The 70137-nt window shown below is 47.8% G+C and overlaps 10 protein-coding genes across 10 annotated transcripts; 2 read left to right on the top strand and 8 right to left on the bottom strand.

The window, feature by feature from the left end:
- Positions 1–37227: 37227 nt before the first annotated feature.
- On the bottom strand, positions 37228–41613 carry MIND_00421000 (Nucleoporin-interacting protein; the record flags this gene model as incomplete). Its single annotated transcript, XM_037361027.1, has 6 exons — positions 41258–41613; positions 41105–41207; positions 40726–41058; positions 37672–40669; positions 37409–37618; positions 37228–37352 (listed from the first exon to the last, which is right to left on the bottom strand). The coding sequence occupies exons 1-6, from the start codon at positions 41599–41601 to the stop codon at positions 37228–37230; spliced, it is 4113 nt and encodes a 1370-aa protein (XP_037221319.1). The 5' UTR covers positions 41602–41613.
- A 786-nt stretch (positions 41614–42399) lies between these two features.
- On the top strand, positions 42400–42831 carry MIND_00420900 (uncharacterized protein; the record flags this gene model as incomplete). Its single annotated transcript, XM_037361026.1, has 3 exons — positions 42400–42678; positions 42728–42742; positions 42790–42831. The coding sequence occupies exons 1-3, from the start codon at positions 42439–42441 to the stop codon at positions 42829–42831; spliced, it is 297 nt and encodes a 98-aa protein (XP_037221318.1). The 5' UTR covers positions 42400–42438.
- A 1103-nt stretch (positions 42832–43934) lies between these two features.
- Positions 43935–45168, bottom strand: MIND_00420800 (uncharacterized protein; the record flags this gene model as incomplete). Its single annotated transcript, XM_037361025.1, has 3 exons — positions 43935–44648; positions 44701–44841; positions 44884–45168. 3 exons carry the CDS (start codon positions 45166–45168, stop codon positions 43935–43937), a joined length of 1140 nt encoding a protein of 379 aa, XP_037221317.1.
- A 1250-nt stretch (positions 45169–46418) lies between these two features.
- MIND_00420700 (Nucleoporin-interacting protein) lies at positions 46419–49501 on the top strand (the record flags this gene model as incomplete). The annotated part of the gene is made up of 11 exons (XM_037361024.1): positions 46419–46600; positions 46648–46975; positions 47024–47176; positions 47226–47588; positions 47638–47801; positions 47847–48030; positions 48080–48353; positions 48402–48661; positions 48709–49083; positions 49130–49327; positions 49379–49501. Exons 1-11 carry the CDS (start codon positions 46437–46439, stop codon positions 49499–49501), a joined length of 2586 nt encoding a protein of 861 aa, XP_037221316.1. The 5' UTR covers positions 46419–46436.
- Positions 49502–50018: 517 nt separating this feature from the next.
- On the bottom strand, positions 50019–50430 carry MIND_00420600 (uncharacterized protein; the record flags this gene model as incomplete). The annotated part of the gene is made up of 3 exons (XM_037361023.1): positions 50179–50430; positions 50115–50129; positions 50019–50060 (listed from the first exon to the last, which is right to left on the bottom strand). The coding sequence occupies exons 1-3, from the start codon at positions 50413–50415 to the stop codon at positions 50019–50021; spliced, it is 294 nt and encodes a 97-aa protein (XP_037221315.1). The 5' UTR covers positions 50416–50430.
- Positions 50431–51422: 992 nt separating this feature from the next.
- MIND_00420500 (uncharacterized protein) lies at positions 51423–51815 on the bottom strand (the record flags this gene model as incomplete). The annotated part of the gene is made up of 2 exons (XM_037361022.1): positions 51423–51512; positions 51582–51815. 2 exons carry the CDS (start codon positions 51813–51815, stop codon positions 51423–51425), a joined length of 324 nt encoding a protein of 107 aa, XP_037221314.1.
- Positions 51816–52191: 376 nt separating this feature from the next.
- MIND_00420400 (Ricin B-type lectin domain-containing protein) lies at positions 52192–55105 on the bottom strand (the record flags this gene model as incomplete). The annotated part of the gene is made up of 8 exons (XM_037361021.1): positions 52192–52525; positions 52575–52679; positions 52726–52814; positions 52860–53025; positions 53072–53812; positions 53863–54213; positions 54269–54879; positions 54935–55105. The coding sequence occupies 8 exons, from the start codon at positions 55103–55105 to the stop codon at positions 52192–52194; spliced, it is 2568 nt and encodes an 855-aa protein (XP_037221313.1).
- Positions 55106–55848: 743 nt separating this feature from the next.
- Positions 55849–58765, bottom strand: MIND_00420300 (Ricin B-type lectin domain-containing protein; the record flags this gene model as incomplete). The annotated part of the gene is made up of 8 exons (XM_037361020.1): positions 55849–56182; positions 56232–56336; positions 56387–56475; positions 56529–56694; positions 56743–57483; positions 57531–57881; positions 57935–58545; positions 58595–58765. 8 exons carry the CDS (start codon positions 58763–58765, stop codon positions 55849–55851), a joined length of 2568 nt encoding a protein of 855 aa, XP_037221312.1.
- A 910-nt stretch (positions 58766–59675) lies between these two features.
- MIND_00420200 (Calpain catalytic domain-containing protein) lies at positions 59676–62519 on the bottom strand (the record flags this gene model as incomplete). Its single annotated transcript, XM_037361019.1, has 15 exons — positions 59676–60165; positions 60215–60227; positions 60274–60385; positions 60438–60661; positions 60708–60805; positions 60848–60890; positions 60939–61301; positions 61347–61374; positions 61431–61450; positions 61501–61513; positions 61572–61788; positions 61831–61904; positions 61956–62025; positions 62077–62253; positions 62302–62519. 15 exons carry the CDS (start codon positions 62517–62519, stop codon positions 59676–59678), a joined length of 2160 nt encoding a protein of 719 aa, XP_037221311.1.
- A 781-nt stretch (positions 62520–63300) lies between these two features.
- MIND_00420100 (uncharacterized protein) lies at positions 63301–65534 on the bottom strand (the record flags this gene model as incomplete). The annotated part of the gene is made up of 9 exons (XM_037361018.1): positions 63301–63348; positions 63397–64240; positions 64451–64463; positions 64513–64558; positions 64605–64689; positions 64742–65021; positions 65071–65108; positions 65155–65331; positions 65383–65534. 9 exons carry the CDS (start codon positions 65532–65534, stop codon positions 63301–63303), a joined length of 1683 nt encoding a protein of 560 aa, XP_037221310.1.
- Positions 65535–70137: the final 4603 nt, after the last annotated feature.

The raw sequence follows: 70137 nt of genomic DNA, 5'->3' as shown, positions 1-70137 counted from the left end.
TTGGAGAAGGCTGTCAGGTTTTTTACTTACAGAACCATTGTTTGTTGCTGGTAAGAACAATATTTGGAGCCTCCATTATTGTGAGATCAATTAGAGCTCTTTCCACTGTTTTCTCTCCTTTCACTACTTGAAAGAGCTGCTTCCAGAGCACATTCTCCACTGCTAATATATCATCTGGTCGTGGGGAACCAAGACACTGTTGAATCTTATATTTTGAGTTGAATTTTCTGTTTCTGTTTAACATAAATAGAAGTAACTTGCCTTATACATTTCCACTGTGTTATAGGAGCATGCAGAAAACTGAATAGGAATCAAAAGCACTAGTGGTGATATGTGAAGTGCAAGCTTCATGATATTAGCTATTTTCTTGAGATGCTGAAACTTTTGTTTGAAGAGCTTTATATCTTCATATTCGCTGATCTCTTGCTTGAAATGGTTCATAACAGTAGGTCTCAAGTTTTATTAGATGATGTGCATGCAAGAGTAAAAATATGTATATGACATACTGTGTTCCAATCCACTGTATCAGGTCATCTATTTTTGTAGGGAAAGATGATTTCTATAAGAAGATAAGCATATCATTAGACAATATTGTGGATTACCTCTTGAAACCATTTAATGCAAATCAATCACAGCTGTATGCCAGTTTTTCCGAAGTGTATATGCCTTGTCTGTCAACATAAGACATTTGATGGAGTGGAGGAGAATATCTTCATGTGTTGCAAGTCCACTACTATTAGCTTGTCTGTTGTTTATTTCTTCCTTGATAAAGCCAAGTCCTTTGGTCCATACTGAGTGCCAGTCCTTGAAGTGGGTTTCAAAAAGACCAGCAAGTCGATTCTTCTCCTTGAGAGGAAATTTGTACTGAGGCAGTGCCTTTATAGAAGGTTTCCATCCATATTGTTGTAAAAGACGTCCGAGCATATTGAGTAGCAGAACAGGATCATGTTCCAGTGTAAACAGAGAACCTTCTGAAGGTTTCTTATAGCCAAAAATAACAAGTGCATCCCGTTGACCACTTGTAACTGGTGTGAGAGGAAACACTATGTGTTTTTCAAGATTTTCAATCATTTTCTGGATAAGAAATTGATAGCCAATAAGAAGAAAAGCAAGATCTTACAGCAGTAGCTGCAAAATCAATAGTCTAATCAGATGATAAGTAAAGGGGTCATACAGGACATTATGTCTTCTTACCACAGATGACATATTTTGGACTGTCTGATTGAACTCAGGATTGGACCTCCACTGCAGCCAGGTCTCATTATCCAAACCATCAATGGGAAATGGAAGTTTTTCCAATAATGGAGAATTTGTGGTATGTTGGGTGCTAAGTCAGAGTATTTATAAGCAGAATCATACTTTTAAAAGCCTGTCTCTAACCTGGTAAAAGCAATGCCTGACATGCTTAAAGCTGTTGAGTGAGTGTAAAAGACAGATATATGTCAATTATATAATCAATCAGTCATGTGCTCCAAAAACTTGTCTTCCAAGCACATGTTGATAACTCTGATCTTAAAAAGGTAGCAAGCTGCAATTCCTAGATATCCAATTTACATGACACTGTAGTCTAAGGCATTATTATGATCAGTTGCCTTGTTGAACTGCTCAGCAAGACTCTGTACAACATTTGGTTCTGCAGGAAAATCTGAATTTGGTTAGTTTTATATGATATATTGTATGGCTTACTTACTCATGTAGTCCTCCATGAACGCATCTACAATGTCTTCTTGCTCATGATCATTCTGATCAGCTAATTCTAGAAGTAAAAATAAATTTGATATTGTCAAGTAGCAGAAGAGAATTTACCACTTAGAGTAGGATGAGTTGGTTCTTCACCTGGTGGTAAACTGAGAGGTGAAGAAGCACGAGAAAAGTGATCTTCTGATTCTGGAGCAAGTGGAGAATTTGGTAGTTCTGGAGTAGGTTCTGGTTCTGGTTCTGGAGTTGCTCTGGGGGGAAGGTTGTTGAAGACCATCAAAGGTGCTTTCCCCCCTTCCTTCTCTCTTGTCCAAGTCAAAAATGCAAGAAAGTCTTCATCTTCTTCTTTACCCTTCTTCAGATGTCCACTTAGCTTATTCTCTCCATTGGATTTTGTTCCTGGTTTATAGCTCTTCAGAGTCCCTCCCTGTCTGACATGATCAAAGGCACCAATCATTTGACCTAGATATTTGTGTAGTTGTCCAGGTGTAAACTGAGACTCGGTAGTTTAGTCGATAAAGATAGCAGAATGCTGCCATATCAAGTAAAACAATCTATAAAGTATTTTAGAGTCTTATAATAATAGTCAAAAAGATATACTTACATCCAACACCTCTGAGAATGACTTGTGTCCATGAGGAAAGCTGATAAGATCTGGAATCTTGTTGACAAGCTTCTCAAAGTCAGCTATTCTTTGCCAAATATAGCCTAACTCCGTCAATCTGTCTAGATGAATGGGGAGTGCACCAGGGAAAGCTGCATGCTGGGTCTTGATGCTATATGCATTGCGATTCAATGCTGGCATAAGAATAGTGAATGATATAAGGGCCATGAATTTCTGCAGAGAATCACTGTTGGTAAGATCAAGCAGATGAATATTGGTCTTTGGACTCTCTCCATGCATGATCCTATTCAGCTGAATAGTGAGAATTCGAGACAAGAGCCAGCTAGCCTCTGAATGATCTATGTTGGTAGAAAGTCGTCCAGCAAAAACATGATGCAATTCAGCCGCAATAGCTTGATCTATGCAGCTGATAGGCAGATCATGAGTACCCACAATTATTGTATCTTGGAAACCAAGAACATAATGAGGAATAACAGGGCGCATGATTCTGAAAATAGATTAGATAAACTAGGAAATCTAGAAAATTGACCTACAGAATCATGCCCTTAGTCAATATAATGCACTCCATTACATATTGAGATGCATTTGTACCATCAGGCCTCCAATACTTGAAGAAATAACGAGTGCGCCAATTATCAGAGTTTGGATTTTCTTTTTCCTTCACTCCTAGCTGAGATTTCTCCAATGGACAGTGAGCATTTCCTATCACCCACATTTTCTCTCCTGTGATAACCTGGAGACTTGTGGAGCCCATTGCATCTACATGCTGATCTGTTTTCACCCCTTTGTTACCAGCAATAAACCATTGCAAGTGTTCACGAGGAAGATCAGCTTTTTGGAGTTCTGGGATATCAGCTGTATGAGTAACAGCATAGACTTGGGTGCTGAGTTCACTAGTTCAATCAATACTTAGAATGCATAAGCAACTTGAGAAAGAAGTAACTCTTACTTATATTTGGGTATAGGTGGCATATTATGATTGGGCATGGGGTTCATGAGTGCATTGGCTCTAGGGTCTCCCTCACGAAAGGCAGGGTCAGGAAGAAGTTTTCGTAAGTAATCAACCAGAACTCCATTAGTCCCAGACTGATGCAAGTAGTTATCTAATAGTTTCATTTTAGAAAGAAGAAAATATAACAAAAGGATTCAAGCATACCTTGTATTTCAACAAGTGCCTCTAAATCCCGCAATCTTTCCAGAGCAGCTTCAAATTCCTCTGAATCAGATGGACAGTCAATGATAAGAATTGACCGGGCTGTTAATATCCCTAGTAAAAACCCATCTGACTGTTGAATGAGGAGATAACAAAGAGTTCTGAACGTCTTGGATTATCTGGAGAAATCTCTGGCTTCTGAGCAGATTTGAGGAGATGCAATGGCTTGGATGTTCCATCTTCATCTGTGCCATAAGGTGTGTTGGCTACTAGCTTCTCTGCAACATCCATTTCCTAAAGATTATTTTATTATTAACTTTTAAAGGGGAGGATATCAAATATACTTCATTACTCAGACCATGCCAGGTATACTGAACTTCATTTTCTTTATCCATATTGCCTGCAAGATTTGCCTTGTATAGCTTGATATCAAGACTACGAGCCAGTGGTTCCATCTATCAAATGTGTAAGCTTGGTATCAAGTATAGTACAAGAACTTACAGGTGCACTCTTTATCTCCTCCTTTTTATCTGCAATCTTGGACTTGAGTTCCTCAATCTCTTTAGCTAGCTTTACAATCTGCTCTTGTAGCTTCTTTAGCTTCTTGACTGCTGCAGGCTTGAGTTTGGTATCTGTGTCCTGGATCTGATCTGCTTGGGAAGTGACTTCCTCTAGCTTAACTTCCTTTGTCACCAATTCTGTTGAACAGGCAAGCACAGAGGTCTGAGGTCAACAGTGAGAAACTCTAGATTGGATGTACAAGGAAGACTTGCCTGAGGTCAACAGTGAGAAACTGGAGACCTCAGAGCGAAACTAGACTACTTATATATGTATGAGTATGTATCTAGTATGCATCTAGTATGTATCTAGTATCAATCTAGGAAGGATGTGTAACAGTAAAGGAACAATGTGTATCAGATATGTATCAGATAGCTAACAGAGACCATGTAACACAGAGATAAGACGAGATTGAGAGAGATAAGACAAGATAGAATGAGACTGAATGAAGCCAATAGCACAGATTTCAACACTCCCGGGATGAAAGCAGTCTCATCCATGGAGTCCAAGTCGCTCTCTGAGAGAGAGAACTGCAGGACGAGGTAAAGCCTTTGTGAGGATGTCTGCCAACTGGTCTCGAGTGGGAACATACTGGACACCAATTGTGCCCTTGCCAACTTCGTCTCTAAGCCAGAAGAAGGCAAGGTCTAGGTGTTTCATACGCCCATGATGCTCAGGATTCTTTGCAACAGATATGGCAGACTGGTTGTCCATGAGCAATGGGGATGATCCAGATACAGGGAAACCCAATTCAGAGAGCAGATTGCGCATCCACTTGATTTCCTTACCAGCCTCTACAGCTGCAATATACTCTGCCTCCGTTGTAGAAAGAGAGACAGTCGATTGCAGCTTGCTCTTCCAGCTCACTGGAGCACCATTCATCATAATCATGTAGCCACCAGTACTCTTTCCAGAGTCTTTGCAGCCACCATGATCAGCATCTGCATAAGCAGTGAAGATGTGTGATAAAGGAGATGCCTCTTTGGTGTAAGTCAGCTTGAAGTCAAGTGTCCCTTTGATGTAGCGGAACAGATGCTTCACAGCTGACCAGTGAACTGGGCCAGGGTTGCTGTTGTATCTGGCAAGAACTCCGACTGTATAGGAGATATCTGGACGAGTTTGGGTAGCCAAGTACATCAGAGAGCCAACTGCAGAGAGATAAATACTCTTGTAGCGCTTTGACTCATCTTCTGTCTTGGCTCCCATCTCCTTGGTCAAGGAAAGACCAGGCAACATTGGAGTTTGCACAGGATTACAATCAGACATCCCATACTGCTCAAGCATGTCCACAGCATATTGGTGCTGGGAGAGGGAAATGGCTCCAGTCTGGGAATCACGCTCTACCTTGATCCCCAAGAAGAACTCAGTGGGACCAAGGTTCTTGACTTTGAAGGAAGTGCCAAGTTGAGCAATGACCCGGTCAATGGCAGCATCATCTTTGGCACAGATAACACCATCATCAACATGAATGGGGAGTATGATGCGCACATTGCCATCTGAGTAGATATAGCAAGAGTGATCAGACTGGAGGCATTTGAATCCCATGGAAACAAGTTTCCCTAGAAGCTTCTTGTACCATTGCCGACTTGCTTGCTTCAGGCCATAAAGAGAGCGCAGAAGTTTAAGCACCTGGTCCGGTCTGCCTTGAGGAAAGCCAGGAGGTTGAGTCATATAGACATCTTCCTCAAGGTCCCCATTGAGGTAGGCAGAGGAGAAGTCAATGGAACGAAGCTTCATATCATGCTGAGCAGCAAGAGCAAAAATAGTGCGGAGGGTGGCAGGTTTAAAGGTGGGAGAGAATGTCTCATTAAAATCCACACCTGGGCGCTGTCTACGACCATCAGCAACAAGCCGGGCCTTGTAGCGCTCAATTGTGCCATCAGACTTGTACTTCTTGATAAAGACCCATTGGGCACGAATAGGGCTAACACCAGGAGGTGCATCCACCACTTCCCATGTACAGTTCTCAAGCAAAGCATGAATCTCTGCGATAGCTGCCTCATCCCATAAATGCCCATCTACCATTCGCAATGCTTCAGGTAGGTTCCTAGGAAAGACGATCTGAAGCCAACATAACTCTCATAAGAGCAGCAACGGCACTGTTAGCACGTTGCAAGTCAGGAGACATTGGATCGCCTTCATGGGCAACAATCATAACACTGCCAGGTTTGAGAAGCAACTCATCATCAGATGATTCTTCACCTGATGATACAGCTGGTGTAGGCTCTCTGTAAGCCTTCCACCACTCCCCCGGAGCTCTATGCTCAGTGATCTGACCATGGAAGCGACGTCTAGCTGCCACTCCAACTGGAGAAGGCGGGGGAGTTTGCTCTGGCAGGTTAGGAAGATTAGGAGGGGGGGATGGAGATGGAGATGGAGAAGGGGGTGCTGGAGCAGGGGCTGATATAGGATGAGCAGGAGTGTCATTGTTATCATCATCATCATCACCATCTGGAACATAAATGCCATCAGGTGGAGGAGGAGGGAGATGATTAAGACGAGAGAAGACAGAAGGCTCAATGCGAGGACACTTTGCCATTTGGGTGGGGCTATTGCCAGGGAAGTAGCGCTCATCAAACACAGCATGCTCAGCAATAACAATCCTCCTGGTGGCTGGGTTATAGAATGCCCAGCCCCTATAGCCACGAGGGTAGCCAACAAAGATGCACTTCTGAATATGAATACCAGAAGTGGGCCTTTTGTCCTTTTGCACATGCATATAGGCAAGGCAACCAAAAACCCGAAGGTGTGCCACACTTGGCTTCGACTTGTACCACAATTCATGAGGAGTAGTATCCTCAGGAATGTGAGAAGTAGGATGCATGTTGGACACATGAATGTAAGCATTCACAGCCAAAGCCTTGAAAGAAGGGGGTAAGTTTGCCTCATGCAACATAGCCGTAGCATGCTCATCAATGGTACGATTAGCACGCTCTGCTGTTCCATTCTGCTGTGGCCTGTTCCTCACCGAATGGCGACGCACAATACCCTCTGAGTTGAGATATCTATCCCACTCATTAGACATGTACTCTCCACCTTTGTCTTCCTGAAAAGCCTTGATTTTGCGCCCAAAGTGGTTCTCAGCATAAGCCTTGAACTCTTTGAAGGCAGCAAAGGCATCACTCTTACGCTTCAGGTGTTGAACCACCTTAAAGCTAGTATGATCATCAACAAAGACTATTCGGTATCTGTAACCCTCTCGAGTGTAGACACGGTATTCTTTGAGATCAGAGTGAACCAGATCAAGAGGCGCTCCAGAACGATGACCAGTAGAGGGAAAAGGTGCAGCACTCAGCTTGCCAGCTAGGCATGGTTCACAAATGGGATCTGGTTTCTTTTGTGAAGTAAGCTTCACTCCAGTCACCAGATTCTTGCTCAAGACCCTCTGAGTGTCAGAGTGATGTCCAAGCCGACGATGCAGCAAGTCCAAGTCAAGAGGCAAAGTCCCAGATGCAGAAAAAGCTGATTGAGAAATGGAATCGACAACTTCATTCACATGTGCTTGGTTCCTCTCATCAATATCTGCCTCAAACAGAACTTCTCCAGAATGTTCAAAGGAGATGGTACATCCCTTCATAACAACAGAGAGCCCATGAACTCGAGACAGATGAGTGGTAGAGATGAGATTATGGGATAAACCCGGAACATACAAGACAGAAGTGAGTAGAATGTGTCGACCTAATTGTCCTTTTCTAAGTACAGGCTTCAACAAGACATCTCCAATCAACTCTGAGTAGACTATTACTCCGTTTGCAACCTGTATGGGTATCCTGAAGGGCCTAGCATTGAGTAGACGCTCCTTTTGGTGGGTCATATGCGACGTGGCTCCTGAGTCTGGATTCCATCTTGGGTCAGCAAGCATAAGAGTTGAGAGGGTAAGAAGACTTGCATTAGCAGCACTTTGGACTGTTGCTGAACCTTCACCATTTCCGCCCTTTTTGGCATGGTGTTTACCCTTTAACAAGGCCAGGAAGTCTGGACACTTGAGAGGGAGGTGTAGCTTTTTGCAGAAGATACAAGGATCAACTGCAGGAGCAGCAACTGCGGCAGCAGGTGTGGTTGGTGGGACAACAGTTGGAGGGGTTGCAGCCATGGCAAGACCAGACAGAGGATTTTGCTCTGCTGAACTTGTGTCACCTTCCTGATGCTGGAATCGAAATGCCTGGTGATTGGCAAAGGCAGTTTCGATCTCTGGCACCTTGAGCTCAGTAGACTGCTCAAAAGGTGCTTTGAGAACTCCTAAGAGTCCCTCATCAGGAAGAGCCATAAGAAGAACCACAGCTTGTAGCTCTTCATCTGCCTTGGAGAGGTCAAAACCAGTTGGTCTTGACTCCTTCAAGAGAGACATAGCTGTTGAAACACGACCAGAGAGCCCTAGGAGTGATTCCCCATCTCTAAGACGAATTGAGGTGAGGGTTCTGTAGGCAGTGAAGCGAGCACCAGCCTTCCTGGGGGCAAAGATGTCCTCCAGGGCTTTCCAAAGGGCACAAGGATCGTCCTCATGCAGCTTAACAAGAGGTTTGACCTCTGCAGAGAGCATGCCCCACAGAATGCCAGCACACTTATCAATGGCAACTGCACCAAGTGCTTTCTTGTCTGCCTCTGTAGAAGCAAGACAAGCAGAAAACACCTCCTTTCTGCGCAAATAGGCCTTGGCATCACTCTTCCAACTTGGGAAAGAAGTGTCCTTAGCAAGAATAGGCATAACATCCGAGTTTGCCATTGTGTGGAGTGAGAGAGAAGTGAATGGATGGAAATGAATCCAAAGCTAAAACCACTGCAAATAGGCAAGTGGCGCCCTCAGTAGTGTGTGTGGTGATGAGAGAAAGAGAGAGAGAGATAGTAGGTAAATGAGCAAGCAGTTGTAATCTCTCTTGAGATCGCAATCCCTAGACTCAGTGGGGTTACCACAATGTTGTCTAGTGACCCAAAGGATGCCTTATACAAGGATTACCCCAACAGTTCAAGCTCCTATATACTAGAGACTACCACACACACAAAGGACAGAGATGTTGAGCAGAGGGGAGTCTCACACACAAGGAAAAACACTCAGAAATAGCTCAGAGAGCGGGGCCCATAACCTGTTGAACAGGCAAGCACAGAGGTCTGAGGTCAACAGTGAGAAACTCTAGATTGGATGTACAAGGAAGACTTACTTGCCTGAGGTCAACAGTGAGAAACTGGGGACCTCAGAGCGAAACTAGACTACTTATATATGTATGAGTATGTATCTAGTATGCATCTAGTATGTATCTAGTATCAATCTAGGAAGGATGTGTAACAGTAAAGGAACAATGTGTATCAGATATGTATCAGATAGCTAACAGAGACCATGTAACACAGAGATAAGACGAGATTGAGAGAGATAAGACAAGATAGAATGAGACTGAATGAAGCCAATAGCACAGATTTCAACAAATTCCTCTTCACTTGTAGCTAGCCACTGACGATCTGAACTCCAACCTTGTAAGTTCTCCTCTGTAAAATTAACCAATTTCTCTCCAGAATTATACTGAGCCTGCAGTGAAGCAGCACCCTGAAGATCATTGCTAGGAGGCACCTCCCCATAAATTGCCCAGATTTCATAATCTTTTTCTTGGAATTGGTATGCCCTTTTTGCAAACACAACTCCTCCAACTTCTACTGTTGGTTTAGGCTTGGGCTTGGGCTTGGGCTTGGGGTCGGGCTTGGGGTTGGGCTTGGGGTTGGGCTTGGGGTTGGGGTTGGGGTTGGGGTTGGGGTTGGGCTTGGGCTTGGGCTTAAGGTTGGGCTTAAGCAGGGGTGGTAGGGGTTTAGGTTGGGGTGGCAGAGGCTGAGGTTGGGGTTGGGGTTGGGCCTGAGACTGGGTTTGTGGCTGAGATTGGACCTGTGACTGAGATTGGGCCTGTAACTGAGATTGGACCTGTGACTGAGATTGGGCTTGGTTCTGGGACTGAGGTTGAGACTCTGGCTCTGGCTCTGGCTCTGGCTCTGGCTCTGGCTCTGGCTCTGGCTCTGGCTCTGGCTCTGGCTCTGGCTCTGGCTCTGGCTGGGGCTGAGGCTGAGGCTGAAGCTGGGGCTGAGGCTGAGGCTGAGGCTGAGGCTGAGGCTGAGGCTGAGACTGAGAAGATGTAGCCAATATGTCTGGCTGGGCTAGACTACTGGTTTCCTGCATATCATAGTCTTGAGATCCATCCTGTTCAGAGCTATTAGAGATTACTTTATTAAATACAAGAGAAGAAGCTTACAATCAACTCATATTTCTTTTGACGTTTTATTAAATGTTCCTCATCATCCTCTGGATGTGAACGTTTGACTGCAGTTAGAGATGCTGGAGGTGGGGGTCGCAGTGAGTACCACTCCTTTCGGGTATCAGGCGGTATCTGGTGCATGAGTGACTGATAGAGTTGCTTTAGATGGATGAACTCTTTAGATGTCTTGAGATATTTCATAAACTCTGTTGGATGAAATTCCCCCTGTACAGAACGCCACACTAACTGCCACATTACCCTCTCCATTTTCCATATTAATGTTAATCTGTGACTGCGATATTGGTGGGCTTGATTAAGCTGAACAAAATCAGTATAAAAGATAATTAACCCATCATCACATACCTCAAAAAGAGCATAGTCAGTTGCTAGAGTACTGTTTCTGAGATCTCTAGCATCATTAAGGAGGCATAGTATACTTGCTCCCAGAGCAAGTACAAGAGGTCCAGAAATGGCCTTCTCAATCTCAGTGAGAATGTCAGACCCTAGAGCATCATACCCCATCTTCTTATGATATTGTGTTAGTTGCCTTGCCACATCTTCTGGTTTGGTTAAATCAACACGCTATAATATTTTAGTTTTTTTAATGAATGAAATTATAAAATACATACTGAAATGAGAAGATATATAACATATATAAGGATGGATGTATTAGTCTGCTGTCGATCACCCAAGTGTTTCTTTTGACGCTTCTGGAATAAGCTGAGACAAGTTGCTAGATTTTTAGCCTCAGTCTCTGGTATCACAGGCTTCTTTGGTCGTTTGGACTTGGATTTGGACGTATTGACATGGTCCAATGATTCCAGAGCCCCCATGACAATATCATCAAGAGTAGCAGCATTGGTGATCTATGTATGATTTAAAGTTGAACAATAAGAAACCTAAATACTTACAGCAGTAATACGGGTAAGAAGCAGTTTCCCTGGCATTTCTTGCTTTGGGCCTAGTATCTTCTCAAGATCAGGGGTTTCAGTCCCAGAGTCCAGATGATAGTGCCCAGATTCAGGCTCCTGCAGGTTTTCTAGTTGGAACCCAGATAGAAACTCCACCATAGCATCCAACAAGAGCCCTGTGAGCATGGTCTGCTGGAATGGTTGACCTTCCTTTGCCCTATTACTTAGCAATGATCGGGTAGCCTCTGACTGGAGTATTATATAGCTGCGAAAGGCTGATGCATTCTTCATATTGTCAGCTGAGCTGACAAAGTGCCTGAATGAGAGCCTCAAATCAGAGGCAGACTGGGAGGCATTTTGGACTGATAGAAAGTCAGGGGGCAAGAGGCTGCTGAGGCTGCTGAGGCTGCTGAGGCTGCTATCATCACCTAGAAAAACAAGAGTTGTTGGATAACGGAATTTAATGCCCCAGGATTAAGCAGCAGTTCAGAGATAGAGCAATCTTCAATTTCTCGAAGAGAGTCTTGATCTTGATCAAGAGACATTGGCCAAAAAAGATGACAATGACGTCACTAGCGTTCTAGGACGCCAATTATGTCAGCAAGGGCAAGGGGATGATGAAAATCACCTTTTGTCGTTGCTAAATATCTGTTACTGCCCACAATTTGGGGTAGCAGGCCAGCAACAATGGATAGTTTGACTTTGGCTGGAGAGGATGAGGGAGCTCAAGCAAGAAGCAGTGGTTGGTGGTGGTAAATGTGAACAAGATAGATGTGTTTTCAGCATCAGTCACACTCCCCACATCCGATATCAACCTCTAGTCGACAGTATAAGTACATTAATTTACACAGTATTAGCATGGTTAGGCATCCATTACATTTATAGATAGAGTGGAGTAGCTAAGAATATAACAACTATCGCAGAGCACCCCGACCTCCACCCTGACCTCCACCCTGACCTCCACCCTGACCTCCACCCTGACCTCCTCGTCGCTGACATCCTCTAACTCATCTTCCTACCGACCTCATTCCAAACCTAGTGAGTCTGGCCTCAGCTTGGGCATTGCGCAGACTGAGAGCATTTGCTGGAGAAATAGTCAGTTTCGCATACTATGTTGTTTGTCCCATTAACCTCGTTCCAGACCTCAACCGCTCCACCCGAACTCAATTCGTTGCCTGCTCCTTTCACCGATATCAAACCGCTGCCCGTTGGCCGAGCGAGACGCGAGATATGCCTGCCATTTGCGCCAGAGAGGGTGAGGTCGGCGCGGCCGGTGCGGCCTGGAAAAGATGTGAATTGGGCTCCCCACAGTTGGCCAGCGTTGACTCTTGCTGCGAGCACCATCCAGGAGGTCGTCTCACAAGAATGCATCTGCATAAATATCAGTCTTAATAACCTCTGAATGGAACGAACTTACCAGCTCCAGGTCACAAACGAATTTGATTCGAGCCGCCAAACTATGCGCCGCACCAATCCCAGTAGCTGGCAAGTAGTGAGTTCGTTCAGTCGTGAGTTGCACGCGCAAAGTCAGCCGGCCATGTGTGAGGCTTTGCCGTTTGCGTGGCGCCAGGCTTTGAAGCTGGTTAGGGATGAGTTTCCTTCGAAACGACAGCATAACATACCGCCGAGTCAACCAGAACACTCGTGCCCCAGAGACTTGGAATGGAAGCGCGGCAGGCGGTAGTCTTGAGTTGTGCGTGCGCGAGTAAAGGCCAAGCCGGCCGGGCGTGGATAGGCGCGACTGCGAGGCCTGGACTTGCGTCTTCAGTCTCGAATTGCGATACTACAAGACTGAGAAAAAAATCAACAAGTGAATAGTCGTAAACTCACTATAATCCCCACGACTCACCGCCCTTGCTGACGATGCCCGGCTTGAGCGCAATGACAGGAAAAGTCTGGCCACGAAGACCGAGAAGAAGAGCCATTTGATGGCCTTGAGACTGTCGGCGGTGAACAACTTGAAGGAAGAAAAAGCTGAGATGGCCTTGGGCATGGGCAGGAGGCAGTTGTGTCATCCGCGCTGGCTGCGAACGGCAATCGACAGCCTTTGGCGAGATTTGGCCAGAACTCCCACAGCTTCCTCGTTGTCGCTTGGTTTGCTGACTAAGACGGCAGGAGACGAAAGGGAGTCGGCAGGAGGTACCCTATTTGTTGCCACTGGGCAGGAAATAGCGCGAGGAAGTGCGGGAAGCGGTGTGGTGGTGGTTGACAAAAAAGAAGGATCCGGCATGCGGCGCCGAGCGCCGGGCGGATTCCCACACAGCCTCGTGAAGTTCCTTCGTTCGCCTCACACATGTACTGTTGAAATCTGTGCTATTGGCTTCATTCAGTCTCATTCTATCTTGTCTTATCTCTCTCAATCTCGTCTTATCTCTGTGTTACATGGTCTCTGTTAGCTATCTGATACATATCTGATACACATTGTTCCTTTACTGTTACACATCCTTCCTAGATTGATACTAGATACATACTAGATGCATACTAGATACATACTCATACATATATAAGTAGTCTAGTTTTGCTCTGAGGTCCCCAGTTTCTCACTGTTGACCTCAGGCAAGTCTTCCTTGTACATCCAATCTAGAGTTTCTCACTGTTGACCTCAGACCTCTGTGCTTGCCTGTTCAACATGTACATCACACCGCGCGAACACGTTCGCCTGTATGTACCACGACACTCAAGACGGGCCTTTTGCGCTACCGCGCACGGGCAGGGACCAAGCCGTCATTGCAGCACAGGCACAAACCCTCAGCGCAACGTGGGCAACGTGGACAGTACTAGTATGGCCCTCTTTCCAAGCGCAACTCAGCAAAGATGACACTTTGGTGCCGACTTAAAATGTTAGTGCGTGCTCATCTGCTTGCGCTGTGTTTGTATACTTACTTGCAAGTTTTAAGTTTTTTGACTGAATGCGCATTCACAACACAACTTCCGCCTGTCCACGCGCTCGCTAACGACCTCGTTCTGCAGCCCCAACTCAGCGACCATCACCATCTTGACGGTCCGCGGCCCCAGCTCTATCGAAAAAGGCTGCCATGCGCAAATTCAAAGCTGCGACCTCACCTTGAAGGCGCCCGCTCGAAGCACAGCTTGCGGGCACCTCATCCCTTCCGTGTCTATGGCACTCTTTGCTGCCCCAGCCAGCCTCCGCCTGCTCAAGACTCCCCAAGACCGAACTCGAAAACACGCCACTGTGCTCCATCCGGAACAAGAGCATGGCCTCACACTCTGTTGCCCTTTGTGTGGACTTGCGCGGCGATCCCTGGCACAACCCGGCCGCTGACACTCTTGTCCGCGTTGCCAAAACACGATCTGCACCAGCTGAAACTCAATCCTGCTCTCGCGCTAGAAATCGCGATGGAGTTAACGCCCAGAAGGCGACAATTCAGCACGCAGGCCCGATATCTTCCCACCAAATTCCCATTTTAACATCAACACCCGCTGAACGCGATCAGAAGGCGAAATCCGGGCTCGCCAAACGGGCTATTGCCAAGGTTGGAAATGGGGTTGTTGGGTCGGAGCCGCGTCGGTTGGCAAAGCCGCGCCTGCTGTTTGTTGCGGTCGCCAGGCTTGTGCTTCAACGCTGGGTCACGGGATCGTCAATGACGTCACTAGCGTCCTAAGACGCTAGTGACGTCATTAGCGTTCCAGGACGATGATGATGTCACTAGTTCTCGGACGCCAATTATGTCAGCAAGGGTGGAAAGTAGTTTGGTTCTCCACTACCTGCTAGTATCTGTACCTACAAGTGATTCAAATATATCTAGTAGTTTATTTGGAATGTTTTTGAGTGTAGTCTATGAAATTATTGGTGTATTATATCCTATACTGGTCATGTGCTCTGAAGACAAGTTTTGAGAGCACATGCCTTTTTCCCACATAAATGATGATGGTCACATCAGATTGCTTCTAATATGCACCCTCATACTGCTCCCATTGACCAAGCTCCAGAGGAACTCTTGTCTGAGATTCTCAAATATGTTATTACCCTTCCAAACAATCAGCTATTTGTTGATGATAATCCACCCTCCTACCCTCCTCTGAGAAGAGCAATACCATCTCTGCTGGTAAACAAAAAATGGCATCGCATTGGACAACGCTGGGTTTTTAACACTGTAGTTATCAATGGGATAGGCAGCTATGACTGGTCTATTCTAGTCCACAGAATCCAGAAATATGGTGCTTGTGTCCGCTATCTTTATATTAGGGCTTCTAGAATGTCAGAATATCGACAACAGACCATGCCTAAACTTCTCTCAGCCTGCACATTACTATCTGTACTTGCTATTTCCCTGGACATCAACATAGACAGCAAGTCAAGATACTATATTATGCAGAGCCTTCATCTTGTTCAACCAAGGAAATTCATCTTGTGAGATACTTCTTCACCAGTAATTACCCCTCCACTTAATGAGGAAGAGAAAAAAAAAGTTATAGAAAAGCAAAAGGAGATATTCAACATTTTGGGAAATGTGATTAAACAGTGGTCTAACCTGGTGAGTAGCTATTATCATTTTTTTCATTATATCTTACTGAATTTTAAAGACCACAATGCAGATTGATTTTGCAAAAAATACAATTCCTATTCCATTCTATCAGGCAGCACAGAATTTAACTTGTCTCATTGTCTCAAAGCTGGAGACATTTGACAAAATATTTTCCTTTATGAAGCATATTCCACTTCAGATTATCTACTCAACAAATGAGAATGAAGATTCTGAAGAGTGGGAATCAAAGGCTTGGTTTCATCTCTGGAAACAACCCCCTCCTAAACCTGGGTCAAAGAGAGCTCCATTTGATGTTGATCAGTAGGCAAATGACAAGGCTAAAGCTAATCCAATTGATGTTGATCAGTGGTGAGATGGCTCAAGCAAATCCAATTGATGTAGATGCTTGGGCTGAAGATTTAGAGGATGTGGATGGGTGGATGTTTGAATACAACTCTGACTAGCAACAAGTACAACTAGAAAGGTAGTAGAAGACAGCATTCCCAATTGTTCTAGAGAGTATAAGCACCATTTTCTCTAGATGTATGAGTATAGCTACCTTCTGCATCCAAGAACCTTGAGCCAAACACAAATTAACCCATTGTAACTAAGAATCCTTCAGAATTTATTTGTATCATTGCAATATTTGTTACCTTTAGTACAATATGTTCAGATCCCCAGTCTTGGATGAATTGTTTTCCACTTGGTGAGTGCTCATAGACCAATATAAGATCAGATTCCTTGGAATAAAGACAGTAAGAAGTGAGAAAATATAACTGGGAAAAAAAAACCTTTGGATCACCAACAATAGTACCTCCTGCTGCAATAATAGCATGTATCAATCTGCGATGAGCTATACTTCCAATATAGCTGGCACATTGGAAATCCACAAAGAACTTGGTAGAAGCTCCATTCCTATGGAAGAAAGCCATGATCATGTGATAGTCACATCAATTCTTCTTTGCATAATGGCTCTTGCACAGGAACTTTATGATCTTATTATTGAGAGCATTGCTCCAAATGATCATAGAACCCTTGCAGCCTGCTCTCTTTCGGCTCAGTCTCTCAGAACAAAAAGCCAAATGGTCTTATTTAAAGACCTAACACTTTCTGAAATATCTGACATAACCTCTTACCACTGTAAACGGTCCTATGAAGAAGCTCAAATATTCTTTAGCAAGCACCCTACTCTTGCTCTTTATGTTCAGAATGTCAACATTTTTCTGAATCCAACTCCTCCACCATCAACTGGTGATGCTCAGATTGTATTAGGAAAGCTAATAAATGCCAAAAATATTCGAATTGCTTTTGACTATAAATCAACTCTGCGCAACTAGGATAGTGTCTCATCACAGACAACAACTGCAATTGTAGATTGGCTCTCAGAGCTATCTTATCAGCATTGCTTCCTCAACTCTTTAACAATTTCCCATATCACAAATTTCCCTTATTCAGCTCTTCCAACTGTGTTTGGGGCAGCAAAGACTCTGGTATTGACACTGGTGGAGGTATCATATATACCAGGAGAGGAGGAGAAGGAGAAGACCACCTCATATCTCAGCAACACTAGCAGATTTCTAGAGCATCTAATCTGGAAAGCAACACAATCTATCAGTTACTTGTTCTGCCACCCATGCTGCATCTTGCATCTGCTCTGCAGAGTTTAGTCATCTATCTGGAGGAAGGTGATCAGCTGGCAGCCAATTTAGCTCTATGTTGCTATAATGCTCCTACCCTGAAGTATCTACACTTTCAATTCAATGGTATGTTTTAGCCATATGTTAGGGAATTCTACTGATAAATTTAAAGATGATTTACAAATTATTGGTCCACAGCTCCTGGCACAGTTCTCTGGCACTTTTTCTAGTCTGCAAAGAGTCTTGCTAGAAACATTTGGTGCCAAGAACTTTGATTTCTATGCAGAGTTGATTAGAGATGGGTTTTCTATAACCACTACTCCTAATCTACACTCTTTGGTCTTCCAACATGCATTGGAAGATCTTCAAGGCAAACTGCATGTCATATCTGATATGTCATCATTTGACTTGGCTCTCAGTCAACATCCAACTATACAATCAGTAAAATGGTTACCCCAGGTTCTGGAGCATGATGATACAAAGAAGTATGTGTTTTTAAAGAATTTATCTAAATCCTTGCCTTTGTCCTTTCCAAAACATTGTAATCTTAGATTTGATTGATATTTGTAATTGATATAGATGTGACTGTCACATTTTCTTTCTTCAATAATGCCAGCACCTCCTCTTGCACAGGAACTCTATGATCTTATCATTGAGAGCATTGCTCCAAAGGATCATATAACTCTTGCAGCCTGCTCTCTTACTGCTCAGTGTTTCCAGAGACAGAGTCAAAGGGTCTTATTCAAAGACTTAATACTCTCTGAAACATCTGGCCCTCACAACCGTAAACGATCCTACAAACAAGCTCAGAATCACTTTGAAAAGCATCCTACCCTGGCACTCTATGTCCAAAACATCACAATCGTTCTAGAGCCTGCTCCTCCTTTATCAACTGCAACTGGCAATGCTCAAACTGTTTTTAAACAGCTTATAAATGCCAAAAACATTTCAATTGGCTTTCATGAAAAAGGTCCTGAATGGAATACTGTCCCAACAAAGACAGAAACTGCCATTTTGAATTGGCTCAAAAACCCCAGACCTTCTCATCAACATTCTCTTCTTGACTCTTTGTCACTTTCCACAATCACCAATCTCCCTTATTCAGCCCTTCCAATTGTGTTTGGGGCAGCCAAGTCTCTGAAAATGGTGGTGGTGAAGATAGAGAATCTGGATCTAGATCTGGAAAAGAAGAAGAAGACAAATATCCCTTTTTCTAACAGATCTAGATATGGGCAGCTGGAGGATCTTGATGTGGCCATGTCCAAAACAGTCTATCAGTGGCTTCTTCAGCCATTTGTCCTAGAATCTATATCTGCTCTTCAGAGTTTGAGCATTGATCTGGGCAACAATGATCAGGCAGTAGCCAATCTGGCATTTTGCCAGCATTTTGCTGCTACTTTGAAACATCTGGATCTATATTTCCATGGTATGCTTTTAACTATAATTGAGGGATATCTTACTAACACTAAAGTAGATAAGGATTTATCAGCTAGTGGACAACAGTTACTGGCCTTATTCTCTGGCACCTTTCCTGATCTGAAAGAGATCACATTGGAAACATTTGCTGTCGAGAACTTTGACTTCTATGCAGAGCTTATCAGGGATGGATTTTCTGCCACCAATACTCATCAGTTACATTCACTGGTCTTCAAACATGAACTGGAAGATCTTGAAGGAGAGTTGCATACCATATCTGACATGTCTTCTCTAGACTTGGCCCTCAGTCAGCATCCCACTATTCAATCAGTACAATGGTTACCTACTGCTATACTGAATGCTGAACAAGCAAACCATATCAAGAATTTTCTAGATAAATTATCTCAATCTTTGCCTTTATCTCTTTCAAAACATTGTTTGTAATTTTACAGACAACTTTATTCAATTTATATCTGTCCTGTAAACATCTTGGTGGATTCCTCATTAAGTAAAGCTAGATTCTGGAAATAATTCAGAGGCTTATATAGCAGCTACAGTTGAAAATATACCTCCTTGAGTTTATAGAGCTGTGTCAGAATAATATCACCCTGAGTATAGAGGTTGTTCAGCCTATTATTATATATCAATATCACACTATAACAAGCATAGACTCATACTCAGTGGTTTGAGCATTACTAGAGAAAATAGACTCTAATAAGACTCTTCCTTCTTCTGTTGTCTGAAGCTCTTGGATAACTTCTGGTTGCAGCTGTATTTCCTTTTCATGTCTAGAGTGAAGTAAAATCAAATATCTAAATCAGGATTCAAGCTCACATAAATTGCCCAGGAAATTTCTTATATTGGGCTTCTGCTACACCAATACAGAATGATATCTTGTGAAAAAAGCAGCTCAATTTGAGCTGTATACTCCTGAGAGACAACAGAAAGTTCTTGTTCTGCTTTGTCTATTGCCAGAGCTTTGTCTATCAAGCTTCTTCTGAGTCAAGCCAATGCAGCTTGACCAGTATGGCTTTGGTCAATGTCTGGAAGGGTAAGGAGCCTCTTCAATCTTGCAACTACTTCTAGAGCTGCTGAAGACATAATACAATTATATAATCAATCAAATCTTCTTTCTTTCTTACCATATCAAATGGACTTATCAGCTATGTCCTTACGATCAGACCTGGCTATCCTGGACAAGGATATTCTGCAACTCCAAGAGAAGCTGAATTATTATCTTATGAAACGAAAGCAGACAGCTGTAAAACTTTCTAAGATACCATATGGCAAGATTCTTGAAGTTCCAACAGAGCTTATAAGCTATATCTTCAAGCTTCTGCTACATCCTCAAGCACAGGACAAACTCTTTCAGCAGCTTAAAGCTCTGCTATTTGTCTGTTCACACTGGAATAATATCCTCATCAAGGACCCAATCTGGGCAACTCTTTCTGTCAGCTCTAAAGGAGATTGTGATCATTTTCACTCTTGGCTAGCCAAGCCATACACATTTCCTTTGACAATCAATATCCTCAATGCTGAGAACCATATTAAAATTTTCCATATGCTTCTAGAAAATCAAAGGTCATGGAGAAGCTTTTCATGCACTGTTGACATGGCTATGGTTGAAAGTCTTAGACAGTTGGATATGGAAAGGCTGTCTACCCTAGAGAGCCTTACTTTAAAGGCTGATTCTCAAGAGTTCTTTTCTGCCAATATGATATCTGCATTTCAGAACTGTCCTAGGCTTGACTCTTTTGAGTTGAAGAGTCTATCAGCAGCTGAGGTCCAGATTCCTTGGAATCAATTGATATCCCTTACTCTTCATGACCATAAAGCAGATGCTTTATTTTCAATTCTGAAAAATACACCTCATCTACAGCAGCTAGAAATTGCTGTCCAGTCACTTGACACACCAACAACTGAAACAATCTACTTAAAATCTTTGACAACTCTAGTTGTCCATCAGACAATGGAAAACCAAGATTCTGGTGCTATGAATAGTCTGATTCTACCAGCTCTAGATTATCTTGAAGTTGATCTTGTGAACAACGAAACTGAAAAAAATATTATATCTCTTTGCAACCGTTCAGCTTGCTGTTTGACCAATCTATGCCTCCAGCAGGTGGAATCACAGCATTATGCTATACTTCTTTTAAGAGACAAGACAATGCAACAACTTATAAATCTTGAAGTTCATGATATTGATTGGGAGAGTGATTGGCCATTACTGCAGTTTTTGGCCATGGGAAACTGTCCTAATCTCTCTGGGTTGACTATAGCAATGACACAAAATCAACTTCCTACTACTGCTATTGCGTCATTCCTTGTAAAGCGCAACAAGAATCTTCCGAGGACAAATTTGGAGTCTTTTGACTTCATAGTACTTGAGGAAAATCCTCTAGACCAGTTGAAGTTAAATTCCAGTTTACGAAAGCTATTTCACAAATATCCCTGCAAGCTTTATCTTGAAGGCTTGAACTCTAAGGCATGTTTTCTTAGCCAAGTATCTGTTTTCAACTAATACTAGCATAGGTTCTTCAGATTGATTGATTGATTGTTCTAGTTTGAATACAAATTTTTGTTATTTCTGATCATTGATAAATCTCATATCTAACCTCCATGTCTGGAATATCTATAAGGCCCCTAAACAGTCAGGAAGAAAGTAAGATATATGTTTCATTAGTTCATAGCTGACTGGGATTAGATGAGATTATCCATGACCGCATCATAATCACTAAATATGCTGGAAAACCAATAAAGGATCTTCGCCAAAAGCTCTATCAGCTTACACGGCTTAATCAAGCCTTTGTATTGTCTTCATTTGACTCTGAGGAGCAAGTGAATCAAGCAAAGCAGAATGCAAAGATGGAATTGGAACTTGAACTTGACAAAATGGAGCTACATATCCACAAGTTGGATATGATTGAAGCAAGAGTACAACAAGAACTTAAGCAGCGGCTTCAAGCTCCAGAAATTATTCGTATGGATCTATATTATTAACTTTTTTAAATCTGATGATAGTCTTAGAAAGAGCAATAGTTGACTCTCAGACTGCTCTTCAAACTATGAATAAAATGTCCGATTTTATCCCACCACTTTTGGATATCTATCAGCAATATATAAATAACACAGAGTCAAGCCCTTTTTTCACTTTTTTCAAGGCCTTCTAATTGAGATTTTATTTAGAAAGAGAGAGAAACTACAGGAAGATCTTGATCTTTTTACCTTAGGACTTAATGTTGAGCATGATTATAATACTGAAGAAGAGTAAGGTTCTTTAATCTATTGAAAATCACTAATCATACTTCAGGGATATTACCACAGATGAGGAAATGTCTACATCAGCTCTTATTGATAAGGTTTTTGGGTTTTAAGTATGCAATCAGAATGGATATTATATGTTGAGTAAGAAGAGCTTACGAGACAGAATTTTTTTTGTTAATCAGCCTCATGTTTTAGGATCAGCCTCATGTTTGGTCTTTTAATATAGGTTACTTTCTTTCCCCCAAGACAGTTTATATCTGAGATTATGGCTATTCTGCGCAACAGACCAGTAGCTCCTGGACAGGTAGCTATAAGCTATTCTTATGCTTAATCCAACAATCAACATCTATTATTATAGATAGGTCGTATCAGGGTCAAAGCCTGGCTTCTTACCAATAACTATGGCAAAGTTATTCAAACAACAACTGAAAGTCCTCTCAACCAGTCTTCAGCAAGAAACATATTTGCTGGGAATGTTGAGCTTGCATATATGCCATTGCGTGTCAAAAAACTTCCAGTTGCAGTCATGGAAACAGTATTTCAGAGTACCTCTGCCCAGATTGCAGATGCAGTTGTGGAGATTTTTGGAGAGCGATTTCTAGTGTCTGGCTACTATTCTACCACTGCTCCAATCAATGGCGGTATTAAGGATTTCAGTGGCATTGCTTGGCGAGGGGAAATATCTGTAATTGGATTGGGAAAAGTTATCGCTTACCTGGCAACAACCAAGGCGGTACATGCAAGACTGGCAGCCAAAAGGTCAGTGTATATAATCTACTATATGAGATCAATATCTTGATATATGTGTACAGATTTATGCATGTCTACTTGTATCATATGCGCAAACACCAGGAGATTCCTGCAGTAATGTAGAATATAATTTCTGAGATTGCATTTATATTCTGTAAACATCTTGATCATCAAAAATTGATAACTATCATATTTTCTTGACTTTATCTGCATGGATAAATTTGACAGCTCTGGCTTTACTGAATATACTCAGCAATCTGGTGAGTCTCTGAATCTAGTATTCTTTATAGTATTCAGAGACTCTAGCTTCAACACAGTCCTTAAACAATTATCTTCGTTGGTTTCTTTCTCTGGTAAAGAAAGCTTGTTGATAGATTAAATAGCAATATCTATGTACTCAGACATAGATATAATAGAGGAGGAAGATGAATCAAGTACTGAAGATGAAGAGAACAACAGTATATCTTCTCCTTCATTATCTATAATATCAGGTAGGTAGTGAATGCTATTGATAATTAGTAACTGATTTTTTGCTCATAGGGAAAGGCAAACAAAAAGCTCAAGCTACTACTAGATTTTCATCTCAAGACAGAGTTGATAAATTTAAAAGAGCATGGCATGCATCACAACAATCTAGCTCTGTTCAAAATCAACATGGACAAAATAATAATACTAGTCAAACTGTAAGAGGATTAAGTTTACAAGACACTTAGCTTACCTTTACTGTTCTAGTTTGCAACACAAGCTGATATTGAGAATCTGCAGAATCAAATGAATAAAGGACTTCATCAGTTATTTCAATTGATTTCTGAAAACCAATCCTCTTGTCTGTTTCCTTTTACCATATATATCCTTTCTGATATAATATTCAACTTAGGAAACTCTAGACAGAGTTCTAGACAGAGTTCTAGAGCACAAACTCCCAATCTATCCAGAAATCAGGAGTCTGGAGCACCATTCTACCATTCCCAAGTGTTTTCATCAACACCACCACTAGGATCTGCTCCACCAGTGCCTCCTAGGCCTTCACCACCCAGACCTCCACCTCCACCACCCAGACCTCCTCCACCTCCACCATCCAGACCTCCACCACCACCACCTCCACCTCTATCCCAACCTGGACCCTCAAATCATTATTCATCTCAACACTTTAGTTCCTTTAGCTATCTAGGATTAAGCAGACCCTATCCAGTATCTTCCCCTAAAAGAACTGGTGGTGCAAAAAGACAAAATGCAGATGTTCTAACATTATCAGTAGGCTCTCTTATTATTATAAATTTGCTTTGCTAAGTTGATTTATTAGAGAAATGTCCGCAAAGAATTTGACAAACTAGTACCTTATAAATCTCAAATTATTCCCTCTGTGGAACCATATGAGATTGTTGATTTTGAAGTCAATCTTGAGCCACTGGGATATGAAGCCACAACACTTCAATTTTTTCGATTTCATCTAGAGGGAAAAGCAAAATCTCCCTGGAATAAATCTTCAGCTCGTGTCTTTGCAAAATATATGATTCAGGAATATGGCTATCCAAACACATATGCCATGACTAATGCAATTTGCAGTCCTTTGCAACCTATCTACGGACTATTCAGAAGCGCTGGAGAGAGTCCAAAAAGGAAGCAAGTATTCAATTGCACAACAAGGTCAAAAATCGACGCCAGGTTCGGAAATACCAGGTATGAACATCTATATATACTAGACAGTTTGCTCACCTTTTCTCTAGCTGTTTCACCAACGTCGCTATCTAGCCTATGTTTTTGCTCCATTAAGAAAGCATGCTGATATGCTAGAGCAATTTGGAGTTGATGGCATGTCTAGTGATGAATCAGAGGTTGATGAGGAAGGTGTTATATCCTTCCAATCACATATGCCTGCATGGAGGGCAGAAATTGTGACCATCTGGTTGCATTTGTTTGATGTGCTCCATTCTATGTTGAGGAAGACTTCTCTTGGGCCCACAAGAGGTCTGCTCCTAGACAACGTAAACATCTACGGAAGGTCTCACAAACAGCCAGCAGTGTTCCTGGTTTACCTATTAATGCTTATGATTCTCAATGGCAACAAGCCAACTCTCAAACCTGGGCTCAGTTTTTGCAACCAACAGCACCATATGACTTTTCTCATGATCCATCTGCAATGAAGTATGTTTCTCAACTGATCCTTGCTAAGGCTTTGACTGACCATTTCATTAGCTGGTTCTCATCACAATCCTCAGGAATCTAAGCTATAATAAATATTTACAATCAGTTTTTAGTTATAAAGCCATCTTACTTCAAATGACCATATTGTTTAGTTGTATTTGATTACAAATCATTATCTAATCAGAAGCAGTTTGTCTTATACTTTGATCTCTGATAAATGTCGCTACAAACCATAAACCAAATCTTGCAAGCTTTGCTCTATCAAGAAGTAGACAATAGTTCTATCCAAGGTTAGTTTTCATTGAAATATTTCTGCTAAATCTCAAAGTCGAGCTAGCACTTCGCAAAGAGTCTTCAAAGCATAGATGACACCAGATTTAGACTTGGTCAACTCGATAATCTGGTATCTGAGCGGCTTTGGAAGCTAATTAAAAGCCAGATTCCAAATGAAATCTGGCTTGAAATCTTTGGACATTATGCAAATTCTAGAGATGCTGATGTGTTTACTCTTGCTCTTGTTTGCCATCAGTGGAAAAACCTGGTCTTATCAACTTCTACTTTTTGGAACAACTTCAATGCCTTTAGGTTTCATTATGATTATCGCAAAAGAAACCATCTAGTTAGATGTTTGCGCTACTCCAACAGCCTTACTCTGGATCTTCGCTCCTGCTTTCCCACTACAGCACTAACTATACTGTCAAAGGCTGCTCCATTCTCAGATAAATGGAAGAGATTATACAATCCTGGTTATTCACCAGATATGTTGACAATACTTGATAATCATCTTCAAGGATGCCAATTCAACAAATTGACTACTCTTGGCATCATAATAGACGATGATTATGATTCGTCTATCCCTCTCTTAGCTTTCAAAGCTACTCCCTTACTTGAAAATTTGGAATTGGGCGGAAGAGCCACACCATCCAATCTAATACTCTCATGGTCTCACTTGAGATCTCTCAAAATTAAGCATCAAACAGTCCATTTGACCATCAAGATTCTTCAAGCAACTCCCAATCTTGAGGCTTTGAGCCTCATGGGCAGTGAGATTTTCCCAGATACTACTGTGCAAGTTTCCACAGAAGAAATCTATTTGCTTAAACTCTCTAAGCTTGAAATAGGTCCTGGCATTCCATTAAATGCAATTGGGGTTCTGCATGTTCCAGCTCTCAAAATACTAGGAATTTCTGGTTTAGGACAAGAAACTTTTCACACTCTATTGAAAATAATCAACAAACATTGTTGCTCAATTGAATCTCTAGATGTGGAGGAGTACCATCATTGGTGGCAGACATTTCAAATGTTACTTGAAACCATGTCTTCTACCTTGCATCAACTATCTGTGCCATTAAAGTATCTGGAAGCATACAGGTACCCCTTCTTCAGACAGGCATTGCATACAAGAGACTTTCTTCCTGCACTCACACATCTTTATATAAAACAGGACAAAGATAGAAAAAAAAATTCCTATATCTCTTAAACAGATCATAACCAAGCGAACTGACTTAAAAAATTTCTGTTGTACATGTGTAGATCAGTTTTTTTTTTCAATATATATAGGCGAGAAAACTACTGGTTTTTTGTTTGTTTGTATAATTAAATGTCTTAAGGAAGTATGCCCAAGAGTCTGTTGTACTTTAGTATATTGTACATATAAACAAAGCTACCTCAAATTTATGCTATATGTTGTTTCAGATATGGTATATAGACAAATCTGGAACAGTATTGAACCATAGTATACCAGCTTAGTGTGCTAGTAGTAGCATATAGAATAGTATGAATGTATTTTGTCTAATTAGAGTAAAAGTGCAAAGACAGAAAGAAATTGAACTTGCACTTAGTAGTGCTTATGCATTAGAGCAGCGTGAACAAATGAAGTAATACATCAATGTAGTAATCATAGCTTACTTTCTATCTCTCATTATGACTTTCCTACTGGACAAAGCTTTCCAAGCTCTGCTTGCATTGGATATAGGCCAAGCTGATAACCAGAGTATGTCTATGCATTGCTTGATTATATGAAGATAATTCAGATCTCTTATATAGCTGTAATCCGTAAAAATATTGAATCTATCAATATAGCAGGAGATACACTTGTCCAACTGCGCAGTGTACTATCTCAACAGCTTTGGAAGCTCATTCAAGATCAGATTCCAAATGAAATCTGGCTTGAAATCTTTGAACATTATGCAAAGGACGCAGATCCATTTACTCTTGCTCTTGTCTGTCTTAAATGGAAGAATCTTATTCTCTCAACTCCTGCCTTTTGGAACAACTTTGACAGTACTGGTTATAGTTATAATCCTGATAAACAGCATCACCTATTCCGATGTTTGCAGTACTCAAACATTCTGACACTGGATCTGCGCTCTAGTCTCAGTGAAACAGCATTGGTCATTTTAGCAAAGGCAGCACCATTCTCTATCAAGTGGAAGAGATTGTTCAATCCCACATATCACACACAAGATATGGTTTCTACTTTCCAAAGCATTCTTCAAGATTGCAAACTTGATAAGCTGGATACTCTGACATTTGGAATATCAGAGAATCCTGAGCAAGTGCCTATGATTTCTTTATTGACTTTGCATACACCTGCACTTAAAACCCTGGAGCTTCAAGGGAGCACAATCAGCCTATCTCTTGTGGCATTGCCATGGTTGCAACTGACATGCTTTAAAATAATCTACAACCCTCCCTGCCCATCTGACTTTGGATATTCTAGAGGCAGCCCCTAGTCTTGAAATATTGACTCTATCATTCATCTATGCAGACACTCAGCATGACATAACTGCTCTTACAAACAAGCCAACTATCCACCTGCTTAGGCTATGTGAATTGGAAATATATGGGACTACCTTCCATCTGCTAAACAAACTATATCTTCCAGCTCTCAAAGAGATCACTACTGTAGATATAACAATTGAGACTCTTAATGCTCTGTCTGGAATGATACAGAGATCTGGCTCTCAAGTTCAATCTCTGAGTCTTCAAGGATATTACACATGGCCAGAATTCCAAGTCAACATATTACTTAAGACACTTTCTGCCACCATCTCAAATCTGTTTCTTCAGATGCGGTCCCTGGACATTGAGTGGATTCAGCAGTTGTGCAAGAAAGAGTTTTTCCCTTGCCTTACTTCTATTTCCATCGTGCAAAACAATGAAACTCAGATATCTGTACTGGAGGCTATTGAGGATTTAATTCTCCAGGCCAGTTTACAAACCTTTTATTATGAGAGTTGGTTGCCTACAAACAAGAGAAAAGGGAAACAAGTATGGCAGAAGGCAAGTCAGATGAACAAACTCCGGGCAGTGCATATTGCATTTACATATCTGGATAATGATCAAGAGAAAGTATGGTCTCAAGATGATACTAGTGGCAGTTCAGATAGCAGAAGTGATCAGGATGCTGAGTTTCCAAGTGCTAGTAGTCCTATAGAATGGTAAGAATGTATTGTATTTCTGACTGGTTTATGGATATTTGTTTTAAAAATATATATATTGTTTTCCACTGTTCATAAGCAGCATATTTACTATATATAGGTATTTGTTTTTACCTTATAAGGCTAATCCCAATAAGGAGAATCCTAAAAGAATCCTAAGAATCCTAACTATACCTAATTTGGTAATGCTTCTTCAACTTTTTCCTCAACTTTTTCCGCACTGGAAAAAAACTTTTTTTCCAGCCTGGAAAAAGTTGGGAAAATAATGAGAAAATAAGTTATTTTCCAGCATGGAAAAAGATGAGAAAATAACCAGTAAATAAGTTTTTTTCTCAACTTTTTCCAGGCTGGAAAAAGATGGGAAAATAGCCAGAAAATATCGATTTTTCTCAACTTTTTCTCAACTTTTTCCAGGATGGAAAAAGACAATTTGCCCCCAGTGTGAACAGGCAAGCACAGAGGTCTGAGGTCAACAGTGAGAAACTCTAGATTGGATGTACAAGGAAGACTTGCCTGAGGTCAACAGTGAGAAACTGGGGACCTCAGAGCGAAACTAGACTACTTATATATGTATGAGTATGTATCTAGTATGCATCTAGTATGTATCTAGTATCAATCTAGGAAGGATGTGTAACAGTAAAGGAACAATGTGTATCAGATATGTATCAGATAGCTAACAGAGACCATGTAACACAGAGATAAGACAAGATTGAGAGAGATAAGACAAGATAGAATGAGACTGAATGAAGCTAATAGCACAGATTTCAACACTCCCCCGGGATGAAAGCAGTCTCATCCATGGAGTCCAAGTCGCTCTCTGAGAGAGAGAACTGCAGGACGAGGTAAAGCCTTTGTGAGGATGTCTGCCAACTGGTCTTGAGTGGGAACATACTGGACACCAATTGTGCCCTTGCCAACTTCGTCTCTAAGCCAGAAGAAGGCAAGGTCTAGGTGTTTCATACGCCCATGATGCTCAGGATTCTTTGCAACAGATATGGCAGACTGGTTGTCCATGAGCAATGGGAATGATCCAGATACAGGGAAACCCAATTCAGAGAGCAGATTGCGCATCCACTTGATTTCCTTACCAGCCTCTACAGCTGCAATATATTCTGCCTCTGTTGTAGAAAGAGAGACAGTCGATTGCAGCTTGCTCTTCCAGCTCACTGGAGCACCATTCATCATAATCATGTAGCCACCAGTACTCTTTCCAGAGTCTTTGCAACCACCATGATCAGCATCTGCATAAGCAGTGAAGATGTGTGATGAAGGAGATGCCTCTTTGGTGTAAGTCAGCTTGAAGTCAAGTGTCCCTTTGATGTAGCGGAACAGATGCTTCACAGCTGACCAGTGAACTGGGCCAGGGTTGCTGTTGTATCTGGCAAGAACTCCGACTGTATAGGAGATATCTGGACGAGTTTGAGTAGCCAAGTACATCAGAGAGCCAACTGCAGAGAGATAAATACTCTTATAGCGCTTTGACTCATCTTCTGTCTTGGCTCCCATCTCCTTGGTCAGGGAAAGACCAGGCAGCATTGGAGTTTGCACAGGATTACAATCAGACATCCCATACTGCTCAAGCATGTCCACAGCATACTGATGCTGGGAGAGGGAAATGGCTCCAGTCTGGGAATCACGCTCTACCTTGATCCCCAAGAAGAACTCAGTGGGACCAAGGTTCTTGACTTTGAAGGAGGTGCCAAGTTGAGCAATGACCCGGTCAATGGCAGCATCATCTTTGGCACAGATGACACCATCATCAACATGAATGGGGAGTATGATGCGCATTTGCCATCTGAGTAGATATAGCAGGAGTGATCAGACTGGAGGCATTTGAATCCCATGGAAACAAGTTTCCCTAGAAGCTTCTTATACCATTGACGACTTGCTTGCTTTAGGCCATAAAAAGAGAGCAGAGAAGTTTAAGCACCTGGTCCGGTCTGCCTTGAGGAAAGCCAGGAGGTTGAGTCATATAGACATCTTCCTCAAGGTCCCCATTGAGATAAGCAGAGGAGAAGTCAATGGAACGAAGCTTCATATCATGCTGAGCAGCAAGAGCAAAAATAGTGCGGAGGGTGGCAGGTTTAAAGGTGGGAGAGAATGTCTCATTAAAATCCACACCTGGGCGCTGTCTACGACCATCAGCAACAAGCCGGGCCTTGTAGCGCTCAATTGTGCCATCAGACTTGTACTTCTTGATAAAGACCCATTGGGCACGAATAGGGCTAACACCAGGAGGTGCATCCACCACTTCCCATGTACAGTTCTCAAGCAAAGCATGAATCTCTGCGATAGCTGCCTCATCCCATAAATGCCCATCTACCATTCGCAATGCTTCAGGTAGGTTCCTAGGAAGACGATCTGAAGCCAACATAACTCTCATAAGAGCAGCAACGGCACTGTTAGCACGTTGCAAGTCAGGAGACATTGGATCGCCTTCATGGGCAACAATCATAACACTGCCAGGTTTGAGAAGCAACTCATCATCAGATGATTCTTCACCTGATGATACAGCTGGTGTAGGCTCTCTGTAAGCCTTCCACCACTCCCCTGGGAGCTCTATGCTCAGTGATCTGACCATGGAAGCGACGTCTAGCTGCCACTCCAACTGGAGAAGGCGGGGGAGTTTGCTCTGGCAGGTTAGGAAGATTAGGAGGGGGATGGAGATGGAGATGGAGAAGGGGGTGCTGGAGCAGGGGCTGATATAGGATGAGCAGGAGTGTCATTGTTATCATCATCATCATCACCATCTGGAACATAAATGCCATCAGGTGGAGGAGGAGGGAGATGATTAAGACGAGAGAAGACAGAAGGCTCAATGCGAGGACACTTTGCCATTTGGGTGGGGCTATTGCCAGGGAAGTAGCGCTCATCAAACACAGCATGCTCAGCAATAACAATCCTCCTGGTGGCTGGGTTATAGAATGCCCAGCCCCTATAGCCACGAGGGTAGCCAACAAAGATGCACTTCTGAATATGAATACCAGAAGTGGGCCTTTTGTCCTTTTGCACATGCATATAGGCAAGGCAACCAAAAACCCGAAGGTGTGCCACACTTGGCTCGACTTGTACCACAATTCATGAGGAGTAGTATCCTCAGGAATGTGAGAAGTAGGATGCATGTTGGACACATGAATGTAAGCATTCACAGCCAAAGCCTTGAAAGAAGGGGGTAAGTTTGCCTCATGCAACATAGCCGTAGCATGCTCATCAATGGTACGATTAGCACGCTCTGCTGTTCCATTCTGCTGTGGCCTGTTCCTCACCGAATGGCGACGCACAATACCCTCTGAGTTGAGATATCTATCCCACTCATTAGACATGTACTCTCCACCTTTGTCTTCCTGAAAAGCCTTGATTTTGCGCCCAAAGTGGTTCTCAGCATAAGCCTTGAACTCTTTGAAGGCAGCAAAGGCATCACTCTTACGCTTCAGGTGTTGAACCACCTTAAAGCTAGTATGATCATCAACAAAGACTATTCGGTATCTGTAACCCTCTCGAGTGTAGATACGGTATTCTTTGAGATCAGAGTGAACCAGATCAAGAGGCGCTCCAGAACGATGACCAGTAGAGGGAAAAGGTGCAGCACTCAGCTTGCCAGCTAGGCATGGTTCACAAATGGGATCTGGTTTCTTTTGTGAAGTAAGCTTCACTCCAGTCACCAGATTCTTGCTCAAGACCCTCTGAGTGTCAGAGTGATGTCCAAGCCAACGATGCAGCAAGTCCAAGTCAAGAGGCAAAGTCCCAGATACAGAAAAAGCTGATTGAGAAATGGAATCGACAACTTCATTCACATGTGCTTGGTTCCTCTCATCAATATGTGCCTCAAACAGAACTTCTCCAGAATGTTCAAAGGAGATAGTACATCCCTTCATAACAACAGAGAGCCCATGAACTCGAGACAGATGAGTGGTAGAGATGAGATTATGGGATAAACCCGGAACTATTACTCCATTTGCAACCTGTATGGGTATCCTCATTGAGTAGACGCTCCTTTTGGTGGGTCATATGCGACGTGGCTCCTGAGTCTGGATTCCATCTTAGGTCAGCAAGCATAAGAGTTGAGAGGGTAAGAAGACTTGTATTGGCAGCACTTGTTGAACCTTCACCATTTCCGCCCTTATTGGCATTTTTGCCCTTTAACAAGGCCAGGAAGTCTGGACACTTGAGGGGGAGGTGTAGCTTTTTGCAGAAGATACAAGGATCAACTGCAGGAGCAGCAACTGCGGCAGCAGGTATGGTTGGTGGGCAACAGTTGGAGGGGTTGCAGCCATAGTAAGACCAGACAGAGGATTTTGCTCTGCTGAACTTATATCACCTTCCTGATGCTGGAATCGAAATGCCTGGTGATTGGCAAAGGCAGTTTCGATCTCTGACACCTTGAGCTCAGTAGACTGCTCAAAAGGTGCTTTGAGAACTCCTAAGAGTTCCTCATCAGGAAGAGCCATAAGAAGAACCATAGCTTGTAGCTCTTCATCTGCCTTGGAGAGGTCAAAACCGGTTGATCTTGACTCCTTCAAGAGAGACATAGCAGTAGAAACATGACCAGAGAGCCCTAGGAGTGATTCCCCATCTCTAAGACGAATTGAGGTGGGGTTCTATAGGCAGTGAAGCGAGCACCAGCCTTCCTGGGGGCAAAGATGTCCTCCAGGGCTTTCCAAAGGGCACAAGGATCATCCTCATGCTGCTTAACAAGAGGTTTGACCTCTGCAGAGCATACCCCACAGAATGCCAGCACACTTGTCAATGGCAACTGCACCAAGCGCTTTCTTGTCTGTCTCTGTAGAAGCAAGACAAGCAGAAAACACCTCCTTTCTGCACAAATAGGCCTTGGCATCACTCTTCCAACTTGGGAAAGAAGTGTCCTTAGCAAGAATAGGCATAACATCCGAGTTTGCCATTGTGTAGAATGAGAGAGAAGTGAATGGATGGAAATGAATCCAAAGCTAAAACCACTGCACAGTTCCTTGGGTTCGCTAATTTCTACCGCAGGTTCATTCGGGACTTCTCAACCCTTGTGCGCCCTCTTTTTGTGCTCACCAAGAAGGACCAGCAATGGACTTAGGGCGACGCGGAGGCCTCTGGGTTCCAAGCGATCAAGGACGTGGTCACCTCGGAACCGGTCCTGGCGATTCCGGATGACGCACGGCCTTTCTGACTCGAGGTGACAGCTCTGATTATGCGACGGGGGCGGTTCTTTCACAATCCGCCCCGGATGGGAAGTGGCACCCTGTAGTATTCTATTCCAAAAGCTTAAATGATGTCCAGCGCAACTACGAAATCCACGACAAGGAGATGCTCGCGATCATCCGCGCACTCGAGGAGTATAGACACTTCCTCGAGGGCGCCGCGCACCCTGTCGAGATTTGGACTGACCATAAGAATTTGGAGTACTTCAGGAAGACGCAGCACCTCAACCGGAGACAGGCCCGGTGGTCCCTGTACCTCTCCCGGTTCGATTTCACGCTGCACCACAAGCCCGGCCGCGACATGGGTCGACCTGACGCCCTCTCCCGGAGACCCGACCACAGAGTTGATTCCGACAACTCCGATGTCGTCCTTCTGTGGCCTGAACTCTTTCACGTCCGCGCACTCGAGGGCGTTTCCGTTTCCGGTCCTGGCTCTGAACTCCTCCACGATATCCGCGATGCTCTCTCCGGTGAGCCTGACCTGGAGGAGCCCATTGCACTAGCAGCCTGGCAACTTCTTAAGGTTCAAGGTCAAGCTCGAGGCCCCCGCTCCTCACGTTCTGACGAGTGGGCCGTCTCCGGTGGTCTTCTCCATTTCCGAGGGAAGATCGTCGTACCAAAGGACAAGGACCTTCGAAGACGCATCATTGAGCTCTGCCATGACACTCAAGTCGCCGGACACGCAGGTTGCTTCAAGACCTTGGAGTTGGTCTCCCGGAACTACTGGTGGCCCCAAATGTCTCGCCATATCGGCTGGTATGTTGTAACCTGCGACTTGTGCTGTCGCACCAAGGCACTCCGGAGACTTCCACATGGAGAGCTGTACCCCACGGAAACGCCCCCGGAGCGCTGGCATACCGTCTCTGTTGACTTCATTGTCGAACTTCCTGAGGTCCATGGGTACGACACAATCATGGTCGTTGTCGACACCCTCGGAAAGCGCGCCTACTTCTCGGAGTGTCATACGACGGTCGATGCAGTAGGGGCAGCCCGCCTCTACTACTGGAACGTCTGGCGGCACCATGGAACTCCGGAAAAGTACATCTCTGACCGCAGCTCACAGTTCATCGCGGACTTCACCCGAGAACTTTGGTGTCTAATCGGCATCAAGCCCGCCACGTCCACCGCGTATCACCCGCAGACGGACGGACAGTGTTATATCTGTGCCGACTCCGGCAGTCCGTCTCCAATAATCGACTCCGGTATTTGGTTTTTACGCAATGAAGATTTACTGAGCGTTTCCAATTACCCCGACTTATGATCTATACAATCATCTATGCCTTATTCCTCGTGTGCAACTCCTCTTCTACTTTACTTGACTTTGTTCTAATCTTGTTACTTACTTTGTTATACCTTATTCCGTTTCCGTTACTTCTCGCACTATAAATACTTTGATGTATTATCACGTACTTCAGTTTGTAAATTAACGTTGCTGGTCTCTATCTCCCAGCATCGTCTCGACTCCGCTCTTCTCTTCTTGTCTTGTCTTGGTCAACTGGAAGCCCCGGTCACCCAATCATCCTTCTGTGGTGTTCCGCCCCCAAGTGCTCTCTCCGACTTTGATTCCGTTTCTGACTTCGACTCCATCTCCGGTCCTTTGGTCGACACGGCACTTAACAGGCAGACAGAACGTGTCAACCAGGAGCTGGAGCAATACCTGCGAATCTTCACCAACTATCAGCAGGATGACTGGGATGAGCTGATTCCGGCCGCGGAGTTTGCCTACAACAACCACGTTCACTCCTCCACGCAACAAGTCCCGTTCATGACAGACTCGGGCCGGCTCCCACGCATGGGCTTCAAACCCGGAGTCCACTCCGGCATGGAGTCAGTGAATGAGTTCCGCAACCGGATCGCCACTGGTGTTGCTGAAGCCAACCCAGGACGACCCCTTTGATGGACGCCCCGGCTACAACCAGCCCCCTCCGGACCTCAAGGACAGAGTCCCGGAGTAGGAAGTAGAGGAAATCTTGGATGCAAGGGTGAGGTATAAACCTGAATTATTTCGTTAGATGGAAAGGCTACGATGCGTCGCACGACCAGTGGGTCCGCTTTGACCGTGTCTTCGCCCCGGAGAAAGTCGCGGAGTTCTATCGTAAGTACCCTGGCAAACTACAGCACATCGCCTCCGCAACCTTCGACACAATACCCTTCCAGCCTATGTGTCGGGACGCCACATTCAAAGGGGGGGTGATATCAGGGGAAGCCCCCTTTCGGCCCCTCGGACTCCGGTCCAATTCCAGTTCCATCTCCGGCCCGGCCCTCCATCTCGCCCGCACAATCACCAATCCGTCAACACCCTCCCGACGGTCATCCTGGGACCTCGCCTGCAACGCCGCCCAAGCCTTCTGTGCCCGACAGCGGCAGCTATGGGCAAGCAGTATATAGTCAGCTCCCTAGCAGGTGGACCCTTGGAGTTTCTTCTCTTTGGATCCTCCCCTGCTAGGTTAGCTTCATTTATATTTGCTTACCAATGTTCATGCTTTGGATCCTCCCCTGCTAGGACCTTGATCTCAGGCCTCCGGGGTTGCCCTTACAGTTTCAAAACACCTTCAAAACACCACCTGTTTTCAAACTGTTTTGAAACCAGCAGCTTACCAGGGCTGGACTACCCTGCGCTGCTAGCCGGTGATAGTGCCTGTGAGTTGGAAGGTAGGCCAAGTGAATTTGACACTGAATTCCATGGAGGTTGCCAGGAATGGCTTCGGTTGGCCAGCAACACCATGACATCAATTGCCGATGACATGGTTCAGGTATCTTGGGAAGCCACATGTGACATGCCTGTCCAGACATGTTGGTTTTGAAACAGAAGCCCCAGGATATTTCAAAACTTATGGTTTCAAAACTGCTCACAGCACCCTATGGAAGATCTTAAAGGAGAGTTGCATACCATATCTGACATGTCTTCTCTAGGCCCTCAGTCAGCATCTCACTCTTCAATCAGTGCAATGGTTACCTATATACTGAATGCTGATCAAGCAAAGCATATCAAAGATTTTCTGGATAATTTATCTCAATCTTTGTCTTGATCTCTTTCAAACCACTGTTTGTAATTTTAAAGACAACTTTATTTGATTTATATCTGTCCTGTAAACATCTTACATTTCTCATTGAGTAGATTCTGGAAATAACTCAGAGGCTTCTATAGCAGCTACAGTTGAAAATATACCTCCTTGAGTTTATAGAGCTGTGTCAGAATAATATCACCCTGAGTATAGAGATTGTTCAGCCTATTATTATATATCAATACCACACTATAACAAGTAGACTCATACTCAGTGATTTGGGCATTACTAGAGAAAATAGACTCTAATAAGGTTTTTCCTTCTTCTGTTGTCTGGAGCTCCTGGATAACTTCTGGTTGCAGCTGTATTTGCTTTTCATGTCTAGAATGAAATAAAATTAAATATCTGAATTGGGATTCAAGCTCACATAAATTACCTAGGAAATTTCTTATATTGGGCCTCTGCTAAGCCAATACAGAATGATATCTTGTTAAGAAGCAGCTCAATTTGAGCTGTATGCTTCTGAGAGACAACATAAAGTTCTTGTTCTGCTTTGTCTATTGCCAGAGCTTTGTCTACCATCAACCTGCATTTCCTGAATCCTCTTCAATATTTTAAAATGCTACCTAAAAGGACCAGCTACAAAATGCACAGAAAAAAGGTACGATTTTTATCCGACTGTCCTAGCACGTTTGAATTGGCTATTTTGGTTCACCCTACAACCGCATGATGAGCTGTTTCACTCCCGACATCCACAGCCCAATATCATCCGTTTGCGAGCCTCGCGTCAAGAGGTCGACATGGATCGCCAGCGCAGCTTGACGATCGTGGTTCTCCATTGCTGCGAGGATTCATCAGTCCTGCTCGTAATGTGACAAGAAAAGGAAGTGAACGGACCACGGACAAGCACGAGTAGTTGTTCGACGACGGGGGGCGACAGCGTCTCGCAGTTGAGTGCGTCAAACAGCGGGTTGATCCGACGTTCCAAGTCCTCAGCGAGTCTCTTTTGCTGCGGCGGAATCGTCTGTTTGAGCTGTTCGAGTTGGCTTGAGATGACCTGGTACGCGGGCAGCGAGTCTTCTGGAATGTGGCTTCGGTCACCGGGAGCTAGATTTACATAGGATGAGAAGATGAATAAACAAACACGATGTCGCACTCACGATACTTGGGTGGCGGGGGGCCTTTGGGCGGGGGAGGGGCACGTGGAGGTGCTTGAGCTGGTGGGCCCTGGCCTGGAGGCCCCGGAGGAGCCCGTGATTGCGCACCTGGCGGTGGTGCATACGGTCCAGACGGCGGCTGAGGCTGCTGTTGCTGTACTTGTTGGGGAGGAGCGTAGGGACCTGCCGGCTGAGTCTGTTGCGGAGGAGGAGCATATGGTCCCGACGGGGCTGGTTGCGGTTGACCCTGAGGGGGATACTGTTGTCCAGGTGGACGACCATAAGGGCCATTATTGTCTATTGGTGCTGGACCACGCGACGGCGGAGGAGCATATTGGCTTGGGGTCGGCAATCTCGGAGGTCCTTGTGGGGGTGACATGATCCTTGATGGCGGTGGAGGCAGCTGTGTTGTAGACGGGGGTCGGGCCGAACCCATGGTCAGTGGGCCAGTTCGGCTTCCAGGCCTTGGTGGGGGCGGGATAGGCTGTTGTTGACTCAAATACGGTGAAACCGGGCCGCCAAAGCCGGGGGATGCTGGAGGCATGTTTGCAAACGGAGCAGTGATGGCCGAAGGCTTTGTGCCAACGGGAGTCGAACGTGAACTGGGGATAACGGTCGGCGCATCATTCCAGCCACCTGCATCTCGTTTGGGGGGCGCAGGAGGAGGTGGGGGTGCAAGATTCGCAAGTGAATTGGTGCGAGGCGGCAGAGGATTGACGTTTCCATTATTATTGTAAGCCGTCACTCCTTGTACTTGACCATATGACGGCCCTGTGGTTTGGAGAGGAGTGTAACCGCCCCTTCCATTATTAACTGGCGGGGGTGGGTTGTATGCGTTGGCTTGCGGAGGATTATAGGCGTTGGTTGTCGGAGGAGGAGCATAAGGTCCAGATGGTGCGGGAGGGTTATATGCAGGCGGATAAGCTGTGTTTTGCTGAACTGGGGGAGCATATGGACCAGGCGGTGCGGGTACGACAGGCTGACTTGGCACGGAGTTAAAACCACCGTAAGGCGGACGGGGAGCTGTACCCGCGGTGGGTCGAGCATTTACGACAGCTGGTGCAGGGGTCTGTGCCTGGGCTTTGGAAGTTGCTTTAACAAGACGTTCACGATGAGCCTTGACCGCTTCAGTGCCGTATGGAGCAGGAGTAAGCTCAAGGAAGCGAACTGCTTCATCGACCAGGCCTTGAGCAGCAAGAACCGCGGCGTACTCATAATACCGCTCGTAGAGTGCGCTCAGCTTATAGGTCTTGTCGGATTCTTCCGTCGTTGCTTGGAGATCTCCATCAACATAGGTCGTAGCGGATCGGAAGACGGTGACTTTCTCGATGAATGCCTGTAATGCGCGAGCCCTCGCCGAATAACTCGTCCCAACGCCAGTCTCCAACAGATTTGTTTCATCTTCAGCCAATTCTTCATCCCAAATGCCGATTAACCGCTCCAGCTTTCCGGCAGCGAGGTACGCCAGTGTTGCATTCTTGCGCCAAGCTTTCCCGTCAGCCTCTTCTCCATCCTCCGCAACCAATTTGCCTTGGCCTTCAAGTCGACCTCCCAGTTCTTCCACCAGGCTTTCGAATTCGCCTTTCTCGCGACCAGCAAACGTGCACAGTACGACGAATACTTCCTTCCACTCATTGACATCAGCGTTACGGACAACGTCTCCGAGGTCGGAATTGACGACAGCTTGTAGTACACGACCACTGCCACCATTCCCTCCTTGTTGCGACAATGTCGACGCAAAATATGCTTCTTGGGTGCGACGGAGGAGAGCTGGCCCGCCGCGAACAGCAAGTAAGATTGCATCTGCATATCGAGCCGACGCTAGGCAGAGCGACACGGCAGAATCAAAGTCGCCAAGAACAAGTGCTTGGGTGATCAACCGATCTGTTGAGGAGGCACTTGCTGGATAGATACTGAAGGAGCCAGCACCCTTGGTTGGCTCGGAGGCGACAGACGAAGGACGAGAGCCAACGGTGGCGGCAACAGAAGAGTCGAGTTGATAGTTAGTGTGCGGCACGACCGTGCTGAAGAAGTCAGAGCCGCCTGCATCTCCTCCATCAGCAGCATTCTCCTCGCCAAACAAGCTGGGTACAGTGGTTGTACTCTCAGACTCGCTAATTGTCGGCGCGGTCTCGCTGACACTGACGCTCGTGGCCGCACTGACTTCGGAAGGCGCTTTCTCGCTCCCATCATCAGTTTCGGCAAACGAAACAACGGCCTCTCGAGTCGAAATTAACTCCTCCTCCTTCATAGTTGCATCCCCGTCAGATGTCGTTAATGCCAGCGAGTCCACGGCCTCCCGAACTTTGCGCTCAACCTCCGCCTTTTCGAAACCAAGCAGAGTGATGAGTTCTTCCCGCGAGTCTGTCTTGAACAGACTGAGAAGAGCCTTCCAACCATCCCCATCAATCGACTGTTCGTGTGCCCAGTCCGCGACGGCCGCTTTGTCCTTGTCGAGGGCTTCCCGTAGACCTTGGGCACGATCGACAACATCCTGTTCAACGTGGACAGTCCGCAGGTGAACTGAGCCGCTTTGATGTTTCCCGGATGCACCAGGGAGATTCGCCACGCTGACAAGCTTCCCGCCGAAACCGAACGAGGCGGAAACAGAGCGACGAAACCACTTGGGTGGCTGGGAAAGAGAAAGGGTACCAGCAGAGCTGGTAGCAGTTCCTCCAGGTTGTAAATCGAAGATATCAGCACCGGAGGCGGCGTGAGCGGCAACCTGGGCGGCAGAATCGGCAACAGACTCGTTCGTGCCTTGAAGCGAATGGATTCCGATAGTCCCATCGAAAAACGCGGCGGCAAGAAGGTCTGGGTTGCGAGGACACCAATCAACTTGGAAAGCCCAGTTTTGCGCGCGCGGAAGTTCACCCAAAGCATCGCCTGTTTGAGGGTTCCAGCAGAGAGTCCTATTGTCCTTGCCGCAGGACAGAAGAAGGTCTGCGTCCTGAGCGCACCAAGACAGGGAAAGAATTCCCTTTTCATGACCGGTCAAGATCTGAAATGGAAGCACATGAGCGCCGGATTGAATTTTCTGAAGACACGTTAGCACACCTTCTCCGGAGCACGAGCATTGCGAAGGTCCCAGAGCATGATGATGGGCGACTGGTCGTCTTCAAGTGAGGTTACGAGACGCGTCGCGTTGTCTGGGTGCCATTTGATATCGCTCATTCCGCCAGCTCCACCTGCGCCATAAGCGAGAGCCACGACTTCGCGTTTGCCACGTAAATCCCAGACGACTGTGTTACCAGTGCTGCTCGCGCCAGCGAGAACATACTGGACCTGTCTGTTCCAAGCAACAGCGGTCATTTCATCGAGTTTGGTGGACCGAGCACCGGGGGTTGGCGTGTATGGCTTCGCTGGTGAGTTCAAGTCCCAAATGTACACCTCGAGTAAGGGTCAGAACAACGAAAAGCGAGCCAAGATAGCGTACCTCGCCACTGACGGCACCGGACGCGAGCAAGCTCGTCTGGATGGGGTTAAAATCAAGGCCACGTATCGGTCCAGTATGAGTAGAATTGCGCAAGATAAGTGCACTGCAATAGCATAAGAAACGCGGGCGTCGTGAATTCAATGACAATCTTACTCGTCGGCGCCTGCAAGAATCTTTGCGGGGTCCCATAATGCCAGCTCGCCGTTCTCCAGGCCAGCTGCGATGACACCACGCGAACGGGTTGCGTCGACGCCTCCCCAAGCAAGCCTGTTGAAACGGGCGGTGTCCTTGACGACGCCCTTGGGTCCTCGTTGCCCAGCAGCCCCAAGCTCAAACTCATTCTTGTCGAGGAAGTCCGGAGCCCAAATCTCGAGTTGGCTCTCATCGCTGAACGACTCGTCCAAAGCGCCGGCAACGGTACCCGTAGCTAGCAGAGGTAGCGAAGCGGACGGTGACCATGCAAGCGTCGATGTGCGGTGGATTTCCTTCAACTTCATGCGCGAGGCGAGAGGGTAAAAAAGAAGTGTGTGACTACCATGTGACCAGATCACGACACGTCCAACTTGCGTCCAACTCAGAAAAAAGGATTGTGAGCGAGACTACTTACTTCCAATCGTTCTTTGGGTTGCAACGAGACTTCACCACGTTGGCGTGAATGCTTAGACGTCCTTACGGCCCCGCGCATTCCAGTAAAATCTCAGGTCTTTATCACTATCTTAGACCAACATTTCCCAAACACGCAGCCCCACCTCATGCGCTCTAACTGCGTAAGATCTCGTTCGCCGTCCGCTCGACTGTCCTGGTCTTTTCGTCGGCACTCAAGATAGTTTTCTCAAACACTCTCCAAATCTCTGATTAATCTCAACGTCCCGTACATGATCATGAATATTTGTCGCGAGCAACGTCGAGGGTTTTGTTGGCGCCAACATGTCACGACAAAGCGACTACTGAAAGCTTCACGCGGACATAACAAGGTTTGCGCGGACTGTAAGTGTTGGTATCCACAACAAACACATCCTTGCAGATCGCCCCCCTTGCATTCGCTACTCTGGGATACACCAACACACCACAGTAAAAGTCAAGTCTGTCGATCTCAATACCTGAACACCAGATCGAGATGCGCGCTGGTTTTACCAGGTACAGACGAGCATTCATGTGTGGGAAAACCCTTTTTCACAAACACGCAAAAAGTCCGACAACTCTATTTTATGTTTTGTACTGGCTTCTGTGCGACCTTGGCTTTGTGTCATTCTGCTCTGGGTGTGATTGTTCAAAACCATCAGGCGCAATCGGAGGATAGGGGACAGTGTGTGACAACGTGCTTACACACTGTCATGGACACCTTCAAGGCTTGGTACTACGACTCCTTCCTCAAGAGCCTTGAACCTCCTCTGAAAGATCCAGAGTGGGTCACTCTCGATAACTGCACATTGGACGAACTTCCAGGCTTCGAGAAAAAACTTCGAGGCTTTGTGCGATATTTGGAGCGCCAGATCCACTCCCCTCACACCAGCGCAAGGCAGAAGGCTCATGCCGAAATGCAGTGTAAACAATACAGGGGTGAACTTGTTCAGGTGATTCTTGCTTGTTTTTAGCTGCTCATTACTAATTAGACGCGGTTAGATTGCGGAGGCGCTGGTGCGTTGTGCCTCTTTCATAAATGCATGGCTTATCTCGACATATAGCTCAAGAAGCAAAACGTTGATCCATCGAAGAAACGAGATTAGCACACCGGCGATGGGCTGCGTACTCGGAAATTGAGTTCCTGGAGGCAGTGAATTTGTTAGCATATGATGTGTTGGAGAGCTGCGGTTCGGGGGGGTGGAAATCAATATTCCTTCATTTTCGGTGCTCCGCGGCAAGGAGTATACTGCTCATAAAGGCGACCACTGAGATAGCATCATCAGGTCCCTAACCCTACCCTCCTCTGCCGCTGACTCTACATTGGTGGACTCAAAGACGCCAGCAACTTTCGAAGCCAGAGTGGACTTTCTTTATCGATGCAGACTGACGACCCGCCCCAAAAGACATCGCAGCATCAATTTGCAAGCACACTACTCGAGCCAGAGCCACTGAAGCAGGCGAACCCAGAGCAGCTCGAGCCGCAGACTCAAGCCCTCTAGGAACTGCGCTCCCTCCCCCCACGGCAGCCAAAGATCTCTTGCATGCGCTTAAATCCGTAAGTGACTTTAATCTGCTGTTTCCTACTCGCTGACAGCCAGTGAGGCAAAGGCGCCACCCGGAGCTCACGACGAGGCCTATATTCCTGACTGATGCGGCCTATGAATCCGAGTCGGCAACACAAGAAAGGGATCGATTTTCCACATTCCGCCAACGTCCTGCGTTCGCTGTTAAGCATGGCGGCTATTGGTGATGAATGACCACCGTCGACTATTTAGGGCATGTCTGCCACCAGCACAGGGTCGACGAGTTGACCCTATTTTCTAGTAGTCCTAGTCGGCCATCTTTTCTTGGGGCCACATCAACCACTGCTGTGTATTCAACACTCTCTCGATTCTTGAATCGCAAGAGATTTTCAAGTTAGTGCGACAATTCAACAACACATCACCTCTCCTAGATGGCTCATTGGGGCTTCTGAAGTATATGACACGCTTGTTAATGCTCTAGGCAAACACAAACTGTATATTTCAGAAACAATACTGACTTGGTCTATGACATTTTCCCCTTTGGAGCCTTGTGTTAGTTGACATACTAGAAAATCATCCAGCAGATTTGCTATTTCCTTATGTATACTTTCATACTTTCCCGCATCGAGATAATAAATCCAGAGTATTATAATGGAGCGAAACTACATTATATGATGGTGCTGCTATACGCGGGTGGGCCGACGACTGGGAGGAGCAAAAGCGGAATCATCGTCTGAGCTGGTGCTGCTGCTCTCTGTCCCGCGTTTGGAAGTTGCTTTTGAGGTAGTTCCGGAACTAGCATATGGATACTCGTCGTCAAACAGGACTTCGTCTTCTTCATCTTCCGCAGGGGGTGGTGGTGGTGGTGGTTTACTCAGCGCCGACCGCGACTGCCCAAATCGTTTTTGGCCATCGAGACTGGAGGTATTGCGTGTGGGGGTTGGGGGAAGGGGAACGCGGTACATGTCAATGACTTCCTCGTCATCGTCTTCAGGCAATACGGAGTTCTCGGTGGACATGGCCACGCTGCGACTGGGGACAACAGTCCTCGCCAGACTGCGATACGACCCTTTCCTGAGGTGGATGGCGTACGAATAGATGAGGAGGGCAAGGTAGATTTTGGACAGCCACGACACCAGGATGACGGTGAATGCCGTCCCTTGCTCGCGTGCCCATATAGCCTGGGCGGCTTCAATTCTTTGCGCGTCGGTCAGAGGCGGTCCGCTCAGTTCTGCGACAGCAATGAGCTCTTCTTGCGCGGCTGAGTTGGCCTGGCGCGCGCCATCGTGTGGAGTATGCCACCACCAAGCAGCAGCAAAATAGGCAGTCCACAGTGTCGACAACACGTAGTCCGCGCTGAAAACATGGGCAAAGTAGAGCGTTTGCCGCGCGTCTTCCTGTCCAGCCTAATTAGCGCCAATGACACAACGAGAAGCGATTCTGGCGCACGGTTTTGACCACTTGTAAACCCCACCCAAATGCGACCAGGGCGACGACCGAGTAGAGGTACAAGCTCAGCTGGGCAAACGTTCCTCCCGCTCCCGTCAACATAGCTATCAGTCCATACACTCCAGCGACTTTGTTGAGCACCTAGCACTCTCAGAAACGATTTCGCGAGTGATAGAGACTTACCGCGAACAGAATGGCGATGGTGACGCCTGTTTTCAAGTCCAGGATACCCAGGAACGTAGATAATGGCCAGACGTCGGGGCGTAGCATCAACTTCATAATGACGAGGAAAGAAAGGGATTCGTGAGGAATCATAACTTGATCCGTCATGATTCTCTCAATGTAAAATTGGTCCGAGTACAGTGACAAAATATGTTGGATTGAAACTACATCCTTCCGAGAGGGAACCCGTTCTAGATAGATTCCTCGTCTACTTGAACCCACCCCACAGATCTCCAAAAGCATCATCTTTTTTCTGTTGCGCGGGCTGGCTCGAAAACAGATCTACACTTCCACCAGCTGGCGCACTCCCCCAAACATTTGTATCTGCCGCAGGAGAAAATGCTGTTTGTTGAGTTATAGTCGGCGCACCCCATAAGCCTTGTTGGGACTGTTGTTGTTGTCCTGCTGTAGCCCAACCAGACGAAACTCCCCACATTCCTGTTCCGGCATTACCGAGCATGCTCTGAGGCTGCTGCTGCGGGACCGCAGCTCCCCATGGACTAGGCTGCTGCTGAAATTGTCCGAAGACGGGCGATGCGGCGGGGTTCGAAGGAGGAGCTGAAGAAAAGAGTGACATGATATCGTCCTTGGCGTTTTTCGTTGGTGCAGATGGCTCGGGGGCAGCTGGTGGGGCATGGAAATCAAGACTAAACAGGTCATCTTGGGGTTTGGGTTGTGGAGGAGGGACGGGAGCTGCTGCTTGCTGAATGGGTGCTCTCGTCAGGGAGGCGGTAGCTGAATGGCCTGTTGACAAGAGCTGGCGTGGCTGTGGTTGCCGGTTGACCGTCGAGTTGGAGGCACGAGGAGGCGAAGGAGCAGCAGCCCAACCGACAGGATCAGGTGTTGATTGCGGGGTGGTGGTGGTGGTCTCGCTCTCAATCACAGCGGTCTCAGAGTCCAAGATTGAGGGATCACTGGGAGGAGGACCGTCAAGTGCCCATCGACGGGATTCATACTTGGATCGAATGAAGGATTCCATTTTACTGCAGTTTCAACTAAGAAGTCGTTTCGCATAATGCTTGGGCACGCACTGGTCTGGAGGGACATGGCCAGGCTTTAGACGCGCCTCCCAGTACAGATTTGCGCGCTTATTCCCCCATTTCTGGATGCTCTGATGGTGCAATGAGGACGGATAGAAGGAGAAATTATAAGGCACGCACCTCCATTTGCTCTGGCGTCCAGGTATCGAGATCAACAGACTTGACTTTGCTGATGTGTGTCCCCATTCCTCGGTGTATCCCAGAGCAGCGAATGCAAAGAAAGACGCCAAGATTCCACGACGCCCAGCGCGGATCTGCAAGCATGAGAGAACTCATAACAGTTAACCAACATAAACAGACCGTTATGTTTGCAGTCAGCGCAAACCTTGTTGTCCACACGCTTGACGAGCTCGCGAAGTGTCCGCGTGAAGCGTTCGGTCGTCGCTTTATCCTGAACTGGACGAGACATGTTGGTGGTTCTCTCCAGATATCGTCACAACCGCGTGGTCGTGACCGGTTTGCTTTGCGCCAACAATGGCGTCCGAACTCTCGGCGCTGCTCACCTCATCCAGAAACCTCACCTCTCATTTATCGCGCCCGGAGCTACCCTCAATAAACCTCTCCTTGGACCAGATCGAGGCCCAGTCACGACGACTGGTTTCTCAACAACCCACCGCTGCAAATGAAACTGACCGCGCGTAGGTGCAGTTCAATTCTACTGATTCTATGCTAATCGTCCATCTAGGAACTATTTGCTTGCCCAAGCACACGTCGATGCATCTGCACTAAGCAGCTCCATTGCTCATCTCAATACCACCGCAACTTTTTCGCCACTCCAGCCATTGCAGGACACAGATGTTGCGGGTTACTTGCGTCACGCTCACGAGCAAAATCTCATCTCGACCATCGAGGAGGGTCGCCGAGAAACACAGGAGCAGTTCTATCGCACGCTTGAGGAGCGAAGCAGGCGGGATTGGGAGGCTAAGAAGAAGCGCGTGTTCGATGAGTTGGGCGGACGCGTAGGCGGCGACAATAAAGCTATGGCCGAACTCAAGAAGAGTTTCCACAGCAAGGTGAGCCCGCTTGTTGGCCCATTGGCCATCTTATTGAGTCAAATGCAGCCAAGTGTTACACCCAGCCTTACACTCCAAATGCAAAGCAGGATGATGATTTACGACCGCGTGATAACGAGTCTGAATGCTGCTCGTCTCCGTGGCACGTCGTATCCAATCGTTCACGCGCTCGCTCGCGCTGCTTACGAGGTTGCAACTGATGTAGGTTTCTCGCTCTCCCTCCTGCTTCCATCTTAGCTTCCATTTTTAGCCGCGTTCTGCGCAAATGTCTCAAAACTTCCATGTTCTTGCCAAAATTACAGGTGAACCGCCAGCTCTACCTCCCACGGAGCACGCAAGTGCCCACATTCTCAACGCCCCGACTTTGGAACGAAAATATGCCCGCGTATACTTGGGCAATCAAGAAACACGCGAAGCTGCCGCACTCCGTCGGCAGATCACGAACGGCGCGCGACAGGCACTGGAGGAGCAGTATTGGGATGTTTTGGAACGAACAATTCAGTCACGACCGAATGAGGCTCAGCTTGGTGGCGATCCAAGTATCGCGAACAAAGTGCGAGCGTTCCTTTTTGTGAGGTACTACAAAAATGGCGAATGGGAGGAGCGGATCGAGGTTTGTTGTGTATTCTTCTTGGTCAATGTCGATAACCGTGTTGAGATAGCTTGTCGCTGGGCAACCCTTATGGGCACGACTTTTCTTCCTGATACGAACGGGGCATTATCAAGAAGCCTTAGAGGAAGCTCTACGCTTCCAGCAATCCATTGAACACAGAGAACCCAGCTTTATTGGCCACTTCCGAACCTGGATCGAATCACCTGATCGCAGGTATGCTACATAGCAATCGTGCTCCAAGTTTCTAAGAGACTATAGACTGCCAAAGCCCAGCCGGGATCATCTTCAATCCACATATAATGCTCACATGTTACACTCATCGACATCAGATCCATTCAAACTGGCATTATACAAACTTCTTGGGAAGCTAGAGCCGTCTCGCAGGAGTGTTCCGCACGCGACATCGACGACAGAAGACTGGCTTTGGTTCCAACTGGCTATGGCAAGTTGTGAGATGCTTGGGTCGTTTCTAGTGTTGATCAGCCATTTAGGTCGACGAAGATGAAGATGGTGGGCTCCGGGGTCTTGCAGAGGTCCTCCTCGGGTATGGTGAACGACAGTTTGATGGAGCGCCAAACCAGCCAGGGGCCAAACGAGGCGTTTGGGCGGGTGTATTGCTGATGTGTGGACAGTTCGAGCGTGCAGTCGCAGCACTCTGGGAACACCAAGAGACCGAAATTGAAGCGGTCCACCTCGCCATTGCCCTTGCGTATCATGGTCTGCTCCGTGTCCCTTCACGAGCCGAAACATCAGATATGACTCCTTGTCAGTATCTTCCCATCTTTTTGTGTCAACACTGAAGCAGTTGAATAGTGTCCCTTTCACCAGCGTCTCCTCCAGCACTCAGTTTATCGACTCTCATTTGGCGATATGCGAGACAGTTCGTGAAGATGGATGCCAAGGAGGCATTGCAATACGTTTACTGCGTTGGATTGGCAGCCGACCAAGGCCCCATCGGTCAAGAACAAGTTGAAAATGCATGGGAACTCGTACGGCGCATCATTGTGCTAGGAAACAGCGGTCCTGGATGGGAGGAACTGGTCGGAGGGTTCCGTCCAGACGGAACACGATTTGTACGATGTGATCCTTTTCAGTGACCATTTCTCATAGTTTTCAACAGAGCGGTATTATCGAACAAGGCGCTTCCCTTTTATCCCTCCGTGATACGAAGGACTTCAACGAACAGATCCTCACCCGAGCTGCCCGCAATTCGGAAGAAAACGATCGCATTCCAGAAGCTATCAAGTTGTACAATCTTGCGGGCGACTACAATACGGTCATTTCATGCCTAGCCCAGGCGCTGGGTAACACCATTGCCATGCCCAGTGCCGACGAAAAGGCCAGGACAGTCGAGCGGACGGCGAATGAGATCTTACGCAGTTACGAGCGCACGAATCGGGCGGTAGGAAGAGACCGCGAGGCGGTTATTCGGCTGTTGCGGATACGAGAAGCGATCGAGGCCAAGCAGGCTGGCAGGCCGGAGATTGCGCTCGAGGTACGGAGTCTGGTTGGCTGATACTGCAGGGCTGATTCGCAAGCAGATTATGGAGTCGACGGAGTTAATACCTCTGGACGGCGACGTGGCCAGGATTACGCGAAGGGCCGAGGAGTTCAAAGAGCTGCATGAAGCGCTACAACGGAATCTGCAGACATACCTCCCACTCACGATGGATGCGCTGGCGGGTGTCCACCAAAAGATCAAGTCACAGCTCGCGCCAACAGATGCGACACGACAGATGGTATCGTGTTTCTCCCTGTGTTGAGCTTAGAGTTGCTGACATACCACGCAGTCGCTGGCCGCTCTCCGCAAGAAGTCGCGGTCGGTGATGGTCTTTGCGGGCATCTTGAAGTACCGGATGTCGCCCGATGTGTACTCGTATCTGGCGCGGTTGGACGTCGAGATTGCTTTGTAATATGGCCATCTGTCAATTAATTCCTTGTTAACGATGCTGTATCGACAAGCTAAGAGCAATTTCGGATCCTTTCTGGGCGTTGGGTATTTTAGTTGGTGCGCTAATGACCAGACTGCAACATCACGAACTTGGAGGAAACTATACCGGGCACTGCCAACTATAAGTTTTCGAAGTTCTCTCGAAGAAACGAGATTATATCTGTCTTGCATCCTCGTCATGATTACCTTTGACTTGGATTACTCGTACTCGTCCTATACCAGGTTATGTTCAGATTCGAGTCTTTTCAAGTCGTCACGAGACTGGCCATTCTGTTGACGACTCTTTGTCGTTTCGCTGGTGGATCTTCATTGAAGAACTTAGCATCGGGTTCTGCTTGATCTTGAGCACAGTTTATTTGGGACGACCATGGTAAGCTTTAAGGCCCGATTAAAACCGTGAAACACATAGGTGGAATATATTAAGACAGGAGTGGCAATTGGAAGGGGGAAGATTAAGATAGATAGAACTATATGGGTGACTAGTCTCGTTTCTTCGATGAATCAACGTTTTGCCTCTTGAGCTATATGCCACGTAGATAAATAAGCCATGCATTTATAAAAGAGGCACAACGCACCAGCGCCTCCGCAATCTAACCACTTCCAATTAGTCACGAGCAGCGGAAAACAAGCAAGAATCACCTGAGCAAGTTCACCCTTGTACTGTTTACACTGCATTTCGGCTTGAGCCTTCTGCCATGCGCTGGTGTGAGGGGAGTGGATCTGGCGCTCCGAATATCGCACGAAGCCTCGAAGTTTTTTCTCGCAGGCTCGAAGTTCGTCCAATGTGCAGTTATCGAGAGTGACCCACTCTGGATCTTTCAGAGGAGGTTCAAGACTCTTGAGGAAGGAGTCGTAGTACGCCTTGAAGGTGTCCATAACAGAGTGGCAATGTTATGTAAGCATCCCATTGTCACACGATCACTGCGTGCCTCAAACTCTCAGAAGCTCTCTCAGAATCATGGAATAGGCTATAGCGCTTGCGTATATCCGGCGCTCTTGTCTTGACCACGGGTCCAACAGGAAGGCCTACCTCCGACAACAAGCCATACCGGACGACGACAACGAACATAACTGCGCAAACCGAATTAACTGAGGCTCAGGCTGGTCGAGCGGGCACCCTACCCTATTACATGACCTCATGGCTCAATGTTGAGTTACGACGACAACGAACATAACTGCGCAAACCGAATTAACTGAGGCTCAGGCTGGTCGAGCGGGCACCCTACCCTATTACATGACCTCATGGCTCAATGTTGAGTCCGCGAATTTCTTGAGGGGAAGCAATATAGTAGCAATATCTACTTACGGTTAGCGAGACGGTCGGGAGATCTAGATGGGAGGAGTGGATCAGTGATGTGGCTGTTCACGTGCTACACCGGCAAGATAGCCGAGAGTACCGGTGGCCTTGCTTAGCGGTCGGCAGCGCTTGCCGCACGCCAAGATGTGACTTGACCGGTTCTGTTCAGTGTTCTGTTCTGTTGCAGTACAAGCAAACAGTCTTCAATGTGGACGATATTAAAATATGGCTTATCAACTTATATCGAAGCCAAGCGCGTTTCAGCCGTCATTCATTTCACTTTGATGCTCAACCACAAGGTCCGTGGCTTCGATCTCCAGACAGAGACCATCCACAGTTTCGCGCACTATGTCTTCGGCGAAACCGGTGGGTCTCTCGTGATGGCTGACCTCCAAGGCACACCTGCTTTCATTTGCGGCAACGATGGACTTGTTCTGTTCGATCCGATGACTCACACGATTGAAGGGTGCACAGTTTCTTTCCCTCTCTCTCACTGAAAGTTGTTGATCCTCTGTCTTAGCGGCTCTGGACTTGGAGATTTTGGCATAGAGGGTATTCAGAGCTTCATCCACACACACAAATGTAATCAGCTCTGCAAGATATAATATATAGCCCGTCTGCGTAAATAAATCAGGTATAACTTCATAGGGGAGGTACCCACCAACGCCTTTGCAATCTAGTCACCTGAATCAGTCTTGGTGTAATACAACGATGATATATATATATATAAGCGAGCAAGGCGCACCTCGAGACGGTAGAGTTTCAACTTTGCACACTTCTGTTCACCGAAGACCTTCACTTCGGGGCTGATGCCAGGCATTTGCAAACGTTGCTCCCAATACAACATCTCCGAACGAAAGTTGGTATCGATGGTATTAAGTTGATTGATTTCACAGTCGTAAACCGTCCGGGGGCGCTCAGGAGGAAGAGCAAAGAATTCCGCGATGGAATTCCACAAGGTTGTGAGGCAGCTGGACATGTCAAAGGAGTTGGATGATAAGATTGACCGATGCTGACATAATCCGTAACATAAACATTTTACTTACTAATTTCAATTTTTTCAACATAATAGTTGTTTGCTTGCTCACAGGACGACTCCGACTCTCAACCTTTAGTTTTTGAGCGGTCATCCCCTTCAGAGCATGCTCAAGAGGCTTGAGCTTGAGCACTGGCAGGGGGCGGAGGCTCGGTGAATGGACACCACTCCACTTTACAAAAAAAATATATATTTCCATTCTGCGCTCTAAATTTTGCAAAGTTTCAGACTGCTAATAAGCTCTAATACTACTGCGACAAGTTCAAATCCTATATCTGCTTTCATTGTTAGAATTTTATTTACAATCTCAGACTCGTAACTACACTGCGGTAAGAGTGAATTGCTGCCTCCCACTCGCATCATCAAATGAATACAAGTCCACCAAGTCCGAACCACACGACGCGACGCTCAAGAAAGTATTACAACTCGCGCGACCGCTGTAGGGTTGGACATTGAACCCACTGCCCGACGGGCTCACGACCCATCGCTGGCGGCCAGAGCCGTCATCACTGCCAAACAAGTCCACAAGATCGGCACCACAGGAGGCGGAGGACAAGAAGGTATTGCAACCGTCACGCCCGCCGGCGACCTTGATGTTGTAGACGTTCGTGAGTCCGGAAACAGCGACGAATTGGAAGTGTTGGCGGCCCGAGCTGACAGAACAGATGAGTGAATGACCAAGGCAAGATGGTATAGCCTCACCCATCGTCCGAGCTGAACAGGTCGACTTTGTTAGTCCCGCATGAAGCGACGCTGAGAATGGTATTGCATCCGGATCGCCCGCCAACGGTAATGCGGTATGTTTTTCTAGCATGATCAGATGTGGAACTAGAAAAAACCGAGATACACGTACGAAGTGTCGATACTAGATGGGGTGGCCGCGGGTAGGCCGGGCTTGTTCAAGCCTTGAGCCAGGATACTGAACATGCCGCCGATGACGGGCTGGTCAAGGTCAGTGGTAACCAGTATACCCAAAGCAAAACTCACTCGTGCTTGGAAGCCATTTGATGAGCCAGAAACGGTATCATACCAGTCGCTGAATGGGACTCGAGAAGGGGAAGTGTTGATATATTTATAAACACCATCGACGATGCTTTGTCGGACAGAGGAGTCGCTAGCAGAAGCAGCTGTCCACAACTCCCAATCAACTTTACTAAGCCGGTCGTTAGTTAAACGGGAAGAGAGGAGACAAAACTCACGTGTAAGTGTGGCGGACGTCCAACGGCACTCCATAGGTGTTCATAACAGTCTTATACTTCGAGTCTTCGAGCGCAATTGTGGCAGCGGGAATCAGGCCAAGACCAAGTAGTCGATCGGGGAATGCGTTATATTTGAGGGACCAGCTGTTCGTGTCGCCATAAGCAAGGTTGAGATACTGACCAGAAGGATCTTTCGAGACCGCGTTCCAGGTGGTGCTGTACTGCTGAGCAACCGACGAATAGTGGAGTGCATCTCCAGTTTTGCCCACAAAGTTGGCGATCCTGCCCATTTCACCGATGCCAATGATGCCTTTGAGCGCGAGGTTGGTAGCATTCGAGATGGGCCCAGCGAAATCGTCCGTCGTCAACTGGTTGTCGGGGTAAAGCGTATGCGAAACGAGGAACTCGGCCCATCCACGGAAGAGACTGTAATGAGAGGTAGCCCAGGCTTTCGCGTCGCTCTGACTGGAAGGATTTTGCAGGTACATGCCGACCAAGATGAGCATATTGGCTGATTCTTCGACGGGCATGAGCTCCCCTCCACCATCATTGTGCCCGTTCGCATTGGGGTAAGAGGAACCCAGGTCGTGTGCCGAGTAAGACTGAGGCCAGAGCCCAGACGACATATAATTGACGAGGGGATTGAGAATATGGCGCAAAAGGTCTCCGTTAAGATAGTACAAAACTGGCGCGGCGGGATAGATGACATCGACGGTCTGCATGTTACCATCCGACGAAATTCTACAAATGAAATCAGCGCACGAATAACAGGGGCACCCAACGACACGCACTCTTTCAACATCAGCCAGGGTTCGCTGGTACTGCCGACAAACTCAGTCCCTCCAAATGCTTGACGCGCGGCCAGAGCAACGATAGCTTCGTAGTTTTGCCCGTTAGCTGCATTAGCTGCGTCCGCAATCTTGCTGTCCAGAGAATTTGCACGGTTGACGGCGTTTGCTAGATCGTTGTAGAAAAATTGCACCAGGCCTTGCCAATTGGACCAGAAGTTCATCCAGTAAGCGTTGACCGGGGAGCCCTGCCATGTTATTGCCTGAGGACGGACATGCCCGACAACGTATGTTAATGTTGCTGAGGAAGAAGTTCCAACGGAACCAAGGTTGTTGGAGAAACCGAAGATTGGCCTAAAGAAATCCGTAATTCATGGGGTGGCCAACAAAGTTCGTTCAAGTTACACACCATCCGTTGTTGATAGCTCTGAAGTTGGCGTTGTTCAGGTTAGAGAGTTGTCCATTAGAAACAAACGCGGCTCGCATCGTGGATGCATTATCGCCGCTCTGCCACGTCAAACCATTTGCGTTCAATGTCGACCAGACGGCCGTGCCCCAGTTGGGGTAGTCGCCGCTTTCGCTGAACTGTGTGGGGCTCTGTGTTTGGATCGTGAATGTCTGTAGATTTCCACCCGTGACCGAAACGGAGTTGTCGACAGCCCACGATGCGACCTTGGAGGAGTCGGCATTTGCCCACTCAGCGCTGATATCCACCATAATTTGGACAGTATGGGATCCTCCATCAGTGGAAACCGCTTGAATTTGCAAGTAGGACAGTGGAATGGACTGGAGCTGGGGCGACTGTGGTTCAATGGGGGAAAGGAAAGTAAGGGTGACTTGGACGGGGCCAGCTTGCATGGCATATATAGATTTGGTGGGTGTAATCGTGAGCGACTTTTGAACAGCATTCGAAGTGGTGCCAATTGGATCTTGGGCAGGGTCCCCCATAAGTGGATAACCTTTGCCATCGACCCGCGCGATGGCCGACCACCCCTTGATAGAGCCTGTCCAGAATCTGGGCTGACATCATTGGTTGAATTTGTGCCCGCAACGGTTCAAGGCCCAAGGGACTCACCCATGACCCAACAAGACTATCAGAAGCTGACCATGTCGACACATAAGGCGACCTCACAGCAAGAGGAACAGATGGAGGCCGTACGGCCGCAAATGTCGAGCGCTTCTCGTTGAATGGCTTCGCCTGAACAAGCGAAAGAGCGGCGAGCGCGAGGAGAGAGAGGGCTCTCATCTTCCCGGACTTGAGTTGGATGATTCATGCTGTCCTAGCTGGTATTTAAAGCGTTAGCATAATAGACCCCGGAACCGCCGTTGCGTTGGGCAATGGCATGCGGAAGAAAGAACACAAGACCAGTACATCAGCTTTCGGTGTGCTGATCGCTGACGACAATCACAACAGAATCTACAAGGGAAAGCTTCGGGGAGCTTCGAGGACCGCAAGCTCGACACACATGGGTCAGGGTAGAAAGATAAAAATAGTCACCTGTTGAGATGTTGCGTTGAACGGGATAAACACTGTTGTTGAAGAACACCAAAAATTCAACTGGTATCTCAGGTCGTAGACCTGTGACCAGCGGTTTCGTATGTCATCCATAGAATGGTCTGTTGAACTCAGTTCCATCGATGTCCATGCAAGAATAGCGAGCGCCGAGGTACGGTACCGCACGTATCGAAGTGAGGGTGAATGTTGCTGACTAACACTGAAGTGTCATCCGTTTTGCCACCATGGCACCAACAGCCACACAGAGCAAAATATCGGTAAATGTGTTAGCTGTCCTCTTCTCAGGAGCGGAACTCGGCGCTGGATGTCTTGTGTTCCCAGTTAAAAACGCTGCTGTAACTGCACAGGTCGGCGCTTGAGTACGGCAGAAAACCCTGTCGACTCTGGAGAACATCTCGGGGCAAACCCCGCAACGTCACTAGGTAGAATAAGTCTTTCTATTCCCACTTTTGTGATTTTACAACAAACAAATATTACACCGCGGTAAGCGTGAATTGTTGCCTCCCACTGGCATCATCAAACGAATACAAGTCCACCAAATCTGTGCCGCAGGAAGCAACACTCAGGAAAGTGTTGCAGCTCGCGCGGCCGCTGTAAGGCTGGATGTTGAAGCCATTCCCCGAGGGGTTCACCACCCATCGCTGGCGGCCCGAGCCGTCGTCGCGGCTATATAGGTCAACGAGGTTGCTGCCACATTGGCCAGAAGACAGGAAAGTGTCGCATCCGTCACGCCCACCGGCGACCTTGATGTTGTAGACGTTCGTCAGTCCATCGACAGGGACGAATTTGAAGCGCTGGCGGCCCGAGCTGGCAAGAAAAGTAAGCAACAGGCCGGTTAATCAGATTATAAACCTACCCTTCGTCAGAGCCGAAGAGGTCGACCTTGGCCGACCCGCAGGCCGCAACACTCAGAACGTTGTAGCATCCCGACCGTCCACCAACCGTGATGCGGTATGTTTTCCTGCAAGTCGTCAACAAAAGCCACATGACGACAAAAAAATATGCACGTACGAAGTGTCCACACTCGACGGTTTGGCTTCAGGCAAGCCAGGCTTGTTCAAACCTTGTGCCAAAATACTGAACATGCCACCGATGACAGGCTATCAGATAGAATTAATGAAATGCGACTGAAAGATGTTGTTCAACAACTCACTCGTGCTCGGAAGCCATTTGCTCCACCATTAACAGTGTCGTACCAGTCACTGAATGGAACCCGAGAAGGCGAAGTGTTGATGAATCGGTAGACACCATCGACAATGCTCTGGCGAAGCGAAGCATCGTTGGCAGAAGCGGCTGTCCACAACTCCCAATCGACTTTGCTAAATGAAAAGTCAGACGATTCCGCTCTCGAAAAAGTATCGACTCACGTGTAAGTGTGGCGGACGTCCAAGGGCACTCCATAGGTATTCATGACTGTCTTGTACTTGGCGTCCTCGAGCGCAATGGTGTTGGCCGGAATCAGATTGAGGCCAAGCAACTTGTCAGGGAAAAGGTTGTACTTGAGCGACCACGTGCTCGTGTTCCCATACGCAAGGTTGAGATACTGGCCAGACGCATCCCTCGAAACGGCGTCCCATGTTGCCGTATACTGCTTCGCAACTGACGAGTACCGCAGGGCATCACCCGTTTTGCCGACAAAGTTCGCGATTCTGCCCATTTCACCCAGACCAATGATGCCCTTGAGTGCGAGATTGGTCGCATTCGAGATCGGGCCGGCGAAATCGTCGGTGGTCAGTTGGTGATCGGGGTAGAGCGTATTGGCAACCAAGAACTCGGCCCACCCACGGAAAAGGTTGTAATGTGTGGTCGCCCAGGCCTTGGCGTCGCTTTGGCTTGTCGGATTTTGCAGATACATGCCAACCAAAATAAGCATATTGGCGGATTCTTCGACGGGCATCTCCTCTCCTCCTCCGTCGTTGTGGCCGTCAGCATTGGGGTACGAAGAACCCAAGTCATGTGTCGCGTAGGACCGCGGCCAGAGGCCAGACGACATGTAGTTGATGTGGGGGTTGAGAATAAGACGAATGAGATCTCCGTTGAGGTAGTAGAGGATCGGAGCGGCAGGGTAAATGACGTCCACAGTCTGCATGTTACCATTTGACGAAATTCTAGCACAAGATCAGAGCTCGAAGGCCAAATAGCCTGAGATACGCACTCTTTCAACATTAGCCAAGGTTCACTCGTGCTGCCAACCAACTCAACCCCTCCGAACGCCTGACGAGCAGCGAGAGCAACGATCGCTTCGTAGTTCGGGCCGTTAGCCGCATTAGCCGCGTCTGCAATCTTGTTGTCCAGGGCATTGGAACGACTGACTGCATTCGCCAAATCGTTGTAGAAGAATTGCAGCATGCCTTGCCAGTTAGACCAGAAGTTGGTCCAGTACGCGTTGACGGGAGAACGTTGCCAGGTTATGGCCTGGGGCCGGACATGGCCGATGACGTATGTTAGCGTTTGCGAGGGAGAACTTGAGACGTAGTTAAGGTTGTTGGAAAACGCAAAAATGGGCCTAAAAAGTTGATTTGCATCAGCACCTGAGAAACAAGATATGCAACTACTTACCATCCGTTGTTGATAGCCCTAAAGTTTGCGTTGTTCAAGTTGGAGAGCCGCCCGTTGGAAACAAATGCCGCTCGCATCGTCGGTGCATTATCGCCACTCTGCCACGACAACGAGTTCGCGTTTAGTGTTGACCATACAACGGTTCCCCAGTTGGGATAGTCTCCGGTTTCACTGAACTGCGTAGGGCTCTGGGTTTGCACGGTGAAGCTCTGGAGATTTCCGCCCGTAACCGAAACAGAGCTGTCAACAGCCCAAGACGCAACCTTGGAAGAGTCGCCATTAGCCCATTCGGCGCTGATGTCCACCATGATCTGCACAATATGCAGGGCGCCATCGGTAGAGCGTGCTTGAATCTGGAGGTATGACAGCGGGATCGACTGGAGTTGAGTCGAGTCCGGTTCGATGGGGGAAAGGAAAGTCAATGTTACTTCGACGGCGCCGGCTTGCATGACATAAATCGATTTTGTCGGTGTAACCGTCAGCGACTTTTGAACAGCATTCCCAGTTGAACCAATTGGATCCTGGCCCGGGTCACCCATTATTGGATAAGCTAGCCCATCGACCCGCGCGATAGCGGCCCATCCCTTGATTGAGCCGGTCCAAAATTTGGGCTAATACGACTGGTGAAATCGTGGGCAGAGAACGCAACAAGAAACATACCCATGACCCCACAAGAGTATTGGAATCAGACCATGTCGACAGGTATGGTGACCGTACAGCGAGGGGAACAGCTGGAGGGCGTACAGCAGCAAAAGTGGCACGTTTCTCGTTCAGTGGCTTGGACTGGACAAGGGCAAGCGCAGCAAGCGCCAGGAGCGAGAGGGCCCGCATCTTCCTGAGCCATGATGGATTACCGCCCCGGTATTTAAGGGACGCCCCCCGCCCACCCGAAGCAACGTTCAAACTTCAAACGCTTCGGCGCTGGCACGCGGAAGAAAGAGCACAAGACCAGCATATCAAGTTTGGGCGTGCTGATCGAGGCTGATGGTGACGACAAAAACTGGCCAAGACAGCGAGCTCGATGCGTAGGCCAAGGTTAGGCCAAGGTCAAGAAGACAATAATAGTCACCTGTCGAGACGTTTTCGGTGCAAGTTGAACGGGATGGACTGTGATGCGACCAAGGAAGACTCCGTAAGCATCGTCAACAAGACGTTTATCTCGAGTCTTGTGACACTCACAGCACGCTGCTGAGTGCGTCATGCCTTCAAGAACTATACGCAAGCAAGTCTGCTCCTGGCCGCGGAATTTTTCTGGTGAGGGCGAGATGAGGGGAGCCACAAGGGCCTTCAGCGTAATGTCTGTCAGCAGTTGCTGTCAAGGCTTAGTCGATGGGTGGATAGGATAGTGCTTCCCAAGTGCTTCCAGTCAAGGCGCCGGGAACAAGGCAAATCAAGAGCAAATTCACGTGTGATATCATCTTGGTCAGAAGGTCCACTCAAAACTCTTCTTGTACATAGCTTCTGTCAGACAACTCGAACTTGCCTTTCAACTTCTCTCAACACGCAACCCAGCCATAAATGTTGTGGACGTCATAATGATTCGCCGCGATGGTGGGCGACATCCGATTCTGAATCCGCGGGACCTCGTTCACGGAATCAAAAATGTTAGTGGAATTTGTTTGTCAGACTGTAATTCACCCACATAGTTACTCAATCCAACGTGCCTCTCGATATCAGAGCATTGAATCCACCTAGCAACTTCAAGTTCGAATAAACAAGATATATAGACCTAGAAGCGGACTCATAACCCAAACAGTTTCCATTCATCCACCTTCAGTCCCGCGAAACTCAACCGCATATCATGCCGTAGTTGCGCCTTCACGACAACATCCACGACTGCAGGCGTGTACACCTTGAGCCCAATAAACGGGGCTGCACTGTCCGGAGTCGGCTCTGATCTGGTTTCCTTTTCTTCTTCGTCATCATCATCATTGTCCTCCTCTTCAGATGGAGGCGGGCCCCTGCCAAACAGGACGACCTCCTTGGTGTCCGTCATTATCTTCACCCCAGTTCTGACGGTCTTGATTGTCGTGATTGTTGTGGTCATACCTGGCGCTTCGTCGTTCACCTTGGTCCCCTCAGTCGACACATCGTCGGAGCTGTCACGTTCGCTAGAGTCTTGTGAAGTCCTTTTCCTCTGGGCTTTCGCAGTGTCCGCTTTGCGGCAGAGATCGGCAAGGTCTTGTCCCGCCAGTATCCGCAAAGGAATTGGCACATTCTTTTCCTGCCAACTGCAAGAGCAAGTCAAACACCATTCCCGAAAGATCAGGATGCCCATACTCAATCTCAACATCTACACTTGTAATCAGCAACTAAACGACAAGGGCTACGACACGCACTTGTCGCAACCGACTCGCTTTCTGCCCGCTGGGTCACGACCCGCGTCACCTTACTCTGGCTCCACTCTTCATGGTTGGTCTTGTCCGTGAACGGTACTTTGTCCAGCCGACACTGTCGCAAAGCTCACTCAAGCTCCAGTCCAGAAGCGGAACGTCAGACATACATGGACAATATACTCCCCGGCCTCCAATTCAGCAAACTCCAGGCTCACGCTCCGCGACGTGTAACGTGAGTGCGGGGACGTGTCCACCGCCGCTTTCTGCCCCCTGCGATACAAGACAAAGTCGAAGTTCCAATAGCAAGCCGGCGATAAACCTTTGAAGAACCTGACATCGAGTTGGGACAAGACGATGACTGCGGCAGTAGCCGTTGAGAGGGAGAAAGTGACTGCATCAAAGGTTTTAGCTTTGGTTGGCGGGCACTGCGGACTTACAGCAAACATCGCCATATCCAAGACCCGATTCAGGGAACGGGCGTGGGTGCGATACCCTCACGACCTGGGAGCGGACAGTCCACGAACTATCAAATAATCTGGCAAACAATTAGCGCGGAGAGTTTCAGGCAGCCTCGAACCTTGTTCTATCAATCTGTTCAAAACACAAAAGGAAATCCTTGTCTGTCGGGAGATAAGTCCGAGACAAAGGGAGCTTTTAATTTCACTGACATTCCATGATGAACTTTCCCGGGTCTCCGAAAACGTGGCCCAGCGCAGGTAGCGCTTCCATCCATTCCGGCGTCCAGTCTTTAGAGCCATCCGACCAGGGGCCATTCCATTCGGCCTGGCCGCATGGATTGCGCAGCACAAGGAATCGCTTCCCGCCAAATTCGAGGGCACGAAGGACGGCATACGAGTGGTTTCCCCACAGACCGCTTATGGTCGCATTGAAATTGCCATTCCGCGTGGGGTTCAAGCCGTGGAAGGAACACGCAAAGAGGCGGTCGCGATTCGACTTGAGCAGCTCCTCTGTCCAAAATGTGTCCTTGTCGAGGATGTCCTGGATTGGGTTGAGCATGCGTAAGCACACGACTGAAGTGATATGAATCACCCGAGGAGAAGAAAGGAAGAGCATACCTTGCATTGAATAAAGCTCGATACGCCCCTTCAGTTTGAATGGGTCATCTGAGCATTTCGATCGAGCTGGATCTTTGAACGTACCCAGTCAAGTCTTCGATTCCCTAGGGACAGGACGTTGAGTTTTGAGTGGCCGACGGGAAGCTCGACACACATACCTCACTGGCCTGAGAACAGAACAGAACATGGTCAGTGTTTCCATTCGAGGACAGGCAGATCGCTTACGTAACCACTGTACAAGGAGCCATAGTCGCCATGCAATTTCGCATACGCCTTCTCAAGCAGTGGAACCCAAGTTTCTCCAATGTTCCCCGACTTGGCAAAGAAGAGTGTCTTGTTGCCCTTGCGGGCAGACGTATTATATTTCTCCTTGTCGTTTTGAAATAGCGCCTTCTCGGGTATCGACAGCTCTTCATATTTGGGGATCGAAGTGTAAAGAAGACTGACGACATTAGCAGTCATTGAATGCGAGATTAAAACGCACTCGTCGACAATTATGCTGACCCATCTCGTATCGCGCCAGAAGACGAATCCGTAGACACCGATTTGCTCGTCGCGCTACGAGATTCCATGAGTAAGTTGTCTAGGTAGAGCTTCGACCGAACTCACCGCGACACAGTACTTTTCGACAATCTGCGACTTGAGCGTCGACGTCGCGGCCAACGCGGATATAAACCAACTAGATATGCGCCAATTTTAAGAGCGGTCAGGCAAAACGACATGCACGCACCAATTAGAGCATCTTTGCCCCTGTATGACCTCGTTCGAATGCCGGTCATCGCTGAAGAATTTCGGGTTGTCGAAAAGCTCGGTGACGCGCTGGACATCGGAAGGATTGTACACATCGCCTAGAACGAGCCCGTTCAGACATCGGTCTTGGTCATTTTCGACATCGAAGTCCATATCTCTGGCCAGTTGTCAATGAAACAAATGTCACCAGGAAATTGAAACATACCGATACCGGACATTCCTTGCCCTACATTGTTTGGCTATACGCGTCACGTCCGCTCTGCACTCTTCGATAACACTGGCTAGTTCAGGGCTATTCAGCAACCCGACCGATGCGCCACCAACGCTCGATGCGAGGGCCTCTTCTACAAGAGACAGCTTGTCAACGTCAGGCATCGAAGTTTCTGCCTCGGCCCTGAACAATCTGAAGAAACTAGACGGCATGAGGGAGGGGAGGGGGCTAACGAACCGTGGCTCTCCCGGCGGCGCTTTTATACTGCTGGGAATCAAGAAGACGCGACTCGGGGTCCGGCGCCACAGGAAATAATAACTCGTCCAGTCTCCGAGGTGGCGATGAGTCTGGAACGTCCGCTGGTGTTGTTGGATAGCTGTGGGCGCCAGCGCTTAGTCCAAGAAAAATCCGAATATTTTTGACCCACATCTCGATCTCGCCAGCCTAGCCACCGCAAATGTCGGCAACAAAGTAAGGGACAGGCACTTGGTCATGCGCTCAGCGGAAAGAGAAGTGTGCTCATCGTCCCGGAGACTGGGTAAATAATGTCCATTTTAGGATACTGTAGGTGAATGTTTTCAGCTAACTGACAGATAATCAATCTAGACGGACGACTACTGACCAGTATTCCGCAAGGCAGGTAAAGACACCTTCGACGTCATAGAAAATGTCGGGCCGCCTCTATTGAAAGCACTTCATCGCAACCCGTGCGGAGAGCTGTTGCTACGATGAGAAGGGTCATAGTGTGACAGCTTTTATGTCAGATTTGATCAGAAAACATGATACAGCAGCTCAACTTGAGCTCTGACGGGAAATGAAGCTACAAGTTCTCTGAGAGAATGTCCGAGTTAATTTTGGAGTTTGGGCTTAACTCCGAGGTTGTGTGATCTCCGAATCCCAGGCTAGTATTGTCCGATAGCTTTAATGTTGCGGCAGCCGATATTCAGTCAGAAAATTGTGCATTAAGAACTAGCATCGGACATCTTAATCCCTTCAAGTCGATTTGAACGTAGGGAACTCGCTAATGCGCAACTTCGTAGCCTGTTGTCATCAGTCCACACGCGCCAAGAATAAGAGATCGGGACGCACGCCATACGGTGTCAAAGTTATCGTGGTTGCGGGTCCGGTGCAGGTGGGATTTGTCGGGGGCTTGGCAGCAAACGTCGGCGCCTGGATTGCCCAATTGATCAAGCACGCCCTCGCAGTGATCTTGGATGGTGTCAACCCCGAATCGAAGATCGGCGAAGGCAACACCCCAGACGAGGGCGGAGTGGACGAGAACGCCAAAGTGGCTGGGTCGATAGCGTATTGCCAGCTCGCCGTGGCATCGAACTCTAAGTCTTGAGCCATAGGCTGATCGGCATTCGTTGCAAGAACTTTAGTTTTTCGAGGGATGTCGAATGCATAGTTCAAGGGTCCACGATGCACAGCGATGGCTCCATGGGGTCGCGCCTCCGTTGTGATGACCGCAGGTAGATTCAAAACGAACGTTGTCGTCCCGGAGTTTGCCGCGACCGCCTGAAGCCCGTTTACTGGCGCAAGTGGCTTTGCTGGCGCACCGTTGATCGCGATGGTTCCGTTGACAACCCAGCCGGGAATGCGAACCTGGTAAGTGAATGCTGATTTAGCAGTGATGGTGGTGGTAAGTGTGTCGCTGAATGGATATAATCTTATCGAACAAATCGCGTCAAGATAGGGCTCGATAAAAAGTTGAAAGTTCGTACGTTGCGACATTGGCGGTGACAGCATTACCTGGACATTGTTAGCTAGCATCTTGACAAGAAACAATATATGCCTTGAGCGAGAGTGACCGACGTCGAGAAGGGTCCCAGATAAACATGCACAAGGGATGCCATATCCGGAGTTGTAACAAATGCGCTGGTGAACGCTCATCAGTTTTGTATTTTCACTCTTGCCAAACCCGACCAAATTACTTCGTGATAAATTTAGGCCATCCTTGCGGGTGATTGACGGTGCAACATGGGTAATTCGGCTCCAAACCAAACACATTCGAGTAGGGACCATCCAAAGGGAACGGATTTGTGCTCATATTTCCAGCGAATATTTGATTCTGTTGTTGGAGATATTGTCTTGCGGTAGAGGAAGTGGGTAGAGCGCAAGTTAGAGGTTATGTAGAGCGCACCTATTCCACATGTCTGACGAGGTGAGTGAGGTCAGGAGCTGGAATAGTATGTACATCCGCACCTCCGGTCAGCGTCGCCGGCAAGGCATTATAAGCAATGCGTTCGACCTTGATTGGAGTCAAAACAAGACTTCATAGCGATACTAAATATTACCCGGTCAGAAAATTTCGGATCGCCTATGACTTGGTAGAGATACGAGCCCGAGAACATAGTTTCGACCACGAGACACAACTCAGTGCTAAGAGAAACATGTTAGAGTTGAGCTCAGCCTCAGTTTCATTCTCCCTTACCCTCTTGTAGCTTCGAGACCAGCCAAATATTCGTCAGCCGCGTAAATTCCTGGCAAGATGTCGGCCAACGTCGAACAAGGAGTGATGAGGGAGGATGCCTGATGGCCGCCCATGATACTGAAACAACAAGTCCCAACCCAAACTGGCTGCGTCCAAATCTGATCTCCAAGTAAGGCCAATGATAGTAATGGAAAATCTGTGACAAGCCTGATTGGTTGTGTGTAAAGCGATAGGTCGCGGGAAGCGCTTTCAGCCCTTCTGCCATGTTGACTCCATGCCACTGTGCTGCTTCAGACTCAACCGTTGACGTCAAGGATTCTTTGACTCACAGTCAAGGGCAGATTGAATGGGTTGGGCGTGTTTTCGACTGAGTGGGATAAACAAAACGCGATTGCGCAGAGAGTGCAAAGCACCTGCCGCGGTAGGAAAATACTGTTGTTCTGATTAGCGTCAGTAGTACAGAAGCACAAGTTGGACTTTCCTGTTTCGAGAAAACCTTCTCCCATGGAACACCAGTCCACTTGAGCCGCTCCATCGTATCGATGAGTAATGCCTGACTTGCAGTTCCGTTGGGGTGATTGTCATAAAGCCTTGTAGAAGTCAGATCCTTGCATCAGTAAGAAAGAAAAAAGGAATAAAACCATTGCAGCGTCATCACAAAATCCTCCCATCGTGTTGCCGTCCATTGCTCGACTCCAGTATTATTACTGCGGAGCATAGAATTCGCGAGCGTGACAAATTTGTAGAGTGCATTGACCACGGACGTGGTGAGTGTCGGGTCGAACTCTGTCATTTGAATGGCACCAAAGAAGAAACTGTAAGTACATTGATGTCAAAGCCAGCCGGATTGGAACTCAACACGTACGGGTAACGACCCCAGAGGTAACGAGGCTTAGGGCCTGCTCGGTGTCACCGGGATCGATCCCGTAGCCAATCTGGCAACGGGCTCGGCTAGCCCTAGCCAGTCTCGGTATGGTATCCATGCCATCAACAGGCATGACAACGGGGCCGGAGGTTGGCGGAGATGCGTCAAATAAGATTAGTCATGTATTTAAGGTAGATCAAAAGACATATCTCGTCCTCCCCTCCTCGTTTCGACGCGTTTTTTGACTGGGAATCGGCGCCATGCCCTCCGGCCCTTCCCGTGACGCGTCCAGAGCCTTCCGTGACGCATCCAATGCCTCGCAACAGGCTATACTTGCCCAACAGAGAGCACAAAAGAAGAAAGCACTAGCACAGCGTCAACGGCACATTGCGCTGGTGTCGCTTGTGTGTATGGTTGCAGCATTCACTGTCTCTTTTGGCATGAATCTCACTGATCCCATCCCTCTCAACACCTCTGCTCTTACTGGTCAGGTCTGGGTGGATGAGCTCCTTGTTGGCAGTGATATCCGGTTCTATCGCCAGCTAGGGATGGCCAAGCATGTCTTCCTTCGACTATTATTCGAACTCCAAATGCATTCCGGGCTAACCAATTCGAAGCATGTCACGGCCACGGAGAAGCTTGCAACATTCCTTTACTTCGCCCGGATCGGCTGCAGCTCACGTGTCCTCCAGGAGCGTTTTCAAAGGAGTGGGGAAACTATCAGCAAATCCATCCATACCATCCTTAACTGCTTGACTGGGTCTTTCTACACAAAGCATATCCATCTGCCACCAAATAACACTCCACCAGAAGTCAAAGCGACACGGAAATTCTACCCATACTTCCGTGAATGCCGTGGCGCAATCGACGGCTCTGTCAGGGGAACCTCCCTTTCGGCCCCTCGGAGACGATCCCGATTCCGGTCCGACTCCGGTTCCGACTCCGGTGATCGCATCACCGCCTCCGTCAGGCGCATCGCCGCCCCCGCCTGGCGATCCCCCTGGGACCTGGCCTGCGACATGGCGCAGGCATACTGCACGGAGCAACGATCAACCTTGGCGCGTCAAGAGCGCAGTATATAGTTCCGCTACCTAGCAGGCGGACCCTTAGAGTTTCTTCTCTTCGGATCCTCCCCTGCTAGGTCAGCCTCACTTGTATTTGCTTACTTCTATTCACTCTTCGGATCCTCCCCTGCTAGGACCTTGATCTCAGGCCTCCGGGGTTGCCCTTACAGCAGAAGAAACTCTCTACGGGATCAACCGGACAAGATTGCTAGGTTCGGCGCTGACTCAGGCTCGGAATACGAGTCCGTTCCGCCCTCGTCACCGCCCCTACCACTTGTCCCCTCCTCCTCTGTCACTCCTGTCGTCCCCGCACCTGTCATGCCTTCCGGAGCTACTCCTGACGCTGACACTCGGCTGGATGCACTCGAGGCGAAAATCGACCGCCTAACTGAGGCCCTTACTCTTCTCACCACCCAGGCTTCCGCTGCCGCTGCCGCCGCTAATACTGCTGGCGGACCCCAAACAACACCACCCCCGGAGACGTCGATTCCGACTCCGACTCCGGTTCAGGGCGATTCCGAAGCCCTCTTTGGCGACATCAACCTCGCCTCAAAATTGGTCTTGCGACCAAACCCTCCGTTCACCTTCAACGGCGATCGGAAACGCGGCCGCGCGTTCCTTTACGCGGTCCGCACCTACGCCCGCCTTGCCCCTGAGGCCTTTGTGGTCAACGGAGAGGCGAGTGAGGAAAAGGCCGTCCGCGCTGCCATGTCGTTTATGGCAGAAGGACCCGCTCAGCAATGGGCGGAGCGCCACGGAAGCAAAGCCCCGTTTCCGTTTCCGTCCTGGGGCTCGTTCGTTTCCGAGTTTCGACTCCGGTTCGTCGAGGAGAACGAGCAAGATCATGCTCTCTCCAAACTGGAGACTTCCGCCTATCACATGGGCACAAAGGATGTCTACCAGTACACCGACGACTTCGAGGACCTGATGGACCTCGCCGGATTCGAAGACGCGTTGGTCAAGGTGACCAAGTTCCGCCACGGACTTGACCCCTTGATCAACAACGGAATCACGTCCTCGAACGACCCCCGGACCTCCGGGACTACCTTAGCTGGCGCACCCGGGCCTTCCGTCAATACGAGGCCCTGGTCCGGGCCAAGCTGATCAAGTCAGCCCCCCCAAGACGCCTGGCGGTTTGATTCGGACTCCGTTTCCGGTCAACCGCATCCCGGCTCCGGCCCCTTTCCGCCCGGTGGCTCCGGTCGTGCCACCCGCGGCCCGCGCCCCCGCTCCGGCGCCTCCAGCTCCCGTCCCCATGGAGTTGGATCGCACTAGGGCTCGGGGCGCCCCTCGTCGCGCCTGCTTCAGGTGCGGCGACCCAAACCATCTCGCCCGGGATTGCCCCCCCCCAGGGACGTCCGCTCAATGGACATCCTCGACGAGGTGATCCAACAACTCGGTGACGAGATGTTAGCGGAGTTGATCGCCCGCTACTCGGACACAGCTGCGCTGCCGGAGACAGCTGCGGAGTCGATGGCCGGAGAGGATTTTGTCCCCGCGACGAGTGACTGGTGTGCCCTCGTTCGCGTCCATAAATCGTTTCGCTTGTTTGTATGACGAATCAATTCCTTTGCCCTACAACGAGCCTGAAACGAAAGACATACCCTCCCCTGCCCCCATTTCGACTCCGTCTCCGACTCCGCCCGCGACTCCGGTTGTCGTCCTCGCCGCCTCACTGCCTGGGAAAAGAAATTGCCCAAGCAGTACACTGTCGCTGCCTCCCCTGGAGTAAACTCCCTCCACCTCCCGTTGGAGCTAGAGTCCACCACCAGTGCGTTGAAGCTCTCCCTTTCTGGGCTTGTTGACTGTGGTGCCACCTCCGACTTCATCGACACGAACTACGTCGCTCGGAATGGCATTCCGGTCCGCACCCTGGCGCAGCCGATTCCGGTCTTCAACGTCGATGGCACTCCGAATGATGCTGGCTCCATCAACCAGATCGCGGACTTGGTCCTACGCTACAAAGGCCATTCCGAGCGCGTTCAACTCGCCGTCACCCATCTCGGTAAACAAGACCTCATCCTGGGGTACTCTTGGCTGCGGAAGCATAACCCAGAGATCGATTGGGAAACCAAGGAGGTCAAGATGACGCGGTGCCCCGCGGCTGCTCCACTTGCCGCGAGGAAGAACGCGTTGAACGGACTGAGCTACGGCGACTCCGGCTGCTCCAGAAGCGACTCCGCTCCGGCCCGTTCCCCTCGGTCTGCGCCATGGACCTTTCTGGGTCTGATGACGGAGACGATTCCGTCTCCGGCGACGACTCCGGCCTGCCTGATCTGACGCCGGACTCTGACGACGACGATGACGATGGTCAGCTTGAAGATGGTGACCGCATCTTCTACACCTCGTTCCGTCCCTCGGAGGAGATACGCGCTGGCAGTACTGTCTCGCAGCGCCTGGCTGAAGCCTTCGCCAGGAACTCCGCTCCCCGCCCTCCGAGATCCCGGACTGGGCTAAAGAGTTCCAGGACGTCTTCAACAAGGAGTCTTTTGACACGCTCCCGGGACGGAGAACCTGGGACCACGCCATCGAACTCGTCCCCGACGCTAAGCCGGCCAACTGCAAGGTGTACCCCATCTCGCCCCTGAGCAACGCGAGCTCGACGCGTTCATCGAGGAAGGGCTGTCGACGGGCCGGATTCGCCCCTCCAAGTCTCCGATGGCGTCTCCGGTCTTCTTCGTCAAGAAGAAGGACGGCGGACTCCGCTTTGTCCAGGACTATCGGGCCCTCAACGCGATGACCGTCAAAAACCGGTACCCCCTTCCGCTGATCAACGACCTCATCAACCGGCTCAAAGGCGCTCGTTACTTCACCAAACTCGGCGTTCGCTGGGGCTTCAACAACGTCCGGATCAAAGAAGGTGATGAGTGGAAGGCAGCTTTCCGGACTAACCGAGGCCTGTTCGAGCCCTTGGTGATGTACCTGGCCTGACGAACTCTCCCGCGACGTTCCAAACGATGATGAATGACATTTTCCAGGACCTCATCCTTTCCGGAGACGTCATGATCTACCTGGACGACATCCTGATCGCCCATTCCGACCTCCGGAAACACCGACAGATCGTCCAGGAGGTCTTGCGCCGACTCCGAGAGCATAAGTTGTACCTCCGAGCGGAGAAGTGCGACTTGAAAAATCGTCAATCGAATACCTCGGAGTCATCATCTCCCACAACCACGTCGAAATGGACCCCGTCAAGGTCGCAGGCGTCTCCGCCTGGCCGACTCCGGAAAACAAGAAGGATGTTCAGCAGTTCCTTGGGTTCGCTAATTTCTACCGCAGGTTCATTCGCGACTTCTCGGCCCTCGCCCTCCTCTCTTTGCGCTCACCAAGAAGGACCAGCAATGGACTTGGGGCGACGGGAGGCCTCCGCGTTCCAAGCGATCAAGGACGCGGTCACCTCGAACCGGTCCTGGCGATTCCGGACGACGCACGGCCTTTCCGACTCGAGGCGGACAGCTCTGATTATG

Source organism: Mycena indigotica (genome assembly GCF_014461135.1).
Source record: "Mycena indigotica strain 171206Taipei chromosome Unknown Mind.scaff0004, whole genome shotgun sequence".
NCBI lineage: Eukaryota > Fungi > Basidiomycota > Agaricomycetes > Agaricales > Mycenaceae > Mycena > Mycena indigotica.
Note: the sequence above shows the minus strand (reverse complement) of the source record. Positions and strands in the feature narration are given on the sequence as shown.